The sequence below is a fragment of the Amblyomma mixtum genome, chromosome 2, assembly GCF_055824585.1.
Source record: "Amblyomma mixtum isolate Tamu chromosome 2, ASM5582458v1, whole genome shotgun sequence".
Taxonomy (NCBI): Eukaryota; Metazoa; Arthropoda; class Arachnida; order Ixodida; family Ixodidae; genus Amblyomma; species Amblyomma mixtum.
Genome location: NC_143013.1, coordinates 217,302,003 through 217,373,466, shown reverse-complemented (window position 1 = coordinate 217,373,466; position 71,464 = coordinate 217,302,003). Strand labels below are relative to the sequence as shown.

The 71,464-nt window shown below is 46.2% G+C and overlaps 2 protein-coding genes and 1 pseudogene across 2 annotated transcripts; 1 reads left to right on the top strand and 2 right to left on the bottom strand.

Annotated features, from left to right (window-relative positions):
- The first annotated feature begins 4,811 nt into the window (after positions 1 to 4,811).
- Positions 4,812 to 24,671, top strand: LOC149362572 (arylsulfatase B-like). The gene is made up of 10 exons (XM_089569759.1): positions 4,812 to 4,997; positions 8,201 to 8,360; positions 9,438 to 9,547; positions 10,202 to 10,312; positions 12,230 to 12,355; positions 15,164 to 15,290; positions 16,667 to 16,963; positions 21,332 to 21,522; positions 23,682 to 23,933; positions 24,439 to 24,671. The coding sequence occupies exons 1-10, from the start codon at positions 4,890 to 4,892 to the stop codon at positions 24,565 to 24,567; spliced, it is 1,611 nt and encodes a 536-aa protein (XP_089425885.1). The 5' UTR covers positions 4,812 to 4,889; the 3' UTR covers positions 24,568 to 24,671.
- Positions 24,672 to 29,078: 4,407 nt separating this feature from the next.
- Positions 29,079 to 52,077, bottom strand: LOC149362571 (sodium- and chloride-dependent glycine transporter 2-like). The gene is made up of 10 exons (XM_089568334.1): positions 51,909 to 52,077; positions 49,890 to 50,021; positions 48,170 to 48,348; positions 44,967 to 45,037; positions 42,973 to 43,329; positions 38,464 to 38,588; positions 37,378 to 37,478; positions 34,720 to 34,984; positions 33,338 to 33,594; positions 29,079 to 29,221 (listed from the first exon to the last, which is right to left on the bottom strand). The coding sequence occupies exons 1-10, from the start codon at positions 52,075 to 52,077 to the stop codon at positions 29,123 to 29,125; spliced, it is 1,755 nt and encodes a 584-aa protein (XP_089424460.1). The 3' UTR covers positions 29,079 to 29,122.
- A 9,927-nt stretch (positions 52,078 to 62,004) lies between these two features.
- LOC149362570 (uncharacterized) lies at positions 62,005 to 70,485 on the bottom strand (annotated as a pseudogene).
- Positions 70,486 to 71,464: the final 979 nt, after the last annotated feature.

The following is a 71,464-nucleotide window of genomic DNA, read 5'->3' as shown; positions in this document are numbered from 1 at the left end:
ATATCTATCAATCTTTTCAAAACGCGAAGTGAATGCTGCATTCGTTTACGCTAGTAACATGTCACTGAGCGCTGAAAATTGCAACTGAGAAGGATTTTGTACGCATTGAGTTTTGTAGTTGTTACGTGGATAGGATACTGCCATTTTGTATTGATTGGTGATCAGAGATGAAAGAAGAAAGTGTTGTATATGAGATGTCATGGCCCTTTAAAAAATTTAGGATGTTCAGAGACTACCTATATTTCTGTGTTAGGCACAGAACAGTATGTAATGAGGTCAATTGTTTTATTGAAATCTTCCTTAGTAGTCTCCTGGAGCGTGTGGTTGCTTGAACGTTTCCTGAGAGTGCAAAGTCGCTTTCCGTATTTGCGCATTTTTCCGTACATCTCCTTGTTTCACACTGTGTGAGCACTTGATTGTGTGTTTCATCTGGTCTGCGTAGGTTTTGATGAAAATGTCTGTACTCGATACGTTTAAAAGAAAGCCGTAATTCCACGGGTAAAATGGAGCGCTACTTATAGCATTCCTATGCCAGCTATGCACATCGGTCCACTAGGTTATTCTCTGTGCATGCAACTTGTCTCATGGGTTAGTTCAGCCACTTCTTATTGCGTCACTATTCAGAGTCCGAGTATGTGTTTGATCCTATTGATAAAAATGTCTGTACTCCATACTTTCTAAAAGGCAGCCGTAATTCCACACGTAAAGTGTAGTGCTATCTACAGCATTCCTATGCCAGTTATGCACACCAGGCAACTAGGCTATTCTCTGTACATGCAACTTCTCTCGACGGTTAGTTTAGCCACTTCTTATTGCGTAACTATCCAGAGTCTGAATTTGTGTTGTAGTTTCCAACGAATAAACGAACTTTTCTAAAAAAAAATTGCACTGCTGTCTCTTTATGTGAGGAAAACTACACCAACACAATACTGTTACAATGCATTGCTCGAAATTTTTGGTAGAGAAAAACAGCTCCCGAACAATAAGATATCAACATACCTGAAAATGTACCTCTCTGGCAATAAGTCAAATAACTGGCGCTGTTCTTACGTTAACACCTTTAAATTCAGCGTGACACACGACGCGAGGGCAATGGAAAAAGACACAACGAAAAATGACTGCCAAAAGATGGCGTTTGTAGTCGGCACTCGTCGTGTCTTCTTTCTTCGCCCTTGTCTCGTGTGTCGCAAGGAGCCTTGCGACATTCGAAGATCTATTTTTATTGCCACAAAACACATGATTATGACGTAACATTTTTTATGGCGTCTTTATTTAGCTTGCCTGACCCTTTGAAGACGGCGGTGGCTCCGTGCGATAAGCCGTCGTGTTTTAAATGTATCCCCGTCTATGCAAGCAGCGCTACCACTCTACATCTACCTTGGGTAGGTGAGTTCGTTGAGTACTGCGCATATAGACGGGGACATAGGCAAGGAATAAAACTACCGCGAATCGCAAGAATTGTTTTTCAGAAACACGCATATATTAATAGTCTGTCACATTGTCAAGGAATTCATTCAGTTATGTGATAATCTAGAATTCATGTTCCATTCAAAAACCATATTTCATTGTCATGCAATACATTCTAAGGCTCTCTTATGCGCAAGTTATTTTCTTGCTCACAAAAAACACAAAATGCTTCAGGAGTCAAAGGATCATATCTTTTCTTCAAACATTTTATCCAGTTTAGTAGTGGCTGACATTCACGGAGTTTTGTGATGTAATGCCTGAGTATATGTTGTCTTAATTTTCTTCGTTAACAAAGCTGATTTTCTCTGAGATGGTTGCTAACGTGAGCTCTGCCGTTGGTAAATGTCCTGTCTATGCTTGAATGATGGCAGCACAATAACATACGCTAGGACCGACAGTTTTGATACTAGCCCTTTCTCGTGCTGGTGTTCCTGAACGTTGTACGGCTGATAGTCCTTGCGTTAATATTAGTGGTTTTTGAGGAAAGGGAATTGCCCAGTAATTGTCTTACATCTCGTTGGACCCCCGAACTGCGCTGTAAGAGAAGAGAGGAAGGTGGGAAAGAAAGAAGAAAGACGATTTGGTCTATGGGGGTTTAACGTCCCAAAGCGATTCAGGCTATGAGGGACGCCGTAGTGGAGGGCTCCGGAAATTTCCACCACCTGGGGTTCTTTAACGTGCACTGACATCGTAGAGTACACGAGCCTCTAGAATTTCGCCTCCATCGAAATTCCATCGCCTCGGCCTGGATTGAATCAACGTTTTTTGTGTCAGCATCCGAGAGCCATAACCACTGAGGCATCGCGGCGGCTGAAAGAAGAGATGGCGAGCTGGGGCAGTAGAGGGCCTGGAATAATTTCGACCACATGTGGATCTTTAACGTGTGCTGCCGTCGCAGAGCACACGAGCGCCTTTTGTGTTTCGCTTCCATCGAAACGCCTTCTGAATTGTAGCTAATAACGAGAGTAATCCAGTATGCTTGCCGTATTCCAATACCATGTTATACCAAGCAATACCAAGCATTATACGTATGCTTCATCCTCTGCGGTGGCCAGTGCCTTTGGTAATGTAATTTTGAACTATGGTCGCAGGATTGAGTCGCGGCCCCGACGCAGTATTTTGATGCAGGCGAAATGCAAAAACGCCGTCGTGCTGTGCGATGTCGGTGCATGTTAAACCCCCTCCCCCCTCCCCTCCCCCCCCTCCCCTCCCCCCCCCTCCCCTCCCTTCCCAGGGTGTTCAGATCGCGCTCGGAACTTTCCAAGGCGCGTTCTTCTTAGCCTATATGAAGCTTCAAGATTTTGAACTCACGGACATACATACTTATACCTGGAGTTTCGTCGAAAGCAGCTATTAGAGTTCATCAGTTGGTTGGTTTATTGGGTTTAACGTCCCAAAGCAACTAAGGCTATGAGAGACGCCGTAGTGGAGGGCTCCGGAAATTTCGACCACCTGGGGTTCTTTAACGTGCACTGACATCGCACAGCACACGGGCCTCTAGAATTTCTCATTGAAATTAGACCGCTGTGGCCGTTGATCGAAGCGGCCTTTTTCGGGCCAGCAGCCGAGAACCATAATCACTGAGCGATCGCAGCGGCTTCTTTTAAAGTTTCTGTGGGAGGTAGTCGCTGATTCATATAAGCTTGAATTTCGCTTTACTCTGGCAGGCATTGCGAGCTGCTTCCTTATTAATGCTTGTAACTGATTTCGTCTTGTCAAGGGGATTGCTTTCTACGCCAGCCAAAGCAAAAAATATAAAATACCTCATGACCACTAAGAAGGTAATAAAGCCAAACATAATTTACATGTACACACTTGCACAGATATCAGCGCACTATCACTGCGGTAACATTTTTGATCCGTTATGGGATCCCACGCATATGGCGAGAATGAAATACGGCACGTGCTTGTAGCATCGCAAACCGATGCATCGGATTATGGACGTTGCTGATGACGTCAACATAGAGCCGATGGCAGCGAATATAAGCGAGGCGAGCGGTGAATTGGTGGTTCTTTTCACTGTGCGTTGCTCGGACGGCCGGCAGCAGTACCCTGGTGTGGGGGTTCTTGGTCAGTTTCGCCATCCAAACTCTGCGCCGCTTTCGCAGGTAAGAGTTCTGTCTACAGTGTGAATGGGCTCATGAGCAACTTCGTTCCTATGCTTCTGGAATGCACTGTTGTTAAGTTGCGCACGATAGTTACGCCTTCCTTTCTAGAAATTTTGAGCGTTAGCACGGACGTAGGTTCGTGTGGAATAAAGATGCGACTTCCGTTCCGACACCGCCGGCAATCACGCCGCATTCACAATGTTATTCTTAGCGTTATGTGTGACCTGCATCGAACTGTGTGTACCTTGGCACAATTCGGCTCTGTTTTAGCAGCAGAGCCTTCACTCGAGGGCGGTTACGCTTCCTGTTCCGATCGTTTCTGAACAGTAGGGAAGCACTGCCACTCATTGTAACAAGCCTGCCATACATACCCAGGCACCATGCGCCATCGACTGCTCCGCTGCAATTCAAGGTTAGGTTCTTGTGCAGATAGCGGCTACGTCGTGCAGAAGCCTCTCGAGCGTCCTCCTTAACACTTAGAAACAAATCGCACTGGGGTTGCCAGTTGTGGGCTCATTGGTCGTCTCGCGCTTTTTGTATTGCGCCCTATCACTGCGTATACAGGGAGGGGATATATGCGCCATTTGGTACCAGAGCACGCCCCCTCTTAATCCTCACCTGCCCCATTAACGGCCCACGCACTAGTCGCAGCTGGGGACGCGTGCTTGGTGATAACGATATCACGCGAACAGACTCCTCTGTACTGCTGTAGCTAGTTAGTTTATGGTTTGCCTGATGCTTCAAGCTTAGCTTGGACGGCTAAGATGGCGGGGATAAAGCAGTGCCACGTCATTGTCTGATGAGGCGTGAATGAGCTTAGAAATGGCTTACTATTAATCGTGACGCCGCAAAAACAGTTATGTCGGGATAGCATGGAAGCTCGAGTAGCTATGTATCGATCGCTTTTGGATCGAGAAAAAAGACAGCACTAGCCACGCTTGAAATAACAATCTCGAAAGACAAGAAATAGTCAAAGTAAAGAGGGAGAAATGGGCTTAGTCAGGAAAACACGGATTTCTGTTAGGTAGAAGACTACGATGGGCGCGCAGTGCTGTAGGACTTAGCGCTGTGTGTCTTTTAATGTTTCTACGAATAGACGGAACCTTTAACGCTTGACGCAGGTACCGCCAGTTCCTTGTGAGCCGCGTGTTTCCAAGAACGGCATCTGGCCAGACTGCGCGAAAGGCGTTGGTTTGTCGGCAGCTGGTTTTGCCGTTGCGAAAAGCTTTGTAAATCCGAGTACGGTACTGGCTCTTGACAGTGCCACATATTTCGCTTCAATCTGCGCTCGCAGGTAGCCCGAAACTCTCTGCGATGCTTCTGTGGCTGCTAGTGATCAACGTCGTGTGCGCTGCCGGCACCGGCGGGAAGAAACAGCCAGTGACACCGCCCCACATAGTCGTCATTATCGCCGACGATCTGGTGAGTGGCCTGAACAAGCACAATCGTGTGCCACATTTTCCTTTCCGACAGCCACTGTGCGCTGTGAGAGTAATTTGAGCTGTGCTTCCGAGCTCACGCTTCGAATAACTTTGCACGTGCTAAGATGACACTTCAGTTCTGTTTCATCGCAACTGGATATCGCAGGATCCTGCCGGGCAATGTTTCCTCATCGCTAATTTTATTAAGTTTGCTTTTTTTCATCCCCTGTGTTTTGCAGCAATCACACTGAAAAAAAAAAGCGTTTTTTTTCTTTCGTATGCCTGCACAGGTTGCCCCAGCCTTCTGGTATGAGCCTCGGGTTTTCGTTAACTATTTGTGCGGCCTTTCTTGACTCCAAGTCTAAAATGTTTCAGTTTACTGAACTATATTCGCTGAGTAGTAGATGTCGATATTTCTTTTCCTGTAATAGCGCGCGACTCTGCTAACGCCACAACTATCTTCCAGCCTTGCGCCTTTCCCACACGGTTGTTCCCTTGAGCCGGCTGCGGGCTGGTTTATTTTCCCGTCTTCAGGTGCTGTGCGCGACAACGTGTTTCTCTATGCCTCTTGGGTATTGTTTTGTAACGTAATGCGGTCAAGCTTAGAGTATTTCGTGTCGTTATGTAATCGTAGACACTTGTTCGTCCACGTATATCTGTAAACGCACGGTACCTGGTACGCGGCGAGTCAGCCATGTAGTACCTTCCTGGGTACGAAGTTTGTTTTTGGCTGCGGGAAAGATTGTTCACCTGACGATCACTTGCGAATTTATTGTCAGTGCGCGCTCGTGCCATGCATGTTCAAGAACATGTTATGCTTCTTTTTAAACACATCGTCTTACTCACTGGAGGACTGGTTGCTCGCTATTGGAACGGAATTGATGCTTACCCCGTGCTTGGTGCCGAAATGTCGTATTTTACTGCGCATGGATTAGGAAAAAACTAATATTGTATTTACTGGTTCCTCGGGGTTATTGGGGGGGGGGGGGGGGGGGGGGGGGGATGGCTATGCGTTCGCAGTGCATAAAAACTCTAAAAAAAAACTGCTCAAGTATTGTAAATGCTAGGAGACTCGTTTACGAGTTCTTTTTTGTGCTCCAAGCTGTTAGCTATTTGACACCGCGTTGAGTACTTGCTACTTTCATTTTGTATACCCTACGAGTCAGAAATTGAATTTACTTACCTCGCTCGAGATGGGTAATTAAACAGACCCTTAATTCTCGTCTCTATAACCGGGCTGCTATAGAATGACTGCTAATAAATCTAACCCCTGTCTGCTATCCGCGTCATTCATATTCGGCAATAATCTCACCCCTCAGTAAATAACACGCATATTATTGCACCAATCACCGTCACACAGCTGGCAGCGACTCGTGAAACACCTTTCACCAGTCGTTTCTGCCTCGAGCCTTATGCGTTGCAGAGTTATATTTCCACAGAAACTGCATTGACCATTATCAGCCGCTCCGCGAAGCATTAGCTAAAAATGCATATTTGTGTCATGCATAATCCTCTGTGCCTTGAGCAATTTCCCCGCCTATTTGAGTTTTCTATTCGGTACTACGTCTATGATGCACCTGACCTTGTAGTGGTGTACTAAAAGTAACTAAATGAATGGTTAAATGTTTGTTTACAATGCCATTGCGGCAACTGTCTTATTTTGCCGACACTATGCGCAAAACTTTGCTTTCACTGCCTTTCACATTGTTTAATAAGTAATGGCTATGTTTGTTGATCCTTGCTACACAACTATAAATACGCAAAGCTGCTGCTTATTGCACCACTATACGGCAGGCGGAGTCGCCTGTGGTTGCTTCTCGTACAGAGAACTTGTCTGGTAATACTATAATCGGTTAAACAGGTAAGGTTCTCTACAAGTGCATGCATTTCCTTTACGCATGCGCGTGTCCTCGGTGCGCGCTCATTCTCTAAGCCGTCCGTGCCAGACAGGAGTCGTATCCTGCTCACGCGGTATCTGTCAAATATTGTTTACAAGGTGATCGCTAGAGAGTTTGGAAGAAGCCTGCCGCTTTCCTTCTATTTCGTTCTTTGCCAACAGCAGATGTTCTTTCCCGTCCATGCGCGGTTAGCGGCGCGTGTCTGTGTGGTGTCGTAGCAGCAGTGCATCATCGGCGGAAATCTCATTCTTCCTTCTACGTTCGTGCGATTCTTCTGTATTACTGCAGTTTAAACCTTTTTCTTTTGTCAAGAACCGCGTAGCTATCCCGCTTAAGAATTCTTGGAAGATTTCTAGAAGCAATTTTGCAGGTTTTGCCTGCATGGAGGTTCAATCGGGGTTTGCGGACAATTGATTTGCTTGGATCTCCCGGTAGCATCACCGCCGCCACCACGGCTGGCCTTTACCAGTTTGTTTTTATCAATATTTCAGTTGGAAATCGTTCAAGCTTCGCCTACATTTGTTCAGTATTTCTGGGTAGCAGAGGAACTCAACTCTTGATGTAAGCACGAAACTTTCTGCTACAGAACTAAAGAGGAGAAACAAACACGGGACACTGCTGCTTCCTGAAACGAAGTAGACATGTTCGGTCATTAACAAGCCAATATATATGCACCGAAAGGCAGCAAACCAGGAAAACAGTCAACAGTTCAGCGCTATAGTGTGACCTTGGCTCAACCGCTACGCTTAGATGATTGAGGCCAATTTCAGGTATGATGCAGAGGGTGGCTGGATTCCATGTTTTATGAATTCAATTTTTGTTGTTGGCTATGGACGACTTGGAATATGAAAAATACACTTGTTAGTCGAGAAAAAAAATCGCGAAGTACAATTGTTTGATCCGAAAGGTGAGGACTGCCATGCTCCTGTACCTTGGTGTTTGTCCAACTTTAGTTCTTAATATATCGCAATATATTTCCTAGAGGTGCTTAAAAATACCTCAACGAAATCTAGGAGTATCGCGGAGGGCCCGCAGGGTCATTTTAAAAATTAAATTTTGTTTCAAGACTTACTGCATTATTTCCCCTAGTTTTTATGACATCGAAAGTCTCTTTCGTAGCTACATCGTATGTGGTCTTGTTCACAAGCCGGTACATGCACCTGCATTGTAAAGTGTTTTCTTTGAAATCTTAATATGTCAAATTCTCAGTAGGAATATTTTGCAGGATTAAAGAGCAAATTTTTTTTCGGTGTACCTTGTGGCTGCTGTTCTGTCGAAACCTGTGCGTCTGTGTCCTGCTCTTAAGGGTTGGGCCGACACCAGCCTCCATGGATCGGCACAGATCCCCACGCCTAACTTGGATGCTCTGGCCAGCACTGGGGTGCTGCTGAACGACTACTACGTGCAGCCGCTCTGCTCGCCTTCGAGAGCAGCCCTGATGACAGGACTCTATCCAGCACATACCGGTAAGGCTACAGTATGGAAGATGGCAATAATCACCCGATCACATGTTTTTGCTATTGCGGATAAGCTCCGGTTTTGTCCGCACGCACATATATATATTTGTTTTCTGAGGAAAACTCCGCTCGTGTATTCACCGTAGAAATCGACTGTGCGGCTCCTTCTACTAAGTTGTTCCTTTGGAAGCAGAGCACGCTAAAGACTAGAAAAAAACTAACATATACTTCAGGCATTTAAGGCACCGTACGGTATATCTGGTCAGGTGAGGTTTTCTGTATTCAGAGCGTTATCGAGAAGAAGTTTTACTACACATGAAAACAAACTTTGTCGAGAGTTATGCCAACGCACACTGTAAAATCGAAAAATCAAAAGCTTTCTTAATGTGTCTCGTATAAATCGCATGTTATCTATATATGATGTATTTCACATCGAATTCACAAATGTCGGTACACACATCTGATGCTTTCTGATTCTTGTGATCTGACAGGTCTGTGTTTTGATGGCACGCCAACGGGCAGTTGACCAAGAAAATTCTCTACCGGAGAGAAGCAGCAAGGGTGCATCCCTGACAAAATTCCAACCAGACTACTCAATTAGGGAACCTATCATTCACAATGCGCTCATTATCTTTTTTCTGAGGTTTCCAACTGCTAGATCAGGAAGCCGTCGGTGCAACCTGCGCCGCGCGCCACAGGAAGGACTATATTGTGAAAAGGAATACTACTCGTGTACGAATAAGATTTGCGCTGCTCTGAGAATCTTGTGCGGATGGGTCAATTTCCTGCACTTCTGCAGGAGCTTACTTTCTTTTATTCTGAATTCTGATAAAGGGCAACAAAGTTTTCACACATGAGTCTTGCTCGGCACCAATTTAATCTTTTCTAGACTGACAGAAGCACACTTTCCCTGTATACTACATAGACGATATAATCGAGAAAAGGCTTGCGTGATAAGTTCGACTAATTAAATGAAGCGACGTAAACTCGTTACTCGTTGCCAAAGGAACGCTTTCTACAATGTTGGTTGCATATGCCTCTGGGAGACAGTTGCGAATTAGGCAGTGCACTCCGTGCTTGCTGCAGGTGTTCGGATGCCTATTGTGGCGGCGCAAGTGGGTGGCCTGCCCCTGCAGTTCAAGATTTTGCCTGAGCATCTCAAGGACCTCGGCTACGAGACGCACGCCGTTGGAAAGGTGACGTTTCCGGAACATTACAGAAGGAACTCTCCCATTGTGGAAATAACAAATACAGGGAAGGGGTAGATAAAGAGCTTGCACTCCGGTGTTGAATTTGCATGAACAGTTCGCAGTTTTTGTCTTCAGGCTACGTAAGCCTAAAGCAACCGCTGTGCATGAGCATGCCCATTTCTTGTAGCCACCTGCTCATGGCACCAGTAAACATAGCATGAAGATTAAGGGATGCTGATACTCTTACTCTTGAAATGGCTTCTTTTTTTCTCTGAGCTCACTTGAACAATGCGAGAGCCCGCTTTCGGAATTACCTACGCCTATATTTCTATAAAATTCTTTTTGGAAGAAGCGTAATGTTGAAAAAGAAACTGAAACTTCCATGAAGTACGAAAATGCATTCCACATCGAGGACCACCTTCTTTGCTATAAAACAGATTATTTACTGCGCTGCTAATTTTGCGACAGGCAGGATTTAGGTTTGTTTAAGTTAGTTTATGAGGTTTAACGTCCCAAAGCGACTAAGGCTATGAGAGACGCCGTAGTGGAGGGCTCCGGAAATTTTGACAGGCAGGATGGTTTTGGTTGAGCATGGATGCATTAAAGATTAATGAAAAACCAGCAATATAAAGTGCTGGCATGTTCTTTCTTTTCTTACAGTGGCACCTGGGTTACTCCAGCTTCAATTACACACCAACCTACAGGGGTTTCGACAGCTTCTACGGCTTCCACAATGGACCCAATGACTACTACCACGGAATTCTGGAACGCGTAAGTAGACCTGTATGGAATGCCTTTTGCCCCCCCCCCCCCAAAAAAAAGCTCATTTCGGTGCCGGAATTTTACGCGGGACGTCATTCGGACACCACAATATGGGGCTCGTGGCGTGGCGCCGGCAGTATTCTTCTGAAACGTTGGGGACTGCGAACGAAGAAAAGTAATCATCAATAACAAATCCACCACAAAACGTTCTATTTTCAGCCAGCCAGTGTTGTAGTAAAGGTTTTCTCCTTTCATTAGCCCATAGATATGTCTCGAGTTAAGCATGAGTATTCTATGCGAGATTGCTGATTTCAGTACCGGCAGAAAAGGAACAATCCTGCGCTGCTCGTGCCCAGTTTATTGTTTTTTCCGCTCTTTGCAAGCATGCATCTGACGAAGGTACGTCTGCACTTCTCCGACGTGGAATATTAAAGCAGCAAGGAAGCTGCTTATTGGAACTCTCAGCACTGGTATCCATTATTCGCTCATACTGAATATTCTGGAAAGTCGGACAGCCATACTTAGCTCATGTTGCTCCGTGGAAGCTTGGAAACAATGGCTGCGTGTATGTGTGGTTGTTTTCTACTCAGTAACGCCCATTGTGACATGAGCATGCTGAAGCGGTCATTTAGACCTAATCTGAACATATTCTCGCAACTGCTATGAAAACGAGCTTCTATCAGCATGGCTTGGAATTGGTCAGCTATCGGTAGCTTTTGCTGGGAGCGTTGAAGGGCTGGTTTTTGAGAGTACGCTAGCCATGCGTGGCATAGCTGTTCTTTTGACTCAAAAAAAAAAAAAAAGCGCCGTTTGCGTGTCTGCTTCAATAATGTGCTTACTTTTCCACCAAAACCTTAAACTGCTTTCATACCCAGCGGCGGTACAGAAGGCATTAAGCACAGACACTTGTATTTTTAAAGGTAAAACAGACGTCTTCGTCCAAGCGCTCAGAGAGCTAGCTTAGAAAAGGTGAGGAAACCACTTTGGGCAACATTTGCCCATAATTTCGGAAATTCTGGGAAAAAAAGTTCAAACAAAGACTAGAGGGGACAGCAGGTCCAACGAGAAAGTCCCCTGTGTAAGCTTGTTTAAAAAAAAAAACTACTCAACAAGTCACACTTGAGACAAGTTACAGTGCAGTTCGTTATTAAACCCTGTAATTACTGTTCTAAGACTTTTTTTTTTCTATAGTTTGGTCGCATGTGCAGCCTTTCCTCTCCCAGTTTTTTTTCTGTATCGTTCATTCTTCTACTTGATGGTTAGTCACCGTGGTTAAGTAGAATCTTCGAAGGCGGAGCAGATGTCACTTGAAGTGAATGAAATTTACGTGTTATACTTTGCGATCATTGATTAGCTCTGCAGTTCATTGCTGTAATAAAACCTGCACTTAACATCTAGTAAAAAGCACCTTGCACGGGGGTTATTGGTGCTTCGTCGTATTATCTTTGCTTGATTACTTCTTGAGGGGGTGCACTTCAGTTTGTTTCAGGCATGAGTCCTGGACTGATCAGAAAGAAGTCGAAGGCAATAAGTGGTCGTCTAGAGCACTCTCTTTTGTAAAAGCGAGTGCGCCAGAGGACAGCTTACTTTTTACCCCCATATACGCTTATTTATTTATTTATTTATTATTAGTACCTCAAATGCCCCTTGTTGTGGGATATTACATGAGGGATGGGCATAATGTTCAAGTGAAGAGTGGTTCGATGGCAGTCTTGAAGGAATGTGGGTCGGAGTGGTGCACAGCGTCGACAGGCAGTTTGTTCACATGCCTGTCAGCGTCTGAATTTCAGTCGTTATCTTGCACAAGTATAAGACTTCAAATTTAGCCGCTTGTGTAGTACGAAAGCATAGCATACCACTGTTTGTCCACTGTTTTTTTTTTCGCCTGGAGAGTTGATTATCCCGCGTCTCTTCTTTCGGTTGCAGGAAGGGCGCAGAGGACTTGATTTCTGGAATGGCACCCATCCGCTCCCGCTTGAGCAGGGCATATATTCAACCACGCTATTCAAGGATCGAGCCAAGTCGATCATTGCCAATAGGAACACTTCGAAGGTAAGAGCTTGTTTTTGCCTAGTGCGAACGCGGCCGCTGCACTGGTTACTTAGTGACATTCGAAAATTCGAAGAAGGAAATTCGAACCGTTTTCATTCGGACAATTTAAATGTTCCGAAGCAGTTGGTCGCAATCTGGATGACAGGAAGAAGAGAAATTTATTCATTTGCAGAAGCCCCGTGCTCATGCTAAGTTACTAGACTCTGGCAGCTGTTTTTTACTTTCAGCCTGGTAATTTTTTTTTCTTTCGATGATGAACGAAATTTGTGGTGTAGAAAATTACATGACCCAAAATTTCTTTCTGCTGCTTATGTAGGCGCAGTAAACAAGTGACAAAACAATAATTAACCTGGATACTTTGCAGCCTGGCTAATCTGCTTACTTTACCGCACGAAGGAGGCAATGGAACAGCTTTAACGAGCTAATATTTAGCACGAAAGATTTCGCAGTGCTGTGCAATGCTGTCGATGTGAAATTATCGCTTTACTGCACATTATGGAACATGCTCACCGCTGAATCAGGCATATATTTTTTTTAACAAACTGTTGGCTCGAGCTGCTTCAGCGAGCTCGCCAGTGCGGCAGGTGTGCAGGTTTTCACCTTTAAATTGCTTTCGTGACTTGTCAAAACTTATTTCTTTAGCCAACGCATTTATGGGTCGACTAGTGTGAGGCAGACTTGATGGCGTCGAGGTATGAGCTTTTCATGCAGTTCAGTTCGGAGCACACTTGGTTAAACTTTACGCTGCCTGTTTCCGAATAAACAATACTGAGTTTATCAGCTTAGAAAACAGAGGATGCTACCGAATATTATCACCAGTTCATCAGCCAATAATTTCTGCTCTGTGACAAACGTTGCAAGTCGAGAATTGGCCCCCGCCTCCCAAATTGATCTAGTGGAAGCGACAGGTGGTTCATAACGTCTGACGGTTCCGTCAAAGCTTGTTGAGCTATTGTCACTTATAGAGCCACCGCTGAACATTTAGCGTTTACAAGCCTGTAGCGAAATTTATGGTAAAGGTAAACGACAGAAGTTGACACTTTTAAGCATGAAATGCTTTCAGCTCCCGTTGTCGGCAGTGTGGTGACGTCACGCCGAGACCGAGAGGCATCATCCGGGCACTGAATTCCACTCATCCGGGCTCTGAAACGAGAACATCCGGGCACCGTACGAGACTTAACGAGATTCAACGAGACTCTAAGCCCTCCTACGGGACCGGCATACAAGCGCCGGTTGCTCTCCAAACAAGCCACAAAAAATAACTGCTGCCAGTGTCTTCTCAATGTTTATCAAGATATCAGTCGAGCTGTGCATTTGATAATGCACGGAATTATAATTTCCGATTTGTAATAAGGCGTGCAAAAAGCACATACATGCCACAATACACTTCGTTGTCATACGTGATTTGTTAGGGGTTTTGAGAGAAGGCCGCTTAGAGAAAGAGGCGAGCTCCAGGGCGAGAAGGGATTTCGGCTGAAAAACTGCTTTCGCGCGCTCCCCAAGGATGGCGCTGCGGTCCTACACTCACTCATGTAAAAGACCGGCCGCAGGGCCTTCATGCCCTTTCCCCCTCTGGCAGGCAGATGTATACACGCTCGCGGAGTATTCGAACGCGCTGCATATACATTCTTGTCAGGCCTGCGTCTCGTCGTGTCCGCGTACGCTACTGCATCGTCCTGGATTTCAATGCCGCCACCATGACAGCTGCTTAAGCCGAGCAATGGAGCCTGTGTTAGGCCCGTAAACATTTCATGCTTACTCTACTCTCGGTTACGGGAGAGGCGCAATTTTTTGACATGCCCATGTTATGTGATACAGTGTAGGTTTTTTAATCAGTCTTCTATTTAATGCAGGCATCAAGTTGATTTATTTGCAATTTCTAATTTCGACATTTTTTTTATTATCGCTGATGGTGATATGTGGTTATGTACCCGTTCTCTTTCGATCTGCACATAAAGAACTTCTCGCATTTCTTCTGTCCACTCTCTAGTTTGGTAACTGCGCGCGGTAAGCTTAGAATTTCCCTGCTTCGAGCTCACCGTATCGAATCTCAAACTCCGGAGGTGGAGCAGGCTTTTCATTTGCATCCGCACTGGTATTTACACGCCACTGCGAACGTTGAGAGCACGCTAACTTGCTGAACACCTTGACGCAGGTTCGACTCCCGTCGTGGCAGCCACATTTTGATAAATTTATTCTCCAGTCTGGAGCCCTCCTGTGTGGCATGGCTTCACACAGCGCGTTTCGTCGAAACTTAAGAACCCAGAAATTGCGAAACTGGTTACAGGAGCAGCAACGATAATTCTATTCAGTTTTTGTTCTTCATAAAAATCTGTTATATACTTCGCTCTTTCTGGCTATGTCGGTGTTTGTTGACAGGTCATTTATTGCCGACAAAATAGAATTGAAACATTTTTCCGGTACTCAATTCAAACTAATGACGTTTACGCCTGAACAGATTCTGTGTTCATCATTTAGAAGTGAATGGTGGTGTAGCCTAACCGATCCACACACATTAAACTGGCTTGGCGCCCAGCAGTCCTCCTGCGAAAACGCCGGTTATAGCAACACCTGTGCATAACATTAGGCTCTTTTCTTGCTGATAAGTGCTCGATTTCCGGTGAGAGTAGTCTTTGTCGTTATTACGCGGCAATCTGTCGATACAACCTAATTTCAGTATGTGCTCACTGTTCCTTCAGCAGTACCACCACAGTGGAGACGCCATGGGGGTGGTGTGCGACACCACAATGGTTTGACCCTCGGCTCAAGCGTTATTGCATTCAACTGTTTTATTCCAACTGAACGCAGCCTCTGTTCCTGTACATGGCCCACCAAGCAGCCCACAGTGCGTACGAGCCAGAGGTCCTGCAAGCTCCGGAGGAAAACGTCAAGAAGTTTCGTTACATCGGAGACTCCAACAGGACGCTCCTAGCAGGTGCGTAAGACACGACTTTTATTCTTAGCCAATGAAGGGGAATAGAACGTTCTATAACATCAATAAAGCTTAGTAATGAAAAGCAGAGACGGTGTGAGCTGGAAGTGTAGACGTTGACAATAAGATGATGCCACTGGAATACCTCTTGATTAACGGTGATCATAACTAGCACTATTCTCCAAACAGCGCCGGCAATTAAAATCTACTGTCAGACGAAGTCATGCTAGTTCACTTTAGCCCACAGTTTAGCTTGACCCTTGAAGTACATGAAGGCTTCATTGGCCAAAGTTTACCCCGCTGCAGGTGTATCAGTTTTCAACCTAATGAAACGATAAATCTTGCAATTTGTATGGGGCGCATGACGTTGAATAACTCGCATAGTTAAGGGCAACAAAATGCCTGTTATGGGGCTTTGTGATATTGCAAAGAACTTCTGAGCTGTTGGCGCGCGCGGGACCAGGTTTTAGTAACCGGAAGGGGCCAAGGATTTCATCATTCTATGGCGCTGTGTGAATTCCGCTTGCATAATAGTCGGAAGAATTTCTTAAAATCATGCGCTACCCATCTGCTTCATCCCAGAAAAGCGCAGTTCTGGCGAAGCAGAGTTGTATGTGGATGTATTTCGTAAGAATATACGTCCTTTGTCAGTTGCACTCAGCAGGTTTGCTTTTGTGCGAGGCTGTGTGGCTCGTAATGTCTTTGTTCCACACCTCCTGAAGGTAAGAAGATATCGTCCCTTGCTCCCTTCAATGAGTAGGAATTCCGCAAAAGTTACAGGAGCCTAAGAAGCGAACCTCCTGGTCTGGAAACTTCTGACAAAGGCTGTATGCAATCTCTGCGCCTGCAAACGTCCTTCCTTGTGTTTGCTGTTTTGGTAGTCGATCGTAAATAAAATCTTAAGTTATGGCTTGCTCGCTAACTGTCCCACTCGGGCCGTCGGGGCAACTAATCACTTGTGTGGGGGAGTCACTGTCGACAAGCATGGGAGGCTTTGACAGGAAATAAGTTGCCGTGTTAACTCATGACGTTTGCTCGAGTTTTGAATGGTTTGCATGGTTGCACGATTTGCATGGTTTTGCATGTTTTCGCCCTTAAATGTACTGCAGTCTTGATTTCCCTCGTAATGTCTCTTCCCCACATGGTACCTATGTATGTGGATGAGATTAGGCGGGTGGATGAGCCTTGCTGGCTACAGTTGTCGCACGACAAGGTTATTCATAGATTGTAAGGCTGTTTTACGGAGTAGTACATGTAGGTAGATGAAGATATAAGTGCGGATCCCATAGAAAAAAAAAATCGGGACAATGCTCGCAAGTTCCCTTTTTCTTCTCTTTGTACTTTTGCGTTGGAGTATGGATTTAGTTTTTTTCTTACAGGAATGGTGGATGCCTTGGACCAGTCCGTTGGATCTCTCCTACAAGAACTCGAGAAGGCGCAGATGCTTGAGAACACTGTGCTGGTTTTCACCACGGACAACGGTGGGCACCCGTACACCCTCGACGACCCTAACCGGGGTTTCAACTGGCCCCTGCGTGGAATTAAAGGAACAGTCTGGGAAGGCAGCATTCGTGGAACGGCCTTCGTATGGAGCCCCCGTCTTAATGCCACTCGAAGGGTCTCAAACCAGCTAATGCATATTTCCGACTGGCTTCCGACGCTTTATTCTGCCGCAGGTAAGGGCTCTTTGTGTACTAAAGACAATGAGTGTTTATCTGCAGGGCCACTGGGCCCCTGCCGGTAATGCAATCAGTACAAGCTTTCCTCTGGTCTGGTGCTTGGCTTCTTGGGCATAAAATGCTTGCAAATGGGTCCGTGACCCAACTTTGCGCTACGGAAATGCCTTTTTCTATGGCCCTCTTTGGCCAAAGAAGCCCTTGGGCAATTAAAATTCATCATAGTGATGATGGTGATGATAACGTATATTTCTTTTCTTACGTGTATTTCTACGCAGCAGCTTATGCTTTGTCGCCCCTTCTCCGGTGGTACTGACTAAAAAAAAGTAGCCTAAACTTAATACTTAACTTACACGAACAGATGACCTTTAACGAGTAGTTGCAGCCTGCACGAGATGAGGGGTAACTATTAACCATCTAAAATGCTAGCCGTGACGAAATACGTGTGACAAAGGACAAAGCGATGGCCCTAATATGCCTTCCCAGAGTGCACAGCTCACCACATCGATAGGCAGTTGGGAAGTAGTGCGGATGCAGTGTACGGTAGTTGTCGGCGAAATTGGTGCACTAAAAATGAAAGCCATTCTGTACAAAAACAAGTTCCACGGAACCCTGATCAGAAATTTTTTTCCCCTCTTTTTTGGCGGCAAAGGATGATCCGGCTGCTCCCCGCTTCAGAAAAATGATGACGGCTCCTTCAGGGCATGTGTTGCTGAGGTTTGTAGGCTTAATTTCGCAGTAATAACCTGGGCGCTGTGCTATCAGCGGATATCAAAACGTGACGCATCACATGTGTTAACGCGGCGGAAATGTGGGGTATTACGACTGCATATCTCACGCGAGGAAGTGGCCGAGGCATATAGCACTGAGACCACAACGGCGAAGGGTTCGCTGCCTTTAATACTTATTTCGCCTCTCAGCCAATCGGTCTTAAGGAAATAACTGTGGGCAGGATAACTACTGGTTATGAGGAAAGGCGCAGTAAGTGTGACTGGTGGTATAGTGAAGCGGACTTCCAGAGCCAAAGTTCACTTTTCTACATCGTTCACCTGCTTGTAGCCTAGGACAGACAAATGTTTTCAACAGCAATGATGCATTGAATGCAGGACTTTGACCAACACGAATAAGGATATGGTGTATTGGGAAGCACACGCTGGCAGTCTTTCAGAGTTTTGGAAACTGGAGAAAGACACGCTGCATCTCGGGAAGCTTGCTGCGCTTAGTAATGAAGATGCTTTAACCTCAGAAAAAAAATAAAATAGCTGAAGACCAGCTGCCTCTTGGCTATACTGTAGCTTTATTTTTGTTTTACAGAGTTAATTCACACAAAATAATTGTAGCCCTTTGCACAAATCTGTTTGGAGTGATTCGATGCATGCTCGTCGGATGACACTTACAAGCTGCTTTTGTTGCCACTAAACCAGCGACACGTTCGATCTCCGGCTTGCACGCGCCAGTGCCCTCGTTCTCTTGATTTTGAACTGACTTGGACAGGGATGGAAGTTGGGGAATGCGATAACGCCGAAAGTACAGCGCGACGGGCTTGCAGTTAGCACGTGGCAGGTTAGGCTGCAGCGATTATGTAGTGCGCTGATTTGCAAACTACGCCATTGCCGCACCCTAACATCTCGTGAGTTCAACTGCCAGCCTCTCGAGCTCTTCTTTCGACGTCGTCGCCTTCCCCAACTTCCATCGGTGTCCAAGTCAGCCCTGTTTTTGCTGCTCCTTCAAGCACTGCTGATGCTCATGTAGAGCGCTGGTTGTTTATGATTGCGCCTTTTTCTGAGGACTAGCGTGCCGTAATAAGTTGTCCTTTAACCTTGGGAGAATTGGAAGATGCAATTGATCGACTGTTACTTTAGAAAACCGCGGGACGTGGCAGCCCCTTAGGGGATGTTACAAGGCATTGAAATCTGTTTGATCCTCTGTCCACCTCTAAATTTTTGCCATCAGTATGTCTGATTTTTGCCGCTGTCATTTACAGAAAACCATTACCTCGTAAGCCGCCGCGGTGGCTCGGTGGTTATGGTGCTCGGCTGCTGTCCCGAGAGACGCGGGTTTGAACCCGGCCGCGGCGGTTGACTTTCGAAGGAAGCGAAATTCTAGAGGCTCGTGTAATTTGCGATGTCAGTGCAGGTTTAAAGAACCCCAGGTTGTCCGGTTGTCCGGTTGTCCAATTTCCGGAGCCCTTCACAACGGCGTCTCTCATAGCCTGAGTCGCTTTGGGACATTATAAGATTTCGCTAAAGTACTCTCAAATCGGCTACAGCTTGTAATATCTACTTTGATTTTGACGTCATAAAACATCTGGCTTTCGAGCTAATCTACGTGTTGCGCGAAAGGTGTTGTAATATATTCAGTGAAATTCATGAAAAACTAGCGATGCGGCAGATTGACCTGGCCAAGGCGTTGGATTGAGCGTGCCATTTATTTCTTTTTTCTTTAAGTCATGCCAATGCTGGTTTAGTTCTTTCTTCTGAGATATGCCTTTGTTACAGTTTCACGCGCTTAATTGCAAATGCCTCTCGCAACCAGTCTGCAATCAGTCCATTGTGAAGCAATGTTGCCCGCTGCCCCGCTCTTGTTCTCGCTATACTTGGATCCACTTTGCATATGTGTCATAAACGGTAGAGTCTTCAGTGTTTTCGGTATTATGGGTCTTTAACTGAAAGTGTTATCATATGCAGATCTCCTCACGTTTTTCTGCGGAGATAAACGAATACCCTCATCGATGCTTAGTTTAACAGAAGACTTTGGTTCAATGCCAGGAGCTCGGGTAAATTTGGGTTTGGAATGTGAGGATCCACACCTGCTTAATATGCTGGTATGCAATCCACACGCAATCCTCCCAAGTACCTTGGCGTCCCTTTAAGCATAGTGCACAGTACTAGTAAGCATATGCATAGTGCACAGTACTAGAAAGGCTGTGTGCCAGCTCTTCAGCGTTACGCTTAGGCTTTTGTTCTCCATGGTCTTTTGATTGTCAGGGCGGCAACTTGTGAAGTTTCTCACCACTAAAATTCATTATATATATTCCAAAAGTATTCATTGCACAAGACTTTCCCTTTAGCATTTTCAGTTTTTACTCCTTTTGTGGGATTGTTTTGAATCTGAGGCGTGATTCTTTTCCCGCAGGTAAGCGGTGGCGGCCTTTGTTTAGTCCACTTTGTCTGACAGATAGTCGCACATTTCATGTTTTTCCATGGCACTACACACTCATTAGTGCTTTCATTCTTGCAAGTCAATACAGTTTGATTTAACGAGCCTCATTGTGTCTGGTAATGTTTCTAATAAACCGTGTTCGAAAGGCTTAATGCATGAGGTGTGCTTAGCTGTTCGTTTCATGCTTGCTCGTTTCTCCACTCAGTTCCTGTGTTCGGTGCTGAGGAAGTGGTTCTACAAGGACTTAGTTCGTATGTTCACTCGACCACGCATACCCCGATCTGTGTATTTTGGTATACCGGGCGCGACATACTCAAGAGTACGTAAAATGTCCCTCTGGCAGTGTACTGACTTTTTATTTCCCGTTAAAATATGCTTATACAAAGAGGACATTTGTGTCTTCGGCAACTTACCGTTTTTGTGTTGCTCCAGAAATGATTCGGCTGTTTCGTCAATTGTAAAGATACATTACTCTTCTGGGGCATCTTGCAGCGGACATTGAAAACGACCCAATCTGACACCGTATTTTCTACGATGTCTTATTGCATAGCCATTTATTGATCAACCTTCGACATATTCTTTCTATTCGTACTACACAGCTTCTGGAAAACGGACATTGTGCATCTATTGTTTCTGCAAAAGACAACTTTAGAAAAAGGATTGTTCATCTAAAGGAAGTCTATGCCCAGACTCAATTCGAACCGCAGTGACACTCATTCTTAGTACTGTGCTCTTCATTGCTTTTTTTTTTTTCAAATTATGGGGCATTTAATTAGGTGTGCCGTATTATGCATCTCGTTGATTTGCCATTGTTTTCCTCATAGCTTCTACAGAGTTCGTAAATAGCTCATGTACGTAGAACACTACCCTATCGTTATCAGTACCACGTTTAAAACAAGAAAAAAAGGCCGCGATGGAGCAGTGGTTTAACGCAGTGGCCAGCGAAAGTGATCAGCTTGCACTGTCGCGAGCTCTCATCGCCCTTGCAGGTGTTAGGTTTTCAGTTTTTCTATTCTTTTGACGCCGCACCTCCTCGACCAGTTCTTATGACGCACCGACGCCGTCGTTGTTTTTCTCCGAGGAGGCTTTAATGCTTTCCCATTTTTATAATTCACATCTTATTAATATGGCATAAAAAGAGGCCATGGAAAGATGAAACAAGGTCTGACTGCCGCTCTTTACACTTATTTTTTTTTCTTTTTGCAGGAGGTGATGTGCAGAATCTCGGCTCCCTGGATGGAATCGACATGTGGCAGACACTTTCCACCGGTGCGCCATCACCTCGCACCGAGGCTCTGCTGGAATTCAACACCGAACATGATGTCGCGGCGCTCCGTTACCTTAATTACAAGATTGTGCTGGGGAACTACTCGGAGGAAATGAGCGAGCGCTACAAGGTTTGAATTCTTACTCTACTGTGGGTTTTCTCATCAAACCGAAAATAAACTGAAATCTGGCTCGAGCTTAGGACAGTTGGTAGGAGCTCTGCGATATTTTTATTCGAAACGCACAGAAGAAATGTAACCGATGGAGGTATGGCGAGAGGCCCTGGAGAGGGAAAACTTAAGTGAAGGGGTAAGGGCAGAAGTAAGCTGGTGCAAATGTGCTATTGCGCACCTGGGGAAAGATGAATTGGAAAGGTACAGAAGTTACGAAGTGATATGTCATAATGCAACGAGGCAGTGCCCCTGACGAGGCTTATGCTAACACACACAGACTTGCGCTGCGGGAATCGATAAAAAGCGCAGTACCTTGTTCATTTCCTACACGCACATAAATGCACATGCGTATTTCTGCCTGCTTGAACAGATGCTGCATGAGAAAAAAAAATCGCGTTCTGTTGGCGAGTTTGGCTGAGTGATCGCGCTCATAGGCAAAACGAAATATGCAAAAAAAAAAAAAATTCAAGGAAAAACGTCCCGGATGACGCACACTTCGTGGGGCGAAGTTTCAAAACTGCCTCGTTGCAAGTGCGTTACCATAGAAAATGCCTTTTAAACTAACTCATAAGCAGCTGCGTCGCATCAAGATTCTGAACTCGAAATTTCGTAAGCGTACATTTCATGTATGAAACTGCCCTGGGTGACTATCTAATCTTCTGCCCATGCATAATGCATGATGTGCGAAACATCTACTTGAACACCTCGAAACCACATAACTGAGGACTAGTTTGTTGATAATTACCCCAGTCTGATAAAACTCAAGGAAGCGGTGTGAAAAGGGGCCCTCCAGCCACTGTCATCGGCCGTTTGTCATGACGTTGTGGTTAATCCTCTAGCGTGACATGGGAAGTGGCTGGCAGGTGCCTCCGCAAAATGCGATTCACCACGATGTTAAATGCAGTTCACTGCGACGAGAACAAGAAAAAGAGAACAACCATGTGTAGCGTCGCGCAGTTAGAGCAAGGTATAGATTACGGAGCAGGACTTCATCCGTACACACGTTTAAATGACGCAAAGCAAGCACGAATCAGTATGGTTGAAACTTGGAAGTGATTTACACTTGCAGGAAAAAAATTCGGAGCCTAGAATTTGTCTTACTATTAACTGCCCTCAATAACTGTGATCGCCACGGACAGTGTTCCTCTTCAGTCCCCACCTTCAACTGTCACGTTTTCCCCCGGCCCAGTGCAGACAATAACGCAGGCCATCTCATTGCGTTTATTTGTCGTTTCTGTCTCGTTTACTCTATAAAATAACGCAATACTTGCCTTCACACCAAACAGACCCACTCACAGGACACTGGAGATTCGTGAAGGGAGCACGAACAGTGCTCCCTTCGCGTTAGAATTCATGAACTTTCACAAACTTGTCGAACTTTCGGTGTGGAGAGTAGAGATTGTCCTAAGCTGAGCGGATCCAAAATTTTGTTTTCTTTGTTTTTTTTTGTGCTGTGGACTGATATTGTCGAAATCGAAGTGTTGTATTCTACTGCTCAATACATTAACGGTAGTAGTGGGCTGGTTTTGAAGATTGGCGTGCACGTCTTTACCTGTTATTTCTCATACTGTGAACGGTCCACGCGCCTGGGTCTGCCATAACTGCTTGCCAAGCGGAGAAATAGATGACGCATAAACCATTACTTCGCCCAAACGCGTGATATTCGGCAGTACAGTACAGTGACTGATGTGGATCAAAATTAAGTGCATAGATCGAAACGTTACTATTCACTTTCACTGCGATACTGCGAGGAGGTGTATATGTTTACTAATAGTGCATTCGCATTCCTTTGAACATTTCCTGGAAACTTTCGTGGTCCAAATTAAGTTTTGCGCCTGTTTGAAACCTTTATAGATGCGGATTCTTTTTTGACAATCAATGCTTCTCCCGAATCTCATTACGAGCTGTAAAGTGGCGTCACTCTCCAGCGCAACTAGACAGTCCTTAGACTTGATCACAACCACCATTGTCGTCGCAACATTGCACGGAACAACGTGCCCAACCTACATCAAGCCCACCTCTGACCCTTTAGGGATGAAAATCTTCCTGAATATATTGAGTATTTGGATAGCTTTCTTAAAGCGTAAAAGTTGCAGAAATTTGGAAATCTCTCGCAGGTTATCGGGCGAACGCGCCCCAGCAATGATCTGGACTCACTGCAACGGAACTCAAGGGCTGCGGGAGTTCTGAAGCGACTTTACGGCAAGCCACAGCTCTTCCAGCGCGGCTACGATAAGAGCTGGAGGCGCAGAGGAGCCGTAACGTGCAATCAAGGTCCCACCAACTTCGACTCTGGCCAGCTGATCTTCGTGTTTGACCTGGAATCCGATCCCTGCGAGCTGCGCAACATCGCTGACAGGAACCCACTGGTGAGAGGGGGATCAATTTATAATAGAGCTATAGAGCCTTATAATAGAGCTATCGGATTTGTGTTTACGGAGCACATGGTCCAGACTTTTCTACCTGACTAAGAGTGCTATCAGTTTTGCACTCCCAGCCGTCGTACCTGCCCTAGTGTCAGGAATTCAGTTTATCTGCTACTATCTGTGGAGTTTGTTGTTCGTTTGCTCTCTTCAAGAGACTGACTGTTATGCTCGCGAACGGCCGTGAAATACCCTACGAAACTACTGCTATATTTCGGTAAATAGGCAAGTTTCTTTCCTTTGATTTCATATGGAATACATAAAAAATTGGTCCCTAAATACTTTTTACTCAGACGTCATCTTAACTGAACGTTTCGTTTTTTTATTACATGCAACGGTTAAAAAGAAACGGCGAGATGTACAGTTCGCAAGCATGCCCACAGTGGAAAGAAATGTCGACATTGGTGTGAGGCGAGCCTGAATGGTGACTATTTGCTTTTTATCCATGCAGCTGCTGAATAATCTGCTTGCGAAACTTGGTGGCTATATGAGTACACTGCATCCCGAGATCGACAAAACTATTGATCCCAAGGGCTATCCTGAGAAGAATAACGGCAACTGGGCGCCATGGATCTTCTAAACTCAATACATACTCGAGGGGAATGTACTCAAAGCGCCAGACAAACATTCGAAAGTGGTTTTTCCTATCGAATGTACTTAATTTTACTCCGCGTGTGCATCTTTTGTACAGCTTTTATCAGTGATGTAAATAAAGAATACGCAGTACAAAAGACCAAATCTTTCAATTCTCTTTCCTATAGCACGGCAGACAGACCACTTACTGAAATTAACAGTCGAGCCTCGGTGGCGTCACCCCTGGCACAAACACGTCGCTAATGTAAACAAACTGCACCTTATAGGCAAGTGCTAACAAGATGGTCGAGAGAGGAGTGTCTCCTTTCATTTTTTTCGTACACAAGGCAGGCTTAACGAACCGTGGCTGTTCTCCTACGGCAAGTGATCATACAGTAGCGTGAATACCTATCTCTCAAAAAAATTTATTATTAGTGTTTTCTGATTTGTAGGGGGTGTCTCCTTGGTGTCTGGCTTAGGGAACCTCTTAAGCATTAACATACAGCTATGCTAAGCTTTTGCAATCAACACACTAGTGCTACAATAGCAAAATCGCGACACGATCTGTTTCTACGGGGCTCGTATACGGCGCACTAAATTTCTATGGAGTGCTGTGTAAACAACTGCAAGCACAGCAAGCTGTTTAGTGCTGCGCCTAGCACTATTTCAGACGAAATGCACCCTATTATATAGTGATTGAGGCGCTTAGACTTTTGTTTGTGGTTAGCTATATGGGTGTGCGAATATTCGAAATTGTCGTACAGCTAATCGAAAATCAAATTCCTCGAATGTTTCAAATTCCTCGAAACGAACCGAACGACTTGTAGGGCTTTTTAATAAGTTTGAATTGGCAGGAAGTTCAAATAAGCAAGCCTTAGTTTCCGTTGACAGCGTTTCAAAAACAGGCCCACTCTGACGCCACGCAACATGCGGCCGCGATCGGTCTGTGCGGGAAGTAAGTAGGGCCGAGCGCCGCCACGTGGTCTACTCGTGTGGCAGTGTACATAATTCTCGTAGATACGGCTGTCAAGAATGAGTCGACAGGGTTTAGCAAAGTTCAGCAAACCTTGTCTTAATGACTGATATATCATCACTGAACATTTAGGGAAATATGCCCGAAATTTGGTTGCGCATTTGGTTGCGCATGTTAGTAAGTGCAAAGGATGCGTGGCTTGGTTTGGAGAGACCAAGATTCTCGGCAGGACTGCCGAGAAGACGGCATGTGTTAGCTTGGAAGCGCACCACATAAATGAATTTGGCACTAGGTCTGTAGCAACCTGGCATTACCGTTCTTTGCCGCAGAGGTTGGCTTTTTAGAAGCGGCCAACAGTTAAGTTGTTTTGGTCTTTTTTGGTGTATTGGTTGTCTTGTGTTGCTTGGTCGCGCGAGCGTTCTTCGATGCTGTTTTCACTCTCGACTGTGTCGCTCCCATGGTTTTCCCATCTCTTCCTCGCTTTTATAAGGTGTTCCTCTTCCATCACTGCAATTCAGTTGACAGTCAGCGCTTGTCTAGTGTTTCGTCTCTCCTTCTGTGTTTGCATGAGTTACCTCTGTTATTTTTTTCTAGAATCGGGATGTGAGAACTCCACCGGAAAGAATTTCAATGAAACATCAGTCTTGAGAAAGCAGCAAGGGATTACTGACTGCTTATCAAAAAAAAATATCGTACGAGGTTCTTGCAACTATCGGTGTTTTTCTCTCGCCCTTTAATTGTGGACTTGAAAGGGGCTCAGAACTTGCACGAGGACTACTGGTTCTGCAAGCGAGCCTGTGTGTAACATGCAAGAAAATGTACGCACTCCAAGCTCTTCATTCAAGCGAAGCGGTAACAGCACGCTCGGAAAACCCTGTACACGAGTTGCGTGTGAGTTGTCGACGAGGATAAGGTTGTTCTTTGAGAAGCACCAGGTAGTCGTCCGCATATCTAAAAATTCTCAGAACACTTTCATCGTGACAGATAGGATTAATAACATGGTCTACAAAATTCCTTTCTTAGATCATGAGGCAATTAGGCCTCCAAAACAAAAACGCTGCTGACACAACTATCGGAGGGTTTAGCACGGGAATTCACCTTAGAGAGATTCGGGACAGTGGAAGGGCGTAACAAGGCGCACAGCTTGGCCGTGCAGAATACTTTTGGCAATGGCTGCACAGCAGTCAAGACTTTTTCACACGGCCACTGCCTTGGGGGCTACCAGTGGGTCACGTCGTTTATTCCTGCCGCGCCGGACGAATACTGAGAGGCGTTAGGAAACCGTGGGAGAGGTGAGATTTTTCTAAGAGCTGGCGAAAAACAGATATGCCGGGTTGCTAGTGCCTAGTGTTGTCGGTTCCAATAAGTTGACTTCGTCGGAGTTGACTTGTAGGTCACGCCGCGCGCAAGAAATTCTATGGTTGGCCCACTGGTGGGTCACGAGGCCCAGGTATTAGGGCCCCAAAAATCGCTGCCGCATTGAACGCCGCACCACATACCAGTGCCTTTTAATAGTGATAAGCGAGGAAATTTGCGAGAGTTCCCGCAAGCCCATTTATCCAGTGTGACTGTCGTCTGCTACACTGTTCTGAACGAAAAACGTAGCGTTGAAACAGGGCACAGAAAGATGAGGACAGGACGGGGTGCTACACTGTTCCCTTCACGAGGATACACGTCCTGCAAGAGTCTCTATTTAAAAGACACAAAAAAAAAAACACCAAAGCAAAGAAAAGGCAGGCTTCCCTGATTCCCTCATTCTTGCTGTGACGCAGTCCTTGGTCAAAAAATTGAAGGGCAGCAAGCGGAGCAATGCGAAAGACCCAACGAAGTGTTCAAGGCCGGAGGTGGTACCATACGTACACAGAACTTCCCACAACATCAAGAAGGTGGCCATGAAGTACGGAGTAGTAGTTTTTTCTGCTCCGCGAAAGTTGTCCGATCTGTGTGCACGCATAAGAAGAAAAGAAAAACGGCAAGAGTGTGGCGTAAAACACCGTAAGCCCCACGTAACCTGCAAAAAAGGAGTTGTGCATGAGTTCCCGCTCACTTGCGGGAAAGTTTACGTTGGGCAAACTGGACGTTGTCTCAACCAGCGCCCTCTGGAGCACAAGAACTATTTAAAGAAGACAGGCACCCATCTCCCGGACCATTGCCAAGAATGCACTAAGACGACTAAGGTTGCCTGTTTTCCCCGCTTATCGGACTGTAAAGTATTGTTGAGAAGCCGCGATCAGATTGAACGGGAACTGGTGGAAGCCTATTACATTAGAAAAAAAGGAGATAACTGCATCAGTGATTCATCTGTGATACTTCGCCGATCTGAAATGGTTTTCCTAGATAGATTTCTGTAATCGCCTGCCTTTGGATTTATTTTGGTGTTCTCTGGTACCCACGTGCTTGTGATTCGCACAGTGGCGCTTGGGTAAAGCGAAGGTATATTAATGGTCTGCGTCGAATAAAGCCTGTTGATAGTAAGCGCTCGTCCCTGTCTACTTCTATGTCCGTGTCTTTTATTGCGCCCCTGTGTCCTCCTGAAAAGTTATGAACTAACACGCCCAAATACAAGTACTTCAAAGATATGAAGACGCTTCCGAAAGATGCGTTCCTCTTCCGAACTCCTAGCCACTGAATCCCTGATGAGAGCGGGTTCACGTCTCCGTGGCTGTGTTCCTACTTCACAGCGGGTGACAGCAAATCAATGTTCACATTACAGGCAATACTCCGTGCCTGCTGATGAAATTGCATTGCTACTTTTTTTTTCTGAACTGTTACTCGTGAGCAGCCTCCCGTAATACGAAAGAAAACGCGAACGCGCGTCGCAGTGACAAATTTTAGTTATGCATATGCCATAGTTCACACCAGGTATTTGCAGACAGATTGGGATTAGGACAGGTTTTCCTGTGTCCTCGCGAAGAAAACTGCACTAATATTTTGTGGGCTTGCTCGAACTTTCTCTGATTTACACGACAATCGCCGTTATAAGGCGCTGACATGCCCCAGGCTCGACGGGCATGCGATATTAAAATTCCGAAAGGCTGTACATGTAGAAGCCATGGCTGTTAATATGCGATATAAGGAAGCGTGCAAAACACCTGTTGCTCAGCCATAGCAGCCACAGTAAGTTACAGTTGCCGAATTGCCTTAGTCATGTATATCAAATGCATTTCAACATGACTGAAGTGTTGAATTTTCGCATTCTGCTATAAACGCCGCTGAGAGCAGAAGCACTGGAGCAAGCACAGAAGGGCACAGGCAAATTCCGTAATGCTACCCAGTGTCCATACGTTTTACCAGCGTCGCCATGCTAAGACTACATTATTCACAAGGCAAGTGTAAACAATACAAGCAGTCAATAGATTGGGAAATTTATTTTATCCTTGGGACTGAGACTAAAGGACGACATAAGTAGAAGGTTGTGTAAAAAATGCGTGCCTAATTACTGCAAAAAAAAAAACTGCAAGCAATGCTAGTTAGTCTCGCCGTAGCTAATACGGCACGTGTCGACTGGAGCCCAGGTTTAAAATAAAAATCATTGTTGTCATGAGCAAAATAAAAATCAGAAGGTTGCCATGAGCTAAGACGTCGTAGCTCAAGGGTGCGGATGCCTTGCCCTCGGGCTGGCGTCGGACGTCGAGAGGTGGTGCAGCTCCATAATGGAAGACGGCACAAGGCACCGACCTTCTGCACTCTGCGCAAGAACGATGGAGGAAATTTTACTCGCATGGTTGATGTTCTTAAGCTGCAAGCATGAAAATAAAGTATGAACAGAGTGAAACGCAGCTGTACCACGTTTTCTTTCAGCAAAAGGAAAAGAGAAAATAAACCGCGTTAGAAGGATAATTTTAGGGTAAGTCTACATGCTTCGTGGTCACTCTACAGGAGAGATTAGCCCGTTATCGAAATGTAGTTAATCGGTCACAGTTGTACATATAAAAAAAACAAAAAAGGAAGTTTAAGTCCAATTAATCAGCTACAGGAAACTACCTTTATGCGACCTCTTTAGTTTCCAGTCGAGCTAATAAAAGCGAAAATAAATTAAAATAAACATAATGCATAAAAACACTCGCTGATCTCAACAGGCCAATGCTCTCGTGGCTGCAGTCGTTGCATGGCGAAACGGCAGAGCCGATTCGTCTGCTTAAGCGCAGTAATGACGGCGTATTTTTATGGTCGCATTTATTAAATTTTTCAGCGCAAAATTTTAAGCGAGTGGCGGAAATCCCGGCACTAAGTCCGCTCTGGCCAGGCGCTCATTTTACTGAGGACGGGAACAACATACAGCAAGAAACATCAGTAGCAGCGAGCAGCTAGGTGACCATGAAGCAATAACGAGATTAAGCCTGAACGGAGTGTAGACAGGCGCGCCTGTACCAGCGAAATCGGTAATAAATGAGCCTAAGGGCATGGATTCGGCAAACCTTGTAGCTCTATATCTGCGATGAGTCTTTGAGCGCTTTCTAATACAAGATAACATTCTATTACATTTTGCTTCTGTTGCTGAGTGTCGGTAATGTGGCCTCACAAGTGCTATGACCGCAGGGTCATCAGCTCTGAATGAGACGCAGGCAGCACTCTCACGCAGACTTTTAGCCGGTCGTTGGCTCACGTTCTCGCATACTATTATATAGCCGTGAACAAAAATGCGCTTCCAAAGACCAATTTAAATAAAGCATTATTACGCTTTGTAGGTCGATGTGCATATATATTAAACAAAGCAGCAAGAGTTGACATTCAATACTTGAATTTTACAATCCAAGGTTGCTGCTGATAGCAGAGGCGATAAGCCACCAACTGAACCCGTGCCGACACCGATCTTTCATTCGTTTCTCTCTCTCCCTCGCCCCTCTTTTCCTCGCCCCTCTGGCTATATAATATCCCTTGATCCGAGAATAAAGCGTCATTCTCCGGCCTGGCTACGCTGTCTGATGCATCGACCGGGAGCGGCTTGTCCACCGACAACGCCGTCTCAACAGTGGCGACGAGGCTGAACCAGGACATCGGGCCCAGGGCAGCGGCACACATGGGTCACAGGCTACCGGACTTCGATGATGAAAAAGATAAGTGGCAAGCTTACCTAGTGAAAGTTGAAGCGTACTTGGAAGCCAATGAAATCACAGTTGACGCAAAGAAAAGGGCCTTGCTCGTAGCCGCCCTTGGGACAAAGACAGTTCAAGTTTTGTGCAGTAAAGTAGCGCCAGCAAAAGCAAGTTCGCTGAGCTACGATGAGGTGGTCGACACTTTGAGCAGCTACTATGATCCTACACCGAACGAGATAGCAGAAAGTTTCAAGTTCTTCAACCGCTATCAGAAAGAAGAGGAATCCGTGCAAGAATTCATTGTTGCTGTACGACAAATAGCACAGAACTGCAATTTTTCGTCTATGCTAGACAGAATGATCAGAGACCGCATCGTGTGCGGCGTCAGATCGAAAAGTTTGCAAAAGCAACTTCTGGCGAAAAAGGACCTGTCGCTAAAGGAAGCAGAGGCTCTCGCGCTAGCTGCAGAAAGCGCGGAACTTGATTCACGGGGCATAACCGGACAAGCTCTGGGTGCTAACGTGCTCAATGTAACTCGTCGGCCCAAACCAGAGAGAGAAAAGCCGAAGTTCAGGCCACAAAAGCAATGCCAGTGCTGCGGGAACCATGGCCACAAGACGGAAGCGTGTCGCTTTAACAGACGGCAATGTTTCAAATGCAGACAGTACGGTCATCTAGCGAGGATGTGCTCTTCATCGGACATTGTTAACAGAACCGGTACCATGGAAGCGCAAACGCAGCAGGAATCTGAGGACAGTGATAGTAGTACATCGCAGATTTGGCCTCTCCGCACGAAGCAGACACTGCTACCGCCCATTCAGAAAACATTCACGAAAGAAACGGCATTGCCCACATTCGGACACCGCCCTACCATCCTCAGAGCAATGGACTCGCAGAACGTGCAGTCAGGACGGTGAAGGATGGACTAAAGAAGATGCCGGGCGTGGATCTCTCAACCGCACTCGCGCGAGTTTTGTGTCGTTACAGGAATGCCCCGCGGCAGTCCGGCCTTTCACCTTCAGAAACACTGTTAGGTTATCGACTACGCACTCGACTTGACATGTGTTTTCCTCCCAGGAACAAAGCTGCGCAGCTGTGCAGGGAAGCTAAGAGAACTTCGGACGACGCCAGCTGGAGTTTCGCTCCGGGGGACCCAGTACTAGTCCGTAACTATGGAGTGGGTGACAAGTGGACACCCGGAAAGGTGAAGTCAACAACAGGCGCTCGACTAGTTACTGTCAAGACGGAAGATGAGGTGGTGGTTCGTCGTCATGCTGATCAAGTCCGCAAACGCTACGACGAGGGCTCCACAAACACAGGGACAAACAGTCAAGCAGCAGCACCATCGGGACATCCGCTGGCTGAACACAACGCACCCACGTCAGCACCCGTTGACCCTGCACCCCAGGAGACGACGCTGCGCCGGTCAGCCCGGGTGAAGAAACCGGTGGATCGCTATGGCTATTAGGAGGAACGGATGCTGCTGATAGCAGAGGCGATAAGCCACCAACTGAACCCGTGCCGACACCGATCTTTCATTCGTTTCTCTCTCTCCCTCGCCCCTCTTTCCCTCGCCCCTCTGGCTATATAATATCCCTTGATCCGAGAATAAAGCGTCATTCTCCGGCCTGGCTACGCTGTCTGATGCATCGACCGGGAGCGGCTTGTCCACCGACAACGCCGTCTCAACAAAGGTCAAAACAATCCAAGAGCTTTATCGCAAGTGATATATGTATAACGGTGCACATTGAGGAATAAACGGAAATTTTGTGAAGTTTGTGCGCTTGGTGTCAAGGCTTTATGAACTGATGATCATAGGATCACGAAATAGACAGCTGACTACAACGTACTCTCAATGCATGCTAAAGGATAGTCAGTGGGAAAGTAACAGGAGAGCTTGTTCTGATAACCTTCAATGAGAAAACATTTCACAGACACGTCGGAATGAACAAAAAGTTTTATAAATGGGAATGTTTACAGGACAAGTAGGGTAGCGCGAAATGACTAGAATTGTTGACCAGACAGGCGACGAATCTGTGCAGAACGTTCGCTGTACTTCGTACCATGTCGTTTATTAACTAATCAACGCTACACTTCTCTAAGCTAGCAAGGGTGAATGCAAAGTGGACAAGAGGACTTGTCTTCGTCTGGGCAAAGACAAGTCGTCTTGTCGAAACGTTGGAAAGCAGCTTAACGTTTTCCCTCCATTGTTCACTTTGTGATTGTCAAAGACCATCTGCCCAACCTCTCTCCACCATAGGCTAGGGAATTCAGTGCATCAGCCGCATGTATTTAGTGGGCAGAAACACGAAGGCTAACGAAAACGATTCAACTTAAATTGAGGACAACGCAGCGAGCTATGAGAAGGAAAATGGTAGGTGTAACGTTAAGAGACTGGAAGAAGGTAGAGTGGGCCAAGGAATAAACACGGGTTCGTGACACCCTAGTCGAAATCAATAACAAGAAATGGGCTTCAGCAGGGCATGCAATGCGTAGGAAAGATAACTGATGGCCGTAAATAGTATAGGAATAGATTCCAAACGAAGGCAAGCATAGCAAGGGGTGGCAAATTGTTAGTTTTAAGCAGTTGGCAGGGATAAGGTAGCCGCGGCTGCCACAGGACATGGAAAATTGGGGAGTTACGGGAGCGGCCTTTGTACTGCAGTGGGCGTAGTCAGGCTGCTGCTGCTGCTGGTGATGAGAATGATGACTTAGCTTGCTGAAAGCGAATTCAAATCTTTCAGTTCGAGCGGTGCACTGCCACTTACGTTGTGCCCAGACATGGCGGCTTTGATGGCCCACAGCGGTACCTGGGCAACGCCCACTGCGATGAGCAGCCAGGCGGCCGTGCAAGCTCCGGGGAGGTCCTGGGGCGCCTGTGCGGCGCCGCAGCCTCCAGTGAGCAATCCACCGGCCAGGGTTACCGACAAGAGTGCTGGCAGGAACCACGTCCACGCCGCCTCTAGAACCGGAGCCCACGCCTCGCCGTGCATCAGAAGCACGTCTAGCCTGAAGTGCTCGAGACCTGCGTTCGCACACACACCTCCATCTGTACTTGAGGGTTTAACTCGAATTGTCCGCTTGCATACGGAGCATACGAAAACATTGCCATCTTTCGCATACGAAAGATGTCAGACGATTCTTCTGTCATAAAGGATGTGCAGTTTTTGTGAGAAGTGTACAGCCCAAAGGGTTTTGCTTCTGAGCTGTGTAGAGGGGCTTTCAGCACACCTGGAAGCAAAACGTTCGGGGCGACGAGTACAAGACATGAAGTGCCTCTCACCTTCAAGATATTTGAAACGCCAATGATGAGGAACCAGCCAGGCAGTACGGTACAGAAGCAGACCCAGGGGATGCATTTTTTTGGTAAAGGATGTACCGTCGTTGCCGAAAGTAACCGAGCAGCCACGACGGCTGCCGGAGCTGCCTTTTAGCCGAGCGGCGGCGTTGCCTTCCCTGGCGCTGGCCGCTGCTCCCCGGCTGTGAGTGTAAACTAGATGACGTAAGCCCGCGCTCTCTTCTTTCTTCTTCGGATGATAAGAAGTAAGCAGGTAGCATGTAAGGTGAATTTCGCACCTTTGGAGCGCCGTCATACTGAGCGAGGGCGGATGCTTATATCAGCCAGTTTACACTCGCAGGAGGGGCACGCAATAAAACTTCTGAACGTTTGTGATCCTGAACAATTCGTATATGCCGAGATAGGTTCAAGACTGTTTGCAGTGGTTCTTTGCATACTCAAAACATTAAGCGGCAAGTTTCTGTTTGCTATTCGACTTCAGTTTCCGAACTATTATAAACAAGGACAACACACTCAAAGTAGCGGTTTTGTGATTGTACAGTTATGTGTTTGTGCGAAGAATTTTCTAACCCCAGTAACCACGAAAGAAAAGAAAAATGATCCCAATCTTACTGCCCTTCTAGAGGAGTTGTAGAGTTAATGGTGGACCCACAACTGGCTGTCGCGTCGAATACGACCAAAGCACACGGCGAAAGCTCGAACTGAAGTGCACGCATAATTCAGAGCCCAACTGGTGACTAAAACACTTGACGAGACCCAAGGGTCTTCAGCAAAAACGGGCCGCTTGAGCGGTAGCTCTTTAGCATTTGCACCGTTGTGAAGCCTGAGCACAAAAATGATGGGAAGGCGCACCGTAGAGACAGGTGACGGCAAGCAGCTCGCAGAGCGCCGAGAAGGCGAGCAGTGGTCCGAGCACCTGGGCGTCTAGCAGGTGCAGTAGCTGCAGCCCCGCCTGTCGCGACACCAGCGGTAGACCAGCGACGAAGCCCGCCGCGCAGTGGGCCATAGCCATAGGCGGTCGCTGGCCGCCCAGCTCGGGAAACGTGTCAGTCCAGTGTGTCAACGCCGATTCTATCAGGGTCGCCTGAAAGCGTGGCACGTGACCCGCTGATTGCTTCTGTATACACGCTAAGCAAGAAAATGAATGAAATGGCAGCAGCTGCGATGCCCACGACAACGAGTCGCTCAAAAGCGAACCATCATTCCCTCAGATGCTGCTGACAACGAGATCACCAGCACAGTTAACTCCCCGCGGACTGACCATTCGTCGCTAGAAGAGATGCAGTTATTCGGTTTTTTGCTACTTTTGCCTTGGAGTTCGCATATTCCCAATTTTCGCAACTGAATAACAGTTCATCAGGGGCGGATCTACGCACATCTACTCAAAAGGGTCGTTTAAAGAAGGGAACGGGGGCAATCTGCATTGCATATTTCTTGAAACTTCTTCGTAGAAAAAAAATAGGAGGGAACAAATCTTGTTTGCCATCGAAAATGTGTTCCTCTGTGTGGGAGACGGTAGCTACCTTGCCCCCGCCGCGCCGCCCGTCCACTCACCCTAGAAATCAACTGTGTAGATTTGAAGACACGCTGTATATACATGCTAGAATTACATGCAATTTGGCTTTCTTGGAAAGATGTAACACCAAGTATTTGGCGAACGCAACGACCACGTTATACGCTGTGTTTAAAATTATTCAATGTATAGTTTTATTTTAAACCAGTTAAAGGTACGTCAGTGTGGTGTAAGGTTTGGGATGCCCCCCCCCCCCCCCCTCTGCCTGGGTGGATTAAGGCAGCTCGCGCTCCCCTCCTGCCTAAGTGGATTAAGGCAGCGAACTTCCAGGACCGAGAGACCACGGTGGCAGCGGCGAAGGTCAAAGACCGCCGAAGGCCGAAGATGCGGCGACAATGGCGGCGTCCCGTGGCCGAGTCGACCCTCGGGTCAACGGACAGAGTGGTGGTGTGCGGAGTGAAAGACAGCAGTGTTTAATTACTGAGCCTCTACCCTCTCCCATCAACCGAGCTACGAGAGAGCCCCACTGCCCAGCGCCGCCCCTGCCGTGGGTGGTATCAACAGTGTCCACAACTGTCCATCTGACTGGATGTCATTGTTCGAAGTTTATTCCCCAGTCAGGGATCTGGGGAATACGAAGACTATTTAACGGGAAATTGTTTTGAGACTCGAGTGCACTCCTGTTGACTCCTGAAGACGTTCTCTTTCACTGAGGTTCATTCTCAGTTGCTCTCTTTCTGTAAATAATGTAAATATTCCTGTTTAAAGTTCTCCTTTTCCTTGTTTTCTACTCGTAATCCCGTCTCCCGCCTTCCTCGTCCCTTTTCCGGCCCGACCACGCACACCCGATCCTAATAGTGGCAAGCGCAGGTGCATTGTACAACGCAGACATTATTTGTGCGACAGAGTGCGATAAAAGTGAAATGAATAATTTCGAATAAGTAATTAATTACAAAATTTTTGTCCGTAAGGTGCAACATCATATTGCAAAACTAAAGGTCTTTAGCACTGAAGGCGAGCCCAGTTTATAAAATATCCAAATCAGCATCGTGGTTCGAAATATGCAAAAGGAAAATACACTTTTGATAGCACGCTAAGTTTCATCTGCCTCATTTCACATTTTTAAAATGGCGTCTCTGAGCGTGGTATCGTCACCTGAATCACGTGAATACCTTTTACGCCATAAATGACGTAAATGCGTCTGTATTTCATTCAAAAGACGGTATTTCACCAACGTCCAGCGTGGAAAAACATATCTTAAAACATATCCGATTCTTAAAATTTAAAATGGTCTCGCTTTCGAATTTAACGGCCTTCAACCTCGCAATTTAATCCTGTGGCCTAAGCCCAAAAATAAGAAAGGTCATGAGTTTATTTTAATTAATCCAGTTTTTGTTGCACTCTATCAAGTAAACAATATGCGCCCTACCGTAAAATCAAGCTACAGAGATTGCATCGAAATATTTTTCACAGCTTTAAAAAGTCTGTCCTGAATAATATGGCAAACGCGGTATATACCGTAGAATAACAAAGGAAGACAGTGTATTACTTTGCTTCTTCGGCTCACGCCTGAGGGAAGTCAGAGCCTTCGAGATATTCGCAGTAAGCTCAAACATAAAACAGGTTACTCACGGTAAACCGCTGATATTGAAGTGTAAATATTACAACACGACAAAGAACTTGCCCGCGCCAGCACAGGCCTCGCATTGCAGAGGATATATACAAAGAATTTCGCTGCGCTCAAAAGACTGCGATGGTGCTCGTGACAGCCTGCGTAGGGTAAGACTATGAGGTAAGGAGTGACACTACGCGAACGCTCAGCTTACTCTACGCTGCAACCGTAGCCACCATGCCCGCATGCTGGAAGCTGTTCATAACGTATGCTGGTTGATACAGTCCCAGGCAATGAAGGTTGCACACCAACACCACTTAGTGACGACTTTGGAGCAACAAGAAATCTCGTCTGTGTGTCTTCCGTTGACAACAAAAGTGCTTGCCTGCGAGTTGGCTCCCACGAAGAGGACCAGAAGGAAGAAGACACCCGAGTACAGCCAGTGCACAGAGTAGCTGTTCAGGGCTATGAACATGGCGCCTTGACCTGCGCACGAGAGACGAGAGTAAGCCTCCCTGGAAAGTTAACATCCTACTCTCCCATCTTGCCGACCCTGTCTGTTTACAATGGAGAGCTAGAGCATGACAGTGCCAAAACCATTGTTCTAAATAGCAAGGAATGCTTCATTAAGAGCTGACCGCGCCGAGGGGATAAAGGGGAAATTAATGTACTTACGAAAAGTTCAATCCTGAATATCTGAGTACGAGTGAGTGACAGATTCCATCAAAGCACTCACTCGTGGCAGCAAGAAAAAAGCTCGAACAACAGAACTAAAGATGGAAGGTAGGCATTGATGGCCTACCAAAAAATGGACACCAATGCCTATCATGAGGACCATGCCGCCACAGGATGCAGTTGAGATTGAATGGCACCACATGCAAAACAGAACAATTTAATTCGCATTAGCATTTAAGCCACATTAACTTAAGTCCTTGAAGCTCTTGCTACATTGTTGAAAATAACCCAGATGTGACCGTTACATTATAGTGCTGAGAAAAACTTAGCGCATTTTTCAGCCGAAATGAACTAAGAGGATTCGAGAGTAAGTACACAGTTTCAAAGCACTTCTGCTCACGCAGTAAATATTCACTCATACGAATGTATTCTGTAGAAAGTTTTGGTTATAACTTTTTGCTATTACTCCTTGTAGTTGGCCATACCAAAGGCTAGGTGATTGCCTCAACACTACGTTAGAAACGAATGCAATTTAATGACGACAGCGGTGATGAATTTTAATCGAGCAATGGCAGCTTGAGCATAAAGTGCCATTGCACATTGGTTTGATGTATACTAAGTTGGTCCAAATACCAATTTTTTAAGAATTTTAACAAAAGAAGCTGAGCCCCAGTAGGAAGGAGAGCTTGCATCTATTGCAAAAAACTGATGAGAACCCGGTGGCACGACATTAAATGGTGGTCCAGTTTTTGATATAACGGTAGAAATTAATGATTTGATCAACACGGCTGTGTACCTGAATGCAGTACGTGCTCAACAGGAGCGTCGATTTCCCAGGCTAGGGCACCGAGCGATGAGAACACGATGATCGCGTACAGCAGACCAGCTCCTAGGGTGAGCACCAGAATCACCAGCACCGTCCTGTGTAGTCGAGAACACGCGGACCATCAGTGCGGAAGTTTTTTTACGAGCAAGAAATTCCCAAGAACGAATCGTTATACGAGGCTGGCATTTGCACCTTAGTCACAGAAGATAGGGATACGTCACATGGCGCTTTTCTGAGAAAAGTTTCACGCTCTCTTCGCACGGTGTGGCGTTACGCAAGTTTTGAAGTGGGGTACGCAAGAACCATGAATTCCAGGCAACAAATGACGCAGCCTAGCTCTGGATTTCTATCCTGAAGCCTTGCTTGTTTTCGTTATTTATTCACAATGCTCTTGGAGTTGGAGAAACGGAGGTTGTTGGTCGTGGGCAGACGATTAGCTTTGAGTACTGGAAATTGGCGCGGCAAGCGAGTGGTCACTAGAACCAATGTCACTTGGGTTCACATAGCTGGTATGCGTTCAGCGCAGTGATCGCTTTTGTTCTATCAGTGCCCTCCTTTGTCTTCAGTTCTATATTTCTTGTGTCCAGAGCGCACCAGTCGAAGACAAGATTGCAGAAGCGAAGGAGACTGAACACTGTTTCTCGTCCTTATTGCGCACTCTTATCTATGTAGGACTATGTGTACGGTACATTTGGAGCATGACTTGAAAAAGCGCTCGGGCGCCGTATTTTCTTCGAAGAAAGCGACACCTTGCTGCAGCTACTAGGTTCCAGAGGCAAGGCTTGCACGAAGTAAAGGCATCTTAGAAATTAGCAAGCCACGTGGACATGGGCACATTATTTCCCAGAAGTCAGCTTATAATTTCTTGTAAGAAAGAGATTTGGGGTTTGATGCCCCAGCGGCTAGCGCCGACGAAGGAGAGGAAGAAGAAGGAAGACGAAGTGACGAAGCTCGGGTGCGCGCTTGCGAACGCCGGCCTGCTGAGCAGCACTACTGGAACAAGGACTGTGGCCGTCCATACTAACTGTGCGAGTCCCCACATTACACTTGGTGGAGGTTCGGGGAGCCCTCTTTCGGGAGTGTCATATCGTTCACCGCACGACGTCTTCGTACCATCCGCAGACGAACGGCATGACCGAGCGCTTTAACCGGACCCTCGGCGACATGATGGCCAAGTACATTTCTGCCGATCGCTCAGACTGGGACCGCGTTCTACCTTTCGTTACATACGCTTACAACTCTGCAACGTAAGCCATTACCGGTTTTCCCCCGTATTTTCTTCTGTACGGACGCGAGCCTTCCTCCATCATGGACACCGTACTTCCTTACCGCACCGATTCGTCCGAATTTACCACCGTCTCTCAGGCCGCTGCGCATGCCGAAGAATCCCGCCAACTCGCCCGTTCCTTTACTTCTCACGACCAGCCCCGTCAGGAAAGCTCCCGCGCCGCTTCTCTCGGTCTCCCGCCATCCTATCTTCCTGAATCCTTGATTTGGCTTTGGGTGCCCTCCTCCAGCCCAAGACAGTCTACAAAACTTCTGAGCAAATACCAGGGCCCCTATCGCGTTGTTCAGCAGACATCTCCAGTTAATTATCTCATGGAGCCCATCACGCCTTCGTCGGATCATCGCCGCCGCGGCCGTGAAATTGTGCACTTAGACCGCCTGAAGCCCTACTACGACCCAGCTCTCGTCTAGTGCCCTCAGGCCGCCAGGATGGCGCCTTTTCACCCCGGGGGTATTGTAAGAAAGAGAGTTGGGGTTTGAGGCCCCAGCGGCTAGCGCCGACGAAGGAGAGGAAGAAGAAGGAAGACGAAGCTCGGGTGCGCGCTTACGAACGCCGGCCTGCTGAGCAGCACTGCTGGAAAAATACTGATCAATTGGCGCTACAAGGAACATACACACGGAAACAAACGGACGAAGCGCATACTTTCAACTAGTTTACTTGACAGAAACGTGTCGCTTTTATACAGAGTTGGATGGCACAATTGATCTACACACCAGATAATCAATTTTGCATCTAAACCGCAACCTTCACCTTCTTGTCTATAATCTGGCCAGTGGCCTTAACCAGTCTAATTCTTTATCTTCGAGAGCTATTGATGGTGTGCTGACGCAGTTTTCTGTTCCACAAGTCCTGATATTGAAGGCTTGAATTATTTCACGTTCGGTTTTGTTTTCCCGTGACCTAGTATGGTGGTGTCATCCAGGTGAGGCTTGCATCCTTCTTCTTGTTTGGTATTGGCGTGGCCTTGGATGGCTGCGTCATTGTGATGAGGGTTCCATTTGCAATGGTGATAGTGGGAAGCCAGATTGCCAGGGTGCGTTACCTGGCGGCATGAGTTGGCGTGTTCTCTCAGTCTAGTGTTGATGTACCTACCGGTTTGTCCAATGTATCTCTTACCGCATTGGAGCGGCACGTCATAGATGACTTCCTTGTCGCATTCAACAAATCTTATTTCGTTCTTATTTCTTAGCTTATTTCTTATCTTATCTTAAATCTTATTTCGTTTCGGCTCAAGTTGCCAGACTGAAAGAAAGCGGCTATCCAAAATCTTTATTGACCTCAGTTGCAGAAAAGCTACTAAGAAGGATGACGTTTGAGGCTTCAAAAAAGGAAGAATCATCTCAGGACAAGCTTTGGCCCATCGTTATACCATATATCCACAAGGTGTCTCACGGCCTAAAGAAGATCGCAGGCAAGCACAATATCCCGATAGTATTTTCCTCCCGCAGAAAGCTTATCGGAATGTGCGCAAAAACGAAGAACATCGACAGACAAAAGCCGCCGTGCGAGATCGCACACGAAATAAGATTTGTTGAATGAGACAAGGAAGTCATCTATGACGTGCCGCTCCAATGCGGTAAGAGATACATTGGACAAACCGGTAGGTGCATCAACACTAGACTGAGAGAACACGCCAACTCATGCCGCCAGGTAACGCACCCTGGCAATCTGGCTTCCCACTATCACCATTGCAAATGGAACCCTCATCACAATTGACGCAGCCATCCAAGGCCACGCCAATACCAAACAAGAAGAAGGATGCAAGCCTCACCTGGATGACACCACCATACTAGGTCACGGGAAAACAAAAACTGAACGTGAAATAATTGAAGCCTTCAATATCAGGACTTGTGGAACAGAAAACTGCGTCAGCACACCATCAATAGCTCTCGAAGATAAAGAATTAGACTGGTTAAGGTCACTGGCCAGATTATAGACAGGAAGGTGAAGGTTGCGGTTCAGATGCAACATTGATTATCTGGTGTGTAGATCATTTGTGCCATCCAACTCTGTATAAAAGCGACACGTTTCTGTCAAGTAAACTAGTTGAAAGTACGCGCTTCGTCCGTTTGTTTCCGTGTGTCTGTGCCTTGTAGCGCGAATTGATCAGTATGAAGCACCAACTAGCCCTCGCTCTTGCATTGTTAACTGCTGGAACAAGCACTGTGGCCGTCCATACTAACTGTGCGAGTCCCCACATTACATTCTTAATATATAGCATGGTAGACATTGCTCGAAAGCTCTGCAGTAGTGAGGCTGTGACAACACATGCGATATGCCGCACCAGCTACGCTCTCCTCTCCCGTGAAAAATATCACTATTAAAAATTTTGGAACATAAATGTTACTAACGTGAAGTTGTAGATATCAGATTCACGGCACAAAAAGAAAAGAACCTATAGCCTCGAATGCCTTCAATGGCTATGGTCAAAGCAAAAGAAGTCCGACTGGCAAAATTTTTGTTTTGTGCTCGCGCGCTTGCAACAGTATTAGGGTCTCTGATGACTATAGTTTTATTCATTGAGTAGAACAGCTCACTTTTCTTCAGCACAAATTTTCTGAGGTTCATTAACCGGGGAGCACAAAACGCTTAGTGCCATATCTCTATGAGGCTATTTTTCTTACTGAAAAAAAAAGGCCCTCTAACGGGGCTCTTATTTATTCGTGTTTTAGGTTTAATAGCTTTATTTAAATTACTGCAACATAGGCGCAAAGCGTTTGATGTGCTTTTGAATACTGAGCGCTGCCATCTCGACGTTGTAATTACTAGAATCCACTTCGGTGGAGCACCTTGAGCGCAGCCTTTAGCACACACACGTAATTACTTACAGCGTACTTTGTCGAAGTATACAAGGTAACCGAAGCAAGATACTAGCCACACTGACCAGTTTTATTCTAAGCTTCTAGGACATTAGAAAAGGCGCAATCGCTTAGCTACATTCAAAAGTTCTGGATGCAGTAGCGCAAAAACCACATTACAGTGCACCATGAGTAATCATTTGATTCTGTATCGTTAATTTAGCATAAAGCGTAAATGCAGCCTAGAAAACAAGTGCAAATAAGTGCATAGACATCACGTCCAACAAATACTGCACCTCTAAGTGTTGTCCAACTATTCATGTGGAAACATCGAACTGAACCATTTTCTTTGATGGGATAAACATTTGGACGGTGCGCCTTGTCAAAGCTTGCCTATGGACGTCGCTGAGCTGGCGGCAGTAGCTACCGTGGACGAGCGCGGGACCATGAGCCAAGCCCAACACCAGAAGCACCTGTTGGGATGCGCGTGCCCACAGGGTCGGTTTGATGAGCTCCCGAAGGCGCGGCGCCAACAGGTACAGCAATCCACGGCCGGAACCACCCAGCCAAGCAGTTCCCACAGCCAGCACCGCCACCATAGCGACGGGCATCAGAATCTGCGCGGCTGTGGGCGAGCGACGGCGCAGTGTTGCCCACACGAGAGTCCAGGCGATGGTTAGAGAGACGATCAACTCTGGACGGATGCCGGCCTCCTGGTCCTGGCCGCTGGCCATGCCCAGAGACGTGTGGCTGCAATGACCACACCAAGTGGATGACAAATTAGCTAACATGGAATGGTTAGCGGCGAAAGAGCTCTTTTATGAAGATGTGCTTTGGACCCGCCAATGTTGTCAACGGTTTTCTAGCCGCAACACCAGGAATTTACTTTTTAAGAAATGCACAGCACTATATCTTCCTAAAACAGTCTGGCATTAGTTGCGCTTAGGGATCAACTTGCGGGATGATTGATGTCTAGAGGTTAATGCTGCGGTCTGTGGCTCAAGTAGCAGCGGGTAGTTTGCTGTTCTTTACTATCCAATAAATGGTGACTGAGTGGCAGTAGCTTCTATGCAGTTATAGCATGGGAGACATGAGTAGCTTGCCAAATGCATAACCAAAATACCGAATCTGCTATTAAGCGCTTGTCTCCTGTCTATGCCCCTTCGTTCTGCACTGTTCACTTCCAAACGAGTAGCTTGCACCCAGAGCTGCAGGAGCTGTAGATAGGTCTCACCTTCCTATTTTAGCAGGACATACCTGTCAAACGACATACGAACATTTGTTCGTTGTTCAGGCTGCCCTCTGGTGTGGTGGGCGGTGTCAGTGGTGTGAATGTGTAGGCAAGATTAGCCTTACAGTCTGTCGGCAGTTGCTCGGCCTGAGTCACTGTTTTGAAGGGTTGCGGCCTTACCACTCTGCCATTATACCGGTGTATTCTAATATCTTCAAGAGTGGTTTTGACACTGACCACCAATCATACAGGAGCTCTCAGAGTACACGATAAATCAGTCGCCTCAGATTGGCCAGAAGTGTCTCACCATATAGGCCCAAAATGCGGGCCGCTAAAAATAAAATTTTAACATCAAGAGACAACATCACAGTTTACGCACATAGGTGAAGTGGTGCGGTGAATACTGTGCATCCATATCGGCGCATATGCGGAGTTCATTTTCAGGCAGTACAATACAGTAGCTCCTGTATAGCCCTCTAGAAACAAATCTGGTAGAAATTATTTTGCGACTAAAGGGAACAGAATCGACACTGCCGCGTGTAAGTCGGTGCTAGGTCTAGGTGGTAGGACTGCCGCGAAAAGTGCCGGCAAGGGTGGACAGGAGGTCAGTACGTGAGGCAAGTCTCTGTTCTATCGCGGTATTTGCCCTACCTGTGAGAGTGATGACGATTAGATTCTCTGACGTGAGCACAGAAGGTCAGTACGTGGGACAAGTCTCTGTTTTCTCGCGGTCTTTGCTTTACCTGTGAGGGTGATGACGATTAGATTCTCTGTCAGGAGCACGCTGCCAGTTATACTAAAGAGGCAGCTGTAGGGGCTAAGTGCCAGTGCTATGGCAAGTCAGCAAGAGCTGCATGGTCGCCATTTCAGCCATTACTGGAGAAGTGAAATTCGGAAGAAAATGTCAAAGTGTTGGCGGAGGGTAGCAGTAATTTCCTTCAGTGCTATACGTTTTCAGTAAAACAACTGCCTCTAGTCCCTCAACTTGCCTATGGCGCCGGGTGGCCTACTACAGCCTGTCACCTCTTCTGCCATGACCCCAGCAGTGAACTGAAACACAGTGTCCTTAAGCGGAATAGCCATGAATAAAACACGGAGGTGGGAGTTTTGGGGCCGCTTTATAGCATAATTTTAGTGATATCAATAGCATACTCACAAAAAGTGCTCATTGGCGCTCTCAGTCACGTTGAAACAACCTTTTTCATGGTGTCCGGCAGTGCACACTTTCTGCAATGCAACCGAAGGTAGAACCGCATTCATGATTCTATAATAAGAGACAGCCTTTGTATGATGAAAAGGTCTGCATTCATTTAGGAAATTACGTTAGCATCGCTCACAAAGAGACTTACAATGACGTGATTAGACTGCAGCAATACTGGCAGAAAGCCCTTGCGCCGCAGATAATTTCTGCGACAAATGGAGATGCCTCAGTTATGTTTTAAAGCATGTCCCAAGAAAGCAAATTTGAATTCATTTTGCCGATTGCGCAGGACTGGTGGAAAGCAAACAAGTACAGCAAGGGTAGAGAAGAAGGAACAGGCCAGAAAAAACAATTTTGTGCCGGATTCGTATTAGGTCGAATTTCACAAAGCGGTACCGCTCATCAAACAGCCCGGATTACTATGGCACATTCTGGTGGCACCTATAGGAGAAGCTGCTTGAATGAAGTCAAACACTCATGCGCCGTCGCCTACCTAAACCAACGCTGCCCTTGTGAGGCCATACGATCCTGAACGCGGATAAACGACAGACGATGTGTAATATACAAACTTACGCAGGGGTTTGGGCACACTGAATACTTGTCTTGTAGCGCTTTAAGAGGTGAGTGAGCATTGGTCTTGAAATTCGTAAAAATTATCCACATGTTTTAGCACTTTTTCAAATAAGCATATTCCGTATGTACTATAAATATTTTGTTGTTTAGGTTTCCAAATGTTTACCAATGCATAAAACTGTTTTCTACACTTTCCTGCGTTGTATCAAAAGCCCGGCCAGCCATCCGTTCGCGTACTGTACTGCACGTCATCTACTACTATACTCCGTTTCATACATAGCATTCAACGCAGCCAAGGCTGCGGCGCCTGTTCGCGCTCCTCGTCCGCATCGTAATGTAGTGCGTCAAAAGTAAATATCGTAATGAATTCAAAATTAAAGTAAATATTGATTGATATTGCAGTATAATGATAACGGCGTCTTATTTTGCAAAAAGATTGCTTTTTCTTTCATGTTCTACAAAACAGAGTGCCTTAGTTTTTTTGGGTTTTTTTCCGGTGCCTCCTGTATCAGGTTTTCGCAGCTAGGCCGGCCGCGCAGGCCGGCCGGTCATGTCGTCTGCTTGAGTGGTTCACCTGAAGCATTGCCTTCCTCCGAGACCTGGTGCGCTGTTCTCTTTTCTGTAAAAATCACCGACCGTACAACCTCTGTAGGCCACTGACATGATACGCGTAGCAAATGTTATATATACCATTCCATAACCTACAGCACCAGTTTCTGCATTCTTGTGAGTTGTGGCAGCAGTGAAAAACGACGATAGTAGATTACGATCGAGCAAATGGGCAACTTTAGTTACAAAGATGATATTTACAAAGATTAAAAACATGAGAGCGGATGTCAACAATTAAATGCCAGCCACAACGTTCACTCACGCTGCACTTAAATCTCATTGGTGTGTAAGAAGTCCGAATTTTTACTCGTTTATATTGTTACCGCGAGAGGACGTTGACGAGCTACTGTGTGGAGAAGGTACAGCGAGCTTCGTCAACCTCTTTGTGCGCCCTATTCAGGAACCACGGAACCTCGTCGTAGGCTTCTCACCATAACAATGTCAACTGCAGCGGCAAGTGCGCCACTTGTTGCGTTCGATGACCTGCGCAGCGGAATCTCTGCTCACGGCCCAAATACACAGCTTTCAACAATCCCCATCCTACCGCACTAGCTCACACACATAACACACTGAATTCGGCATCTAATACAAAACATTACTACGAACGGAAGCACTTCAAAAAATTTTCCTTGTGACAACAGCTCAAAAGTGGAGAGGTCCCGAATCAGACACCGTTCACTTTAAAGCCGCTGAGTACGCCGATCAATGCCGGGTTGCCGCTAGCCGAGGGTGCTCGGAATAATCGACGCCGCACTGAATTCTATCACCACACAGTTAATGATTCATTGTGTGCCGCATGCAAAAGAGTCACTGAACGCCCGAGAACAGCACTTCGCAATCACGTCCGTCGCCAATACACTACACTGCTTTTTGCCTTCGAAACAAGTAAGCAGCGCAAGTAAATAGCGCAGTGTTTTTCATAGTACGCATTAGAGTTTGAGAGTTTCGACTTTCTACCTAATGATAATTATAAGAAAAATAAAAAAGAAATGAAAAAAAATAAACCGGTCAAGCCGGGATCGAACCTAGGCCCTTTGTAAAATGAACACACAGGCGCGCGCTTCGTACCACTCAGCCACGACGGGAGGCGGACGGATACATTTTGCTTGTTTTTTGCAGCGGACTACTTTCGTACCTTTGGCAGCGTTGACAGCTATGTATGAAATGGAATATACAAAGTTGGTAATTGAGGCACTGAGGCACGTAATCTTTCACTCAACCGTACAATGATTCTTAGCCTCTACGAGCCTTGTTTTGCGCGGAGCCCCTTAATGCGGCCTGCTGCGATCCTGTGGGAAGTAACCCTCTCACATTTTTTTATTACACGTGTGCCGGAATTTCTAGCTCTAGCTCTAGCTCTAGTTTGCTTCAGTTGGTGCGTTCGTTGGATTTAGAACTTTTTTTAGAAGAACTTTTTGTTGGGCTAGATGGTGCATGTTGTAAGAAGGAACAGTAGCGCAACCAAGACGAACACAAGAGAGGACCACGCAGGACTAGCGCTAAACTTCATCTAACTTTATTCACTAACAGCGCAGCAAATATAAGGAAAACCAGGGCACGTGCAGAGAGATACCAGTTTCCACACAACAATATCTACAGAACCGTTCAAGATACGCCATTTCCGATTTGAAGAGGTTCACCGACGTATCGCTAACACAAGATACACCTCTCTTCCTTATATGAAATGCTTCCAACAGTTCCCTTGCCCTTGTGTCTTTGCTTCTACCTAAAATCTTTATCTCATGAAATCGTAGTTGACACTTTTTGCAGTACTTGCATCTTGCCTGTGGCAAATGTTCTGCCGCTCGAGGGCATTCATAACACTCAGCACAGTGCTGAGAAAGGTGTGGAGACGTTTACTTGGGAAATGTAGGTGATGCGGCATTTGTGCCAGTAGTATCTGCTAATTGTTTTATTGCTGTTTAAGCGGAATGGCTTTAACTCTGTGAACAAGGCCGTACGCGTTGTCAGCTCACCTTGGATCCCGTGTGGAAGCATGTCTCCAGAGGCTTGCGCTCCCAGAAACCAGTGCACCCGGCCCAGCGAGGCGGTGGCTCGCTAAACGCTAACAGCACGTGCAGCGCAGCCTGCGACATCACAGCGCCCATGGAGGCAGCAACGCACCCGCACGATAGCGCCATGACCACCTCGACGCCTGCGAAACGGAACAGCAGTGGCATTTATCGCTGCTGTTCTGTAATGCGCCTTTCTGTGTTTACCTAATGCCATCTGCCTGTAGAAATAGTTTGCCTAAACCAACGTTTCCTTTGTGAGGGCATATGATTCTGCACAGGGATAAACGACGGACGATGTGTAATACAGGTATATGCTTATGCAGTAGTTTGGACACGTTGAATACTTGTCTTATTAGCGCCTTAAGTGGGGAATGAGTACGAAGACGTTTTTAGGAAATATCATCCTTAGACCTGACTTTAGACATTAACGCAATTTCACTGAATGGCCGGTCAGCTTACAGAGTTGACAAGACATTGGAACATAATACTACCTCAACGTGCACATCATAGTCAGAATTTTGTCAGATTTGGTTATGAAGCATAGAAGAAGACATTGGCGCCGTTCAAGTGTTGAAAATGAAAAGTTCCAACGTTCCAAAAAGTTACAATAAACTCAGTCTCTTCTCCAGGTAGCAGTAAATGATCAACATGCAGAAGGCAACTGATCGCGCTTCCTGTTTGTGATCACATGGCCTAGGCCATTCACCTAGGCGGAGGGCAGTGTTCCCGGACAGTAACATAGAACAACTTGTTCACTGTTTATATCTGGTGAATTCCTGTCACGTTGTAGATCTTTGTCATTTCGTAGGTCCGTTCTCCGGTGTGTCTACACTTCTACTTTTCATCAAGTTTGATTTTAATTTCGTTCTCATGGTGCTCGGCTGCTGATCCGAAAGATGCGGGTTCGATGCCGGCCGCTGCGGTTGAATTTCGATGGAGGCGAAATTCTAGAGGCCCGTGTACTGTGCGGTGTCAGTGCACGTTAAAGAACCCGAGGTGGTCGAAATTTCCGGAGGCCTCCACTACGGCGTCTCTCATAGCCTGAGTCGCTTTGGGACGTTAAACTCCATAAACCAAACCGAACTATTTTCGTTTTCCATGCTGCTTTCGGATGCGTTTCTTCACCCCAGGAACGCACTGAAGCATTGGCGTGGGAGGGTCGCTAATAAATGTGCTCATTAAAGCCGGCAGGCGCATCTTGATGAAATTGGAAGCAGCGTGGAAGCGGGTGGAAAAGCGCAGAAATGAAGACAGCACTCGTTGTTGCGTTCCTTGTTATCTTGCTCGCAAGTCTGTTTCTGTTTGGTTCACCTACCTCGCGAACTAATATACCACAAAATTAAGCAAGGTGTAACCCATTGCACGCACACTTGACGGGCCGCGAGGATTTAGCGCCTGCATTTAATCCAGGTTCCAGAAGAAAAATATGTTTTTGAGGACTGCTTTGTAATTAGGAATTCACGCTGTTGCATTGCCAGCCCTATAATCATTGCCTGAGGCATTGCTTTTAGTGCCCATTTCGCTTCACTTTGGTGGACAGACGGAACAACTGTCCGTAGAGGTCGAATAAAACAAACCCTTCTAAAGGTAAACAGCCGATACAAATTTCCATTCTAGCACCCACCGTGTTAACGTCGTAGAAATCGCAATCAACCAATTTAGCGTTATGGGTGGAGCTCACCTTTGGTGATGGGAAGGCAGCGCGTGAGTGCGCCAGGCCCGAGTCGCGCGTGGTGCCCCAACAGCAGCTCGAGGTACAGCAGCGGGTAGCCCAACAGCGGCAGCAGCACCGTGTACGCCAGCAGGAACGAACCTGCTCTCCCGAATATTGCGGCCGTTGAGGACTGTAGCATCGGTTACGCGCCAGAGCCGAAATGCAATGTACAGTCTTCGTCAAGAGTCCTCTGGCCAAAGGCTTCTCACATCAGCAGCATAATGGCGCCATCACGGCGCCAACAAAGGTCAAAGGGCTTTGAAATGCTAGTAGCAGATTTCTACTCCCAGTAGAGAAGCTTGCTGCTATACTTGTGCTTTAAATGATCAGTCATTTGTGGCCTTCAAGGAGCATTCATTTCAGTACAAGAAACCGTTGCGGCGTGACGACTTTTGACAACAGTGTATCTTCGAGTGTCTTCATCTGAAACTACAGCGCTGGGCGCTGAGAAGCGCACATGGAACTAGACACTCGGATGGACGCAGGCGACTTCTAAATTGTACACCGTCAGTTGTTAACAGCTCTTACCCTGCTTTTGCATCGTCGTTATGAACGTTGGCGCTCACACCGTAAGCAAATACACTGATTGCTCAACACGCAGTCATGTCACGCACGACGTCAATAATTCTGCCCTTCTCCTGCTGCAACTAACGCTGACAAACATTCACGTTACTGATAACCGTCATGGGATTTTTTTTTTCTGTCATGCTTCCTTTCCTTGGAATTCGCTATGCTCCGGTTGTTCCGAGGTTCGGTACAAGGAACGAGCTCTCAAAATGATTTTTTTTTTCTGTAAAGATTCACTGTTAGCGGAGCTCAGCCAGCGCACTGAATCACTTTCGTAACACTTCTCTCTACGTGCCATTTCAAAGACGAGTTCTTCCTAACCTCAAGCGACTTGACTATAGATGAGAGATTTCTAGGTGTTTCTCCTACTATCTAGGTATGCGTATATGCCTGGCGACGGCCTGCGTGTGTGTGTGCGGACATGTTGCGTGGAATGGGTTTAAGGGGAAAAATATGTCAGAAGTATGCGTCAAGAGAACCTGCGATGACGTAGCAGGTGGGCGCGGGCATCTATCGCCTGAATGTGGCCGATCACAACAGCTTACCGCATGTGGCGCTGCACTACAAACAAGAGCACCGCAATGCATGAGCAGTGGATTCAGAATGGTGCTAGGCTTAGACTCAGTGTAGAGATCGTGCACGTGAAAAAGCCAAATAAAGATGAGCCACAAAGAGGAAGAAACAAAGTGATGAAAGAAAAATGTGGCACAAAACACATAACTTAGTTATAACATGTGACTATGAAGCAGACTTAGAAAGTTCAGTGACCCACCGCTGTGGTTTATTGCCGATTGCGTTTTTTTGCTGAGCCCGAGGCCGCGAGATCGAATCCCGGCTGCGGCAGCCGCAATTCAATGGAGGTGAAATGAAAAGAACCCCGTGTGCTGTCCGGTATTACAGCTCATTAACGAACCCCGTGTGGTCGAAATTAATCTGGAGCCCTGCTCTACGGCGTCCCCAAAGCCCATATGCCGCTTTGGGACCTAAAATTCCACCGTGTGAAAAAGCGTTTGAAAACTCAGATCAGAAAACGAACTATGCAAAGAAGGATCGCGGCCGCACAGCGCAGATGACCAGAACGCAGGAAAGGACGCCGCCAGTGAGTGGGGATGATCCGCAAATAAATCTCTTTGCGTCATTAATGTGGTGCGCGTGCCCGTTCGGTCAGCGGTACAAGGAGCGAGATTAGCAACCACAGAGAAAGCACGAGCCGAATTTCGGTTTACTGTTGATCGTATTTAGAGCCGCGCATGGCTGCCAAAGGACGATTGTTGCGAGTCGGCTGGCACGCTTCGCCTGTCGTTGGTTTTTAATGCCCAACATGGCAAGGGGGTCCTTATGCAGAATGGTTGATTTTTTAAAATCCTGCTTTGTAGCCAGAAACATGCAGTGTGCGTGATAAATTCGAGGCATACTTGCCTCCGCCATTCTCGTAAATCAACGCGGGCAGGCGCCAAATGCTGGCCAGGCCGACGCTGATGCTGGCGCAAGAGAGAACGAGTTGAAGCTCCGATGCCCACAGTCGGCGCTCGGGTTGTCCCGACGGCACCAGAGGCAAGCCTGTGCCGGTCTGGACGGTGGTAGACATTCTGTAGTGTCCTCTTCTCAGTCTTCGTCGCTTTGCCTACGGCCCCAGATGCTGCTATATCGGCTGATGATGATCGTGGCCGCGATCGCACTGCGCGTGCGTAACGAATTATTCCAGGACCAGAATTCCGGGACCAAAGACCCGGCTGATTTATTGCGGTAATCTATAAGTTAGAGATAGATATGAAAATAAGTACAGGGTGTCGAAGGCTGGAACTATGGCGATGATGAGAAAGAACGTTGATCAGATGAAAACTAAGCAGACGGACAGGAGTAATGGAATGACGTATCAGGTTACGAACTTAGCAGGGACTCTTTTTGCGTGTGTGATGCACTGTTTTTAGACAAACGACTAGCCGCTACCTGTGCCCTAAGCAACATTTGGAAACTGTGTGGAAAACTAAAAAAAGGTACTCAATAGAAGAAGAAGCGATGTAAGAAACAGAGCAGCAAATAAAACAACTTTAATGACGTGTGAGCTCAATATATTTGACGCCCCAATTTACAGCCTAACCTGCCGCAGAAAGTGGAAGAAGAACGGCTGTGAGCGAGCGAGCACTCATGTTCCGTAATCGAGGACCACTGCGGGTTGGACGGGCCTAATTCTGTTCTCACAGAGGCACAGTCATATCACTAGGGCTAGGTTGCGCGTTAGTTCGTGTTGCACGATGTAGTATTAAAGGTGCTCGAAAGAGGAATCTAAACTTGTTTTTTTACTGCGGGAACTCGATCTGCATGTTCTGTGCATTCTTAAAAACTTAGAATTGTCTTGTGCGGCCGATTTGCCTAATTTAAATCGAATTAAACGTCCCGGCTCCCGCCTTTTTTTGAACTCGCCGCAGATGGTAGGAGGAGTCAACGAACCTTGCAGCCAATCCCTTGGCAACTTGCCGCTCTAACTTGCAGCCATGTAGTCTCTGACTGGATTTATTTATTGACTGAAACCTAAAAAACAAAATAAAAGCAATAGCGCAACCGCCAGGCGACTGCCTGGAAGGCGCTGCACGCGTTGGCTGACTGTTCATACCATCTGTGGTGAATTAAAAAAAAGGCGGGAGCCAGGTCATTTAATACGATTTAAATTAGGATGACCGGCCGCTCAGGACAATAATTCGAAGTTTCCAAGAATGCTCGCAACGTGGAGATCGAGTTCCTGCGGTAAAAAGACGAGTTCTGATTTCTTTTTAGTGCACCTTTAAAGCCTAACACAGATGTAGCAGCACACGCAGAGAAGTTGAAACAAAAATGCATATGTGTCAACTTGTCCTCATGTGTTGTTTTCTTTTTTCAGTTTTGTGCTGTAGCACTGTCGACAAACCGCTACTTCCCGTTGCTGCCTAAAAGCTCCCATGCAAGCTTTCCAGACGGTGATTTTGACCCAGAACCTTCTTGGTATCTTGCTTTGAACTTAACAAACACTAAGAAAAAATCTAAAATAATTTTCTTGCCTTCAATTATGATCATGACAAAAAAAGGTTAATCAGATCAAGGGTATTGCAGCCGCTATCCGTATGAACTGGTGAACGTGCCCAGCAAACGGCGCGGATTGGGAGACATATCGTACAACTGATATCAGCCCTAGCCCATTCGCACATCTCCTGCAACCTCCTGTACCACAACCCCACCAACGAAGAGCACCGCAAAACTGAAGCGGCTACATGCAAGACAACGAAGCCTACGCTAGGGTTAGTGATTCACACACGCACGATTGCATTCTTTTCTCTCGGTATGCTGGACGCTCTCGACGAAATGTTAGACGCGCAGATGGCTAGCCAAATACAGTGGCTGCATGAAAGTCTGCAGGGCTGCGATGTCCTTGCGCGCCTCGGCTATGCGATGGCCGAGACCACCATTAGGAACAGAGTAATATTCAATGCCTCATCTGTCCTCCTAACCTCACTAAGCCCTATGACATCCCATTTAATACCGGCTAATTCCTCCAATAGCACTGCTAAGCTAGCCTCACTTGAAAAGGTTCTTGCGTTAAACGTTGCCAGGTTCAGTTTCCAATGGCGGCCTGTCCGGAGCCAGAGATTCTTAGCACCCTCCGCTGCGTCACAGATCTGACCGCCGCCTTGGTCAGTTGCTCCGCAGCCGCTGGGGACTGAGGGCCGAGGGTTAATTGGTTTGTTCATAGAAGGTTGTGGCCAGGTACTACACCAGGGTAGCCAAATCCTGTTCTGGTGAGGAAGTGCGTTGTCGGTTCTGGTCACCGAAATCAGGCCGCACTCCAAGCCTGGTTACGCAATTACATCGACACGCGGAGTTTTTTTTTAATCCGTTGGAGAATTGCGTGGCACCAGGTTCGAACCCCGGTCCTCTTGCACGCGAGGCGGATGCTCTACCTCTACGCCATCGCTGCACTAGCATCGTGGATTAGCAGATAGGCGAGAACTAGGTGTGGGATTCCTCATTAATCAGGATATAGCTGGCAACATCGAGGAGTTTTACAGTATTAACGAGAGAGTGGCAGCTATCGTAATTAGGCTTAATAAAAAGTACAAGCTGAAGGTGGTGCAGGCCTACGCGCCTACATGAAGCCATGATGACCAGATAGCTGAAAGCTTCTATGAGGATGTGGAATCGGCAATGACCAAAGTAAAATCACAGTACACTGTACTGATTGGCGACTTTAATGCAAAGGTAGGTAAAAAGCAGGCTGGAGACAAGGCGGTAGGTGACTATGGCATAGGTTCTAGGAACAGTAGGGGAGAGTTATTAGTAGAGTTCGCAGATAGAAATAATTTACGGATTATGAATACCTTTTAAAATAACTTTTTGTTGGGCTAGATGGTGCATGTTTGTAAGAAAAGAACAGTAGCGCAACCAAGACGAACACAAGAGAGGACACACAGGACTAGCGCTAATCCTGTGCGCTAGTCCTGCGTGGTCCTCTCTTGTGTTCGTCTTGGTTGAACTACTGTTCTTTTCTTATGAATACCTTCTTCCGCAAACAAGCAAACAGGAAGTGGACGTGGAAGAGCCCCAATGGTGAGACTAAAAATGAAATAGTCTTCATACTGTGTGCACACCCTGGCATCGTAGAGGATGTGGAGGTCCTCGGTAAGGTCCGTTGTAGCGACCACAGAATGGTAAGGTCTCGTGTTAGCTTAGACTTGAAGAGGGAACAGAGAAAACTGGTGAAGCGAAAGGCTATTAACGAGTTAGCATTAAGAGGGAAGGTAGAGGAATTCAGAATGTCGCTGCAAAACAGATTTTCAGCTTTAACTGAAGAAGACGACCGTAGTGTTGAAACAATGAATGATAATCTTACAGCTATCGTTACAGAGTGCGCCGCAGAAGTAGGTGGTAGGATAGTTCGACAGGATACCAGCAAACTATCTCAGGAGACTAAAGATTTGATTAAGAAACGCCAAAGCATGAGGACGTCTAACTCCACAGACATGATAGAACTAGCAGAGCTATCGAAGTTAATAAATAAGCGCAAGGTAGCCGGCATAAGAAAGTTTAACATGGAGAAAATCGAGCATGCGCTAAGGAACGGATGTAGCCTAAAATCAGTGAGGAGAAAACTGGGCATAGGTAAAAACCAGATGTATGCGCTAAAAGACAAACAGGGCAATGTCATCAGCAATATGGATAAGATAGTTGAATTAGCCGAAGAGTTCTACACAAATTTATACAGTAGCGAATGCAATCATCAAGTTACTGAAGGAGGCAGTCGAGCACACCAATGGGACATCCTGCCAGTAACGAAGGAGGAAGTGAAGAAAGCCTTAGGAGCAATGCAAAGAGGGAAAGCAGCTGGTGAGGATCAGGTAACAGCAGATTTGTTGAAGGACGGAGGAGAGATTGTGCTACAAAAACTAGCCACCCTTTATACAAAAACTAGCCACCCTACAAAAACTAGCCACCCTGTATACGCAATGCCTTGTGACCTCGAGAGTACCAGAAGCTTGGAAGAACGCTAACATTATCTTAATTCATAAGAAAGGAGACGTCAAGGACTTGAAGAATTACAGACCAATCAGCTTATTGTCCGTTGCCTACAAGGTAATTACTAAGGTAATCGCTAATAGAGTCAGGAGAGCCTTGGACTTTAGTGAACCAAATGATCAGGCAGGCTTTCGTAAAGGATACTCGACAATAGACCACATTCACACTATCAATAAGGTGATAGAGAAATGCGCAGAATATAACCAACCCCTATATACAGCCTTCAATGATTACGAGAAAGCATTTGACTCAGTGGAAACCTCAGCTGTCATGCAGGCATTGCGGAATCAGAGTGTAGAAGAGTGTTATGTGAAAATATTGTAAGATATTTATAACGATTGCACAGATACTATAGTTCTCCATAAACTCAGCGATAAAATTCCAATACGGAAAGGTGTCAGGCAAGGAGACACGATCTCGCCAATGCTCTTCGCTGCCTGCTTACAGGAGGTATTCCGGGGACTGGAATGGGAACAGTTGGGGATAAGAGTTAATGGAGAATACCTGAGTAATTTTCGATTCGGTGATGACATTGCCTTGCTAAACCACTCAGGACAAGAACTGCAAAGCATGATCAATCAGTTAGGCAGGCAGAGCAGAACGGTGGGGCTAAGAATTAACATACGGAACCAAAGTAATGTTCAACAGCCTAGCAAGGGAACAGCAGTTCGCAATTGATAGCGAGGTGCTCGAAGTAGTAAGAGAATATGTCTACTTAGGGCAGGTAGTGACCGCAGATCCGGATCATGAGAGGGAAATAACTAGAAGAATAAGAATAGGGTGGAGCGCATATGGCAGGTTCTCTCAGATCATGAATCGTCTCTTACCTATATCTCTGAAGAGAAAAGTATACAACAGCTGTATCCTACCGGTACTCACCTATGGGGCAGAAACGTGGAAGCTAACAAAGAGGGTTCAGCTTAAGTTAAGAACAACACAGCGAGCTATGGAAAGGAGAATGATAGGTGTAACGCTAAGAGATCGGAAGAGGGCGGAGTGGGTGAGGGAACAAACGCGGGTTAATGACATGTTAGTTGAAATCAAGAGGAAGAAATGGGCTTGGGCAGGGCATGTAATGCGAAGGCAAGATAACCGCTGGTCCTTAACGGTAACGGAGTGGATTACAAGAGAAAGCAAACGTAGCAGGGGACGGCAGGAAGTTAGGTGGGCGGATGAGATTAAGAAGTTTGCGGGGATACAGTGGCGGCAACTGACAAAGGAGAGGGTTACTTGGAGAGAAATGGGAGAAGCCTTTGCCCTGCAGTGGGTGTAGTTAGGCTGATGATGATGATGATGATGAATATTCAATGATGAAGAGCGGGCGCGGATCCACGTCTCCCGTATACCACGCAATATGCTTCCGAACTGACATCAAGCCAGAAGACAACTGCATGCACGCAGAATTCAGGAGTGCTGCCGGGAGAGGAGACGGGCCCGAGTACGTGCTATGCACAGATGCATCCCTGCTGCCAGGATACAGGGCAGAAAAAACTGGTAGCCGAGACCGAACGCTCTCTGATGCCGAGCCAACTTATAACGGGTCGCAGTTATAACGAACGCTCGCTTATTATGAACAAGTGTGGAGGTACCCGCAAAATATGTATTAAGGCAATGGAACTGCGTCTCAGATAAAACGAACAACCGTGGCTGCACTACTCGGTTATAACGAAGAAGGAGGCGCCGTAAACTAGCCCCGCCGTCTAGAAACGAGCACCTCCCGGAAGCGCGCATACCGAAAACCTCCCAGCTCCCGTGGTCCCCCCCCTCCCCCCCCACCCCACACACACACACAAAGAAAGTGAAAGTGTCGACTCGCCCGAGAACAATAAAAAGCGGCATAGCAATTGCTGCTAACCGCTGACCAAGAGTAACCGGCAGGCTGCAAAAGCGACCGGTGCGTGCGTGCGTACCTACCGGTGGGTCAAAGCGCCTAAGGTGGAATCAGAGGCGCGTTAAGCGCAAGGCAGGGGGAGCTTTGGAAGCGAAAATATAGTGCACACGGCCAGTTACAAACCAATGATAGCGATTTTAGAAGTTTGAATATCATACACGAGATAATGCTGATTTTTTGCGCTGCTTCCGCGTGCAGACAGCAGAGCGTCCTAGCCGCTCTTGTGTAAAGCGATCGAGCAGTACTCACCAATTAATTAAAATTAAAATTAGACAGTAGCCGACAGCTCTCGAGTAAAGTGCTAGTTGCCATCTGGTCTGTAGGTCTATGCGGCTTTAATTCCATGCAGAGGTTCCTTCAAGAGCCTAGCTGGTGTGGCGAAGATGCGCAACTCAAGGGCTTTAAATAACAGTGGCGCATTCTGTACCTCCTGCGCACACGTTCACTGCGGTAGCTTCATAGCTGCACACTTGTCGAGGATTGAAGACGAGGATTCCGACCTACCACTAGTTGTATTGAGCCCTCATTTGCTGTTGGTATTACCTGTCCTTAAAATGGCTCGACCGCATAAAGTATCTCGGTAAGCAGCCCATGACCGTTCTGGAGAGCTTAGAAAGCGGCCTAATTGGCTGTGTTTAAGAAGATTAAGTTTAGGTTTAGGGGGTCTAACGGTCCTAAGTATCCCAGGCTATGAGAGACGCCGTAGTGAAGGGCTCCGGAAAGAAACACAGCCACAACACTCTTTAAGAAATAAACGCCACTTTTGTGTGGCTCTACATTTTTTTGCTGTAATTGCAAAACTCCGCTTACTACTAACTGTGGATTCAACGAACATAATCCGCGTGACCATCACGTTTGTTATAAGTGGGCTCGACTGCATTGGGGCAAGAGCCTTGGGTCTCGCATACACCGACCAAATTTGGACCCACAACTAGACTAAACCGATTGAGAAGAAGCTGTAAGCTCCTCCCTAAATATAACCCCCCACCCTTTCTCGCAGGAACGGAGACCGACGAGCGTCTCCAAGCTTCCGTGACACCGACTTCCCCCATTCTACGGAAAGAACAGGACGGGCGAAAAAAGCAATGGACTAAAAAAATCATATAAAACCAATGAGATTCATGCGGCGGTGTACGCGTTAGTATTAGAGTCTACCTGCCGTTTGCGTCTCCTGGATGGAGCTTCAGCTGCAAGATGATCTATTTGCGTTTTTGAAAATGCTTTTACCATGGGTTTGTGGTGTCTTGTGGTAGATTCTGGGGGTGTCTGGGTGGGTGGTGGGCGGAGCCTTCTGGAGGCCGGGTGGAGGTCGGCGGAAGTATTTGGAGTGGAGGTTGGAATGTGGGTGTTGGTGCATGGTTTTAGTGGGAATTTGTACCTTCTGTGCCCGAAGAGTGCCTGAAAGGCGGAGGCTTCATATGCCAACTGAAGCGCCATGCAGTTTTATTGATAATGAGTGTTTGAATTCTAACGCATTTAACAAACGTGATTTCATTGCCCGCGCTGCCCGTGATGACGACAGGGAGGGAGGAGAAAGGTGGGGCTACCCTATGGAGCGACGCTGGTGCCTCTCCTCTGCCTTCTGCTGCCGCTTCGAGCGAAACCGGGAGGGGAAGGGTCGCCACGGGAAGGCGCCGGAAAGCAGATGTGCGGCCTTCGGCGGGCGAGGCAAAAAGCTAATTCCCACAGCTTCAACTGATGCATGCCATCTGGCCGTGGACATGGCTCCATACGGAACGTGAGCGTAGTGTGGTTGCGTGAACTTGTTCCCTAACCGGTTTCAGATTTTCAACTCTGAATACGTGCACAGCATCATCCTTTCGTTCTTGACACCATAAAGAATACTAGGTAACAAACTCACCTACGAACCTCCTTCCGATGCATCAACAAATGACGAAATGAATCAGTGGACGCAGTGATGTAGACGCGGGATTGTGGCCAAAAACATAAACCTACAGTAATGGTTAAAAATAGGCCAGTCTATTACTGCGTCTGCATGTCTCATGCGAAAAATGAGAAGAAGCGGATGCAGCGAAAAAATGCGAACAGGCTCAAGTTTTTCGCATACTCGATGGAAAATTTTCATCATGTGTCTGCTTTCGAAAGCAACTAAGTTTCTCGTAAGACCAGAAGATGGAGGTAAAAAAAAAAACGCATTGCCTTGCTATATACAGGCGAATTAGGCAAGTGTACATTTACTCTTACGCAGATCCTAAGCGTTGAGCGAGCATGCACGGATGTGTTGACCTTGAACTTAGTGCAGGCGACATGCCCGTCTGGTCAGAGACGATGCAGCAACTTGACCACATTGTTTGTTATAGGTGCTTGCAGGTCACTGATTTTCGCAGTTCATTAGAACGTCCACATTTGTCAGAAGTTTAGAGCCCAAGAGGTTGGCTTCTAAACGACACCAAGTGTATTGTAATGCACCCTTAGTGATCAACATCTCCTGAAGGTAACAAGATTTTTGGTCCTGCCGTATTCAAGTGTAGGACATCCTCAACTGGTACAGGAGCACCACTACAGGGCTTAGAAGCAAACTCCCTGGGTTCTAAACTTTTGACAAAGGGTGTGCAGTGGTCATAGTTTTTCTTCGCAGGAAGGTAAAAAAAAGCCCTGACAATCAGTGCGAATCATGAAGTAAAGTATTAATTTAACATTAGTGCTCACCCCTGACGGTGGCGGATGGCGTTATGCAGTCCTTGAATCACCTTGTGACACGTTGTACTACCTCTCCACTTTCCTATTCCTCTAATCCGATTGGCGACCACGGTTTTTCTCTCGACGCCGGTCCCCACCCTGCGACTCTTCCTCTTTGAACTTTCCTACGCCATCTTATTCCCTCATTTCTCCTTTATTCTCCTTCTCGTCTTCCGCTCTCTGAAATTTGCATTCTCGCTCCCGAGGCTTCACCCGTCGCCGCCCACGCCGGACGCTTTTTGAGCAAATGGTGGGTCTAGTGCTAACGCTTTAAAAGGGCAACTATTTGTCCTGCCATCATTGGCCTCCAAGAAAAGGAAGATTCTGCCGAAATAGCCCCGACAAGAAATGAGGAAAGACGGCATTGGGGCAGTTTTCACTCATAACAAATGAAAGGCTTCGATCTGAGAGCGGCCCCTGAAGCTCAAACAAGTTCCGTTCTGCCGTTTGTGCGAAATGTGAAGTTTCTCTCTGTATAAACAAAGGAAGAAATTATATTTAATGCGCCTGCCGGTGCATGCAAGAAAGCTCGCTTTACCAAGTATAATATGAACTGTAGTTCAGAAATCAGCTCACAATTTTGAGATTTTTCGATCCATATTGTCATTTGCATTAAAAAAGCGAATAAACAAGCTATCTCATTTCTTTGCCGGTGTAAATTGCAAACCCGCTTTTCTCTTTTGTTCCACTTCCAGTTTCTGTCTGCGGCAATTTTAGTTTCAGGCAATATGGTCTTTTCTTTTCCTTCTAAGAGTCGAAGCCAATGTGTCTGCGAAATTTATGAGCTTGAAGTTCGGTGAAGTTTCAGCGCATGGTGCTGGAGAGAGAAAAACATTAATATTGCAGGTGCAGTTCGGCCGGCGCAATTAACAGGCTTAAAAAGTGTGAATATTTTTATAATAGTACACCTTGGCCATGTCAACCTGTTAATAAGTAGAGGGCCATGGTTTATTAACTTCTAACGTTGTCCTCTACTTTGAGCGTTTCACAGTAAAGCGGAGTTTTGGTTGGTTGTTTTATTATTCTTTTACAAAAAGATGATGTGCTAGAAAGACGGAATGCGCAAGCTGTAATGTACTATTGCATCGATTTTAAAAGTGTTACAATAGGTGGCAAGAAATCGATCACATTGCTTTCTGTTTATTTTGAGCCACTACCTCCTACTGGGACTTAGGCTGGTGTACAAAGAGATGTACTGAAAAAGAGAAGCAAACCCGACGTGGAACTAGAGTGCAGGTTAACAGCAAGTATAGTTAGAGTTTTCTCTTTTCAAGCTTCTGCAGTGTAGTGCACTGAAGTAATTTTTAAATATAGCTTCTTCGCAATTTATTATATGTCTACGCTAAGTGTTAATTACGCTGCATTTTATTTTTAAATAATTCACTGCTTGCGCAGATAACGTGCCGAGGTACTTTTGAGACTGTATTTGCGTTTATGTAGTGGACCACTCCGCAACATATCTTAAAGCAGGCCTAGAAAATTCTTTCCGGCTTATAGAACATTACATCCACGTTAAGTGCTCAGAAGGAATTTTCTTCTATTTTGTGTGAAAATGAAAAAATCACTCCCTCGCTCTTCGTTACTGTTGACTCCTTCAGTTACAACTTGCGGTGGATTCAAAATAACGGCACATTGGTAAACCAAATTAATGAATCAAAATCGCCTAAGAGCAACATGTGCTTACAGAATATAACAAGGGAAACTATTTTTCACAAAGACATAAGGAAACATCGGTATTGGGTAAGCAGAGAACGGTGCTGCAGTGATAGCAGAGAGCGCGAGATGCAGTGATAGCAGTATGTGTTCGCCAACTTGGGCCCGGGTAGTTCGGCTCCACGGCTGGTGCGCTTTCGGTAGTAGAGCTCTGCTTGCGTGGTAGGATAGGAAGGCACTGTCCCCAGATGCTTTCCAGTTACTTCACCTGAATGACGGTGGGCGTCTCTTCTTTTACGACGATGACTAAAGAAAAAAGACAAGGCATGGTATGAGGCCTACGATCTACGATAAACAGAATACTCAAGAAAAGGCAGGGATATAGAATTCGATGAATGAACAAATTAACGGCACAGACATGGCAGAAAATAAAGTTAATGGCGCTGAGACCGAAACAATACAATGCGACTGGTGACTACGAGCCCCAGATGTTCTGGCTCAGAGCAAAATACCGTTTCCCTCAATAATGGAAGAATACACCAGACATTCTAATATATTTTGTATTCCTCAAACTGTTTAAATTTGGAACATGGACCAGTCGCTTCGCCCAACACCTTTCGAAAAGTTTTTGAGAAAGCTATTAAATCATGTTTCATGTTAAGTTGTATTTGCTGTTGTGCATCTGTATTCACCCCTGCCATGCCTCAGATTGAAACATCACTATTTGTAAATACGAGGGGGTACCCAAAAGAAACCGGACTAATTTTTTGAATCGGCACAGCTTCTGTGGTACCGCGTTTTGCCGCTAGGAGCGCATAGAACGAACATATCAGAGTCAGTAAGCCGAGTGCCGTCGCTGAAGGAGGTCAGACTAGTTTAGGCAGAGTTTTAAGAGTGACGACTGTTTTGTGTGAGTGTCGTTTTCGCAATGGCTGATGTTCGTTAACAGCATGCGCCGGTGAAATTCTGATTTTTTCTCGGATACAGTGGAACGGAAACTCTTGAAATATTCAGAAAGACGTTCAAGGACGATGCTATGGGGACAACTGAAGTGTTCCTGAATTAAATCCTGAACAAAGCAACAGTCATGCCAATGGAAAACTTCAAATTCATCTCGCCTCAAGAAAGCTCGTCAGGTGAAACCAAACCTCGAAACAATGCTGATTTGTTTTTTCGAAGTGAGAGCAGTCGTCAATTCAGAATTTGTTCCGCAGGGTCAGACAGTTAACCAGGCTTTCTGCTTGGATGTTTTGAAAAGATTGGGCAACAGTGTTCGGTGGAAGCGGCCTGATTTGTGGCAGACGGGTGACTGGTTTTTCCACCATGGCAATGCCCCTGCTCACACAGCCCTGTCTCTACGACAAATTCGCACCAAAAATGGCATGACCTCTGTTCCTCAACCCTCATACTCACCCGACCTTGCCACGTGCTACTTTCTTTGTTTCGTAAAATGAAAAGACAGGTGAATGGAAAGCGTTTCGCTGATGTTGCTGAGGTGAAGAAAAAAACGACGGAGGGACTGTCAAGCATCACAAAAGATGAATTTAAAAAATGTTTTGAAAAATGGAATGAAAGATTCGACAAACGTATTATTGTAAGTGGAGAGTACTTTGAAGAATATTAAAGGTCTGTGCTGAAAATGTGAACAAATAAGTTCAAACAAAAATAAGTCCGGTTTCTTTTGGGTACCCCCTCGTAAGTATAGCCATCAGAATTCAGTATGTCTGGAAACAAAGATACAACAAAGATAAATTAAAGTGACAATAGCTCAACCTCAGATAACACTACTACATATGTAATGCGGTACTGTGATCCCCGAGACACCATTCAATATCTTATTACTTTGAACGAACGTTGTGGAAAGCGTATTTTGTTACCTGGTTCTGGTCACTGACTGTGTTGCCCAAAGACTATAACGACGGCAAAAGTTTGTTCATATGTTGTAGCTCAAAGTATCTAAGATACTCATGGTCTTCCTTGTGAGGTTCTAACAGTGCGGTCAATGATGAAAACGCCTCAAGGCGTTGAGCACCTCCTAAAGCAAGTGGTCACGAGGCATTTGCAGTCCTCGTAAGGTGGATCATAGCGCAAGCATTTAACCAAGCTTATTAAAGAAAGCTGGAAAACGCTAGTTGATAAAATTTAAGAACAGTATGAACCGTCGTCCAGGACACGATGGACGATAGCGACGTTCCACACCATGGCTTGAGTGAACATCTTGGGCCTGGCCGTTGCGGTAGTTTGCATTGGTACAATGTGCAGATCATGATCTATTGTCTGAATTAATCTTGAATCATCTCGCTTTTCTGTAGCGTGAGCTACATTGGCCACAGTCTCGCCGTTTCGCGTGCTCCCTCCGTCGACCGTACTGCGCATGCGCGAGGAGCGAGTGACGTCACTGCCCACAGCTGGCGCGCCTCGCCGCGCTCGCTCGCTGCTGCCGCCGGCGCAGAGCCACGTGACGTCACTGCGCACAGCTGGCGCGCCCCGCCGCACGTGCTACTGCGGATGCGCGAAGAGATTGCGCCACGTGTCTAAACGTGGAGAGATACACAGTCGCTGCGCCGTGTTTCATAGAGGGCAGAGAGAGTCAAGCCGTTGCTAAGCGGCACAGGATACTTGAAAATCCCAACTCGTCGGACCCGGAAGTTAATCTCAACCTCTCTCTCGGAGAAAAATCTCAACCCATCGGACCCATGGCAGTTGGCCGTTGAGCATAGAAATAACGAACGGTAGAATGAGCGTAACAAGGTCAAACATGCGGCGGAGACGCTAGAACAAAGGGAAGAACGGTTACCCAAGGTTTAACAGGGGAAAACCTAACTACTAACAACAAGCTTAACCAAGATATACCAATATCTCACGCTACGTATATCCTGTCATGGCAGAGCTAAGCCACTGCCAAGTTTTTTGTACCTCTAGTCTCAATGAGGTTAAGAACCCATTCGCCAGCCGTCACTCCGTCTGCTGCTCTATCGTATGTGAGCAGCGCACTGCAAAATAGGAGGACAAAAAAAAAGGGGCGAATGCTGGTGGAACAGTTCCCTTTAGTGGATGTGAGACGATTCTTAAAAACGCCAACTAATGCAGTACTCTCACCTTTCGGCGGCTGTTTTTTAATGACGATAGTTGAAGATGAGCTTGACATTTGGACGAGGACATTTGCGGAATCAGAAGATCCCCCATCAACCACTATAGTTTCGCCTAAAACAATGCGATAAGAAACCGTTGTGTCGTCTTTTATTGCACATAAGCAACAAAGACTATTGTGCGCCAAGACAGGGTTTAAGTGCTTACTTTGCTGTGATTTACAGAACAGAGATTTTTCAAATTTACGATTTGTTTAGGATATTTGCTTCCTTTAAAAACTTAAAAACGCATGCGCATATACAAGCAAACTTTCGCAACACTTTGTGAGAAGCAATGTGTTCATTGTAAAATGGATTAAAGCAGTTTTTCTTTAGTTTTCCGAGTTTGTACTTGAAAATAAAAGGCGGCAAACTGTGAGTTTGTGTCTGCATATGTCACATAAAAGGGCGTCGTGTTCTCTTAGTAAAGAATTTTGTACAACTTGTGCGTGTCCGATGCGAAGACGTCATAAGGTTACTTCGTTAAACGATCCTGATGTTTGCATGACTTCCATTCTCGCAAGGTATTCTTTAGAAAGTGCATTATTTCATTGTCCCAAGTATTCTGCCATTTATCTTTCAATTCGCTCTATATTAACCTCATGCAGTTTGTAGGGGATGTGCTCGCTTTCTTGATTTTGCGATTGAAAGCTCGTGCACCCCGTGTCTGCTCTCTCATTTCCCCGTATCCCTACATGAATCGTGCAATGTAACGCTGTGAGTTTAGGTGACGGAATCAGAATAGATTATCCTATTTTCTAAGCTGTGATGTATTATTTTGTCTACAGCTACACACGCTGCATGACATTCGGCAGCAGGAATGTATGCAAATTTTGGCAGCCTTATTATTTTGCTTTTCCCCAGTTCTCTTGTATTAAAGACCTAATTTGCTGTTTTGGAGACGTCAATATCATTTTTTTTTGTAGTTCACGTATTTTTGAAGTAGTGCGAGGTGTTCCTGTAATATGTGTTAATGTGCGGTTTTGTTGTGTAAGTGTGTTAGTGTGGTCACATACAGCAAGAAGGCTGTAGCATGGTGGATCATGTACGAGTTCAACAACGCCCTTCACCAACACTACACACCGTCTGCTGCTCTCTCGTTTGAGGAAAACAAACTGAAAAATCGGAAAACAAAAAAGGGCCGAACGCTGGTAGCAGAATTCCTCTTAGTGAATGTGAGATATTTAATTCTCACCTTTAGGTGGCTCTTTCTTGATGATGATAGTTGAAGATGAGCTCGACGATGGGACGATGACACTTGTGGAATCCGAAGATCCACCATCAACCACTATAGTTTCGCCTAAAACAATGCGGTAAGGAAACAAAATCTTGGAAACAAAAATTGTGAATAAGCTGTCGAGAGACTGAATTGCTTTTCTATTGATTGAGAGAGCACTGAGACGCTTCAGCTCGAAGTTATCTATCTGTTATTACTCAGAATTAAGGATTATAATGATTTGAAAAAGCATATATAGGCGTAGCCACAATGCGTACCCGTCAATCAAGTTGCACTTAGTATCTTATATAGCATTTTTATTAACATTTGAAGAACAGTCGCTTTTTTGAAATGCAAAAGTTCAAAGAATGAGCAGGAACAACAAACATTCTTTTGTTCTGGCTCATCTGAAAGAAATGTTACTATCCACATTGATTGTGTCGCACCAATTAGCTCTTTGATAACGTCCACTTCGTCAGCGCTAAACGTGGCCTCGCAGAAGCAAATAATATTAGTCATAACAACCTTTCAGACAAGTGTAATAAAGGGTTAACGTAGGAATTGATACAAGGTGGTACATACAAGGGGAACAGTCAAACACACAAATTACAGTGCAAAACAACTTCTGTAGTTCTAACAGCTTCAGATGCAGCAGGTAATGCAGATCTGAGAATCTATAGAAGTGCAGTGCTTGAGAAACACTATGAGCTTGTAGCAGTGCCACATCTTGACTGCGGAGCGTACGAGGTAGACAGAGATAAAAAAGCCGCGTGGCTCCAAAACTCGTGCCTCAGGACAAGTCGGTAAGTTTAAGTTTCACCAAACTTCAAGACAGCCACCTACGTTTTTTCTTCGTCAAGATTCCCACGGCAGCCCTCTGCAGCCGTATTACCTCGGGCCATCTCACGTGCTAGAGCGCCATATAGCATCCTATATCACCGACACAAAAGGCTCCGTCGACTTGCTAGCCCTGGAGCGGCTGAAGCCGGCCTACCTTGTCAATGACTCCATAACTCCTCAACTTCCTGCTCGTCCCTTCGCAGTGACCGCGGCCTGACCTATCTTAGTTCACTGGCGCCAGCCCCTTACTCTCTCTCATCGCCCAGCTCCTCGCTAGAGGGGTAGCCCTGCAGCAGCGCCACCTCTTCACAGCGGACTATGCGAGGAAGACGAATACACACAAGCCGCTTGGCCACAAAGCTCGGGCTTCGGGTTGGAAAGAGGACGTTAGAATAGCACCTGCTCTGGAGTCCAGCAGACGGCTGGGTACGGGCCCTCTCGTCTCTGCCTGCACTGTGCAAGCTAAATTTTCCCTCCTAAGCTCAGGTGATTCAGCCATCTTTTAACTTATGACAATGGTATTTTGTGCAATGCAAGCTAAGGCGAAAAAAACTCACCGAGTGCCACGCCAAGCAGTGCAAGCGTCAGGAGTAAAATGAGTGATCGCCTGCTGTTCAGCATTTCAGCTGACCTTGGACTCTGGCTGGAAGGGGTAAGAAAGCGAGATATTTACGTTACAAGCATTCACGACAGCTGATTCCTCAAAGTAGGTAAAGGCTATGTTATGTGGCAATGGTTCTCACGGAACACACAGGAGACTCGAAAAAGAATTTAAATTCGGTAGTTTGTGCAAGGGGCCGAGAAGAAACAGAATACAAGGACAAAAGCATGAAGTAAATGATGATCCAGGCTGGTCAATATCTTTGAGGCAATCATAGCAGTTCCCTCGGGCCTCAATCCCGTCGTTCAATAACACTACTCTGAGGGCATGTCAGGCTGCCCTGTGCTCGAAGATGGTGAACGAGCTAAAGTTCTGGCACCGACTTCTCATTTTCACACCCCTTCTCTTCACCCCAAAAACCGACATGAAATCCGCCCCACCAATCTGACCTTCTACGACACGGTTTGGGAACACGAAGCACTTCCAACCGCCCAACCACCCATCCGCCACACCACAAGAGCCACATGTGAACATAGGTTATCCCTCCCCTTTCCTGGCCACCAGCTTCTGATGGTTCGGCATGATCAGATCTTAACCAGTGCTAGCCTTCTGAATTAAAAGCACCACTCTTAAAAGCAGAAATACATTACTATAAAATTTCACTCCTGTCTCTGACGCTCGGACTGTCCTCGTCTGCTCAATAATTTGCAAAATTGCCGTGCTTTTCTTGTTCTTCCGGGGCGATTGAGTTCTGCACAGGACGAGGGACCCTAATTGTGCATGCGAATCTGCTATCTTTCGAGGGTCCCTACAACACCTAAGACAGAAAGGCAGCAGGACAACCTGGACACGATGCCAGTATAGAGCCTAATACTGTTGAGTAGCTTTCAAAAGAAGATAATATCGTCGTGTTATTTAGACGCAATGAGCCTACAGACATGGTTTATGAACACTCCCTACTGTTGCCTTCAGAACTAAACACTCGTCGTTATGAAAAGAGGCATTTGAAAATTTTTGAAAAGCTTCCGCGATGGTTGCCAGTGCTTATTAACTGTGACCATATGTGAGAAAGCTAATATCTAGTCGTCACAAACACACTCTCAGCATTTCAATAAATGAACAGGCTAGGTCATCAGGCAAGTTAGCAAAAAAAAAGTGGTGTTTAGCGTCAAAGCAGAGTCTGCGATCAGCAGTGCATATTTCCGGTTTAATTTTTATTTGTGGCCGCAATGACAAAACTGACTGAGGCAAATCATCTGCTTGACAACCTTGCAGTTGAAAACAGACTCTCGGACGTCAAAAGCAAACTGCTTGTTTTACGATCTGTTGACCAGTTTCCTAAGAGAATGGCTTAAGTGAATCATGTCGAATTGTAACTTCATGCGCAAGTCTGTGTCGCATTTTTTATTTCCTAAACACTGGCTGTGTGACCATCATACTGGGAAACAGTCGTCTGCTGCATTCGTTATAAAAAAAAATGCACAGCGCTGTGTTGCTTGCTACTACGACTTCAGCGCGGATTTCTACAAACGCTGTTTTTGTGCTGTAAAGTACACTTTATATGTATGCTAACAAAATGTTTTGAATTTTTTATTCATGGTATAAGGCTGAGCTGGCAAAGAAAAGTAGCCATTTTTTTGCCTCTCATGCATATACTCTACCAGCACAGTTCATTCACTGCAAAGCAGAAGAATATACGACTGCTATTCGCAGTTCCATGCTTCTACCACATCGGTTTTTAGTGACGTGGGACACCAGGTTAGAAGGAAAGCCATCGTAACATATGTGCATTTTTCATGTACCCTCCTCTCAGCTTGCCGTCTTTGACCTGTACAGATGGCTGCCTTAAAAACACTCGCGTGCACAGAAATTTAGTAGCTTTTGTAGACATCCGCTCATCCAGCTATTGAAGCACTGTACGCATCCGGGCGTTCCCTTGCAGCGGAAAGGTTTCACCCCAACGGGCAACGCGCATCCGGTGTGGCTGTTTCTACGGCTATGCCTGTATTTTTTTTTATGTGGTACTGTGTTAACGCTTAATGATGTCTGGATTCTGCACTCCGCGGCACGTTTGTGCTGACGTTACCGATGGATATAAGGGCAGGGCCTTCATCTGCGAACTAGTTTGGCTTTGCTGAATTGTCTATAAAATAGTGGCTCCTGACTTGAGCCGTTAACGGCGGGTAATTTGCTGGTCGACTGTGGCATATGCTGCTAGATTTTGTTTAGAGTCTCGCATGAAACGAAATAATATTGGTTGTGTGCTGCTGGAGTAATCTTGAAACCATTTGCTTGCTTATATATTTTTTCTGAAGTCTAGTGAAGACGCTTTTGTTGATGACATTCGATTCTTGTAAATTGCTTTTGAGTTAATTACATTATGAGTTCTCTGACGTTTGCACTTCAACTGACATCACCTTCATGGTGTCTTTAGCGTCAAGGACGCTGTCATGACATGAAGTTCAGTTCCAGAAAAGCACGCTAACGATCTTTTGGGAAATATACCTGGAAACAGAAAATATCGAATTGAAAGTAGCTAACAGTAGGCAACTATAAGGCGTCTGGGAACCTCTTTGACAAGACGCAATGTAATAAAGCCACTGCATGGTTTTTTTTAAATGTTAAAGCAGAGATACAAAGTGTGTATTTGTCTTAAGTACCTATAGTGCTACTCTAATGAGTACCGTAGGGCGGTCGCTAGGCGCTCCTGAGAAACGACGCTGGTTGCCGAAAAGTGTTTATCAGGCATTACGTAAGTCGTTAATTGGCGACAGGGACAGGGTTAATTGGACAGATATGGGAGAGGTCTTCCTCCTGCATTGGGCGTAGTCAATCTGATGATGATGACGATGTAAGCCTTAAGGAGAACAGACAGGGAGGCGCTGCTTTGCCTCACCAGTGGAATTTTATATGATAGCCGCATTAGATAGTTTATCGCTGGAAGTATACTGCATGAACGCATGGGCAAATACACCGCGCAATGTAACACACTACTTTAAAGGATGTGTGGCGTGGACAAACTTGCGCTTTCTCTCACACCGCTGTCCTATATCAGATTATTGCTCTCAGAAAAGCAGCATAACTATTGTATAATTTTAAATTGCGTCCTCAGCAACACCTGCGCCAGTAGAACGTAGTTCAGAGACTCTAAGCAATCCCTAAAAGGAGCACCAGAAACATGGGGTGCCTACAGAAAAGCAGGCAATAACGCTTCCATAGGTTACAAGCTAACATTCAGTGGGTTACGCAGCTGAGGTTAAGATTCAAGGTGGCTGTTGCAAATATTCCAAAGAGTACATAACTGACGTGTTGTCCGTAGGCGTTATTTTTCAAGAAATAGAAAATATATGCCTCAAGAAGTGTTAATGCGGAAAGCGACCTTACAAAAAGTGAAGGTAAGCA

Bases quoted from the DNA above. Each gene is read 5' to 3' on its own strand.
- LOC149362572 (XM_089569759.1), top strand. From the start codon at position 4,890: ATGCTTCTGTGGCTGCTAGTGATCAACGTCGTGTGCGCTGCCGGCACC. The intron at 12,356-15,163 runs GTAAGAGCTTGT...AACTGAACGCAG, and splicing joins CCAATAGGAACACTTCGAAG to CCTCTGTTCCTGTACATGGC. The intron at 16,964-21,331 runs GTAAGGGCTCTT...TTCTTTTTGCAG, and splicing joins GACGCTTTATTCTGCCGCAG to GAGGTGATGTGCAGAATCTC.
- LOC149362571 (XM_089568334.1), bottom strand. From the start codon at position 52,077: ATGTCTACCACCGTCCAGACCGGCACAGGCTTGCCTCTGGTGCCGTCG. The intron at 43,330-44,966 runs GTGAGTATGCTA...TGGTCATTGCAG, and splicing joins AGCGCCAATGAGCACTTTTT to CCACACGTCTCTGGGCATGG. The intron at 38,589-42,972 runs GCAAGCTTTGAC...TCGACTACACAG, and splicing joins CAGCTCAGCGACGTCCATAG to GACGGTGCTGGTGATTCTGG.